Here is a 70,877-nt window from a genome sequence, read left to right as displayed (position 1 = left end):
ATCGACGAGTCCATCAAGCGTGTCAAGGATGACGACCACAAGCTTATCGAACTCAATCTCAACAACATTAAGGTACGCATCAGAGCCCGGATGGACAATATAGAGGGATTAATGATCCTTTCAATCCTCTTTTCGCAGACTATTTCTGATGATAAATTTGAGAAATTGTTCAACGCTCTGACGGAGAATGAACACTTGGAGGTTCTCTCGCTAACCAATGTCGGATTGACAGACAAGACTGCCCTTCTCCTGGCTGAGGCCATTGAAAAGAATAAAACACTTCGTGTTCTCAACGTCGAGACAAACTTCATAAACCCTCCCGTAATTGTAAAATTAGTTAAATCACTGCTGAATGCAAAGAGTATTGAGGAGTTCAGAGCTTGCAATCAGGTGAGTATTATTTGTTTAATCTTATCTCGCTCTATGCAGCTTTTGTGGCATTTTTTCTTTCGAATCTTTATCACACATTCTTTTTTTTGCAGAGGTCACAAGTGCTCGGGAATAAAATCGAAATGGAGATAACTGAGCTGGTGGAGAAGAACTCTTCACTGTTGCGATTAGGTCTTCATTTGGAATTCAATGACGCCCGACATCGCATTGCGGCGCACCTCCAGCGAAACATTGATAGGAGTAAGTTGACATTGATTGCCATCATTCCCATTCATATTGGTTTCTTCTCTTTCATTCCCCAAATCTTTGGTGGTAGTTTTAGCTGGTTAATCGTCAATTGGTACAATTTGAGTATTTTTCTCTATTTACTTTAGATGTTTTCAAATTCTCTTTTATCGTCCAGGATTGATTATTATTATTATTATTATTATTGAAATTGTGGTTTTCTTTTACCATGACTTTGCTTAAGAACAAAATTATTATTTTCACCTGTGATTCACCTCAAATGTGAGTCACACAAGAAAAGAAGGTCTTGAAGAATATTTCCTCGATTTATGGTTCCACTCTGATTCACTCTAGAACAGACTCTAGAGAGAGATTTTCTCTTTTGTAGCTTCAATGTATGATTTTTATACTGTGAATTGCATATTTAGGTGATGGGGTAGCGGCTAATGAAATCGTGGATACCACTAATCATAAGAAATCACCATCACCATCATTTACTACGACTCCATAATCAGGGTTCATCAATCAGGCCATCAAAATCATCGCAATAATTGTAATCTCTCCATATCAAATTGCGACTCACACAATCAAAAAAATCGCACGAAAAATATGGGTCAAATCGTAGAAAAAAAACACACAAAATAATAAGAGAATATTTGTGACCCACGCGCGTTATGGATCTTTGAAGGTAAAACCGACCCCAAATGTGGATAATTCCCTGGCGTATCGACCGATATATAATATCAACCAAGCTGAACAGCATTCATCTCCGCACTAACAAGACTCTTCATGTTGGATTAGTGTATTTTCTTTTGGGAGTTTCTTAGTTACTCGTCAATGTTGTTTCTTCGTGTTGAACGTATAATTTCTTGGGACAGTGTTTGTTCTTTACACGTTTAGATGTTTATGTCTCCAAGATGAAAAAATTGACGCATTAAGTTATATTGTTGATTGCCGTTTCCGGCTGTTGGCATTAAGACAGAGTTCATCTTTAAGAAAGAAAACCTTGCACAGCTCATGCCAATTAAGTGTGAAATCAGGAGCGAGATTATTTAGTTTTTTTTTTTCTTTTCTTGAATGGCAAATTCTACAAATTTTATTCACACAATTATAATAATGCCTTACTTAAAGCCCTCTCGTGAATTTTATATAGTTGGATTTCTCATTATTTTCATGTGTGTTGATTTCTTTCTCAGAGAGAGACAGAGAAAATGTGTTTTCCTGTGCCAAAAGACACTTTTGTCGGAAATTTCTCAAGTCAATTAATTTAATGATATGCCACACTTGTCTCCTTGTTGCAAAAGTTGGCTTCTTCACCCCGTCGTGTGTGTGTTTATTTCCTCAACCTAGAGAAAGAGAGAAAGTATTTTTAAATGAATGCACTTAAGCCACACATTAAGACTATTCCGCAAAGCCCTTTTGTCCACCGATTTCCATTCCCTTTTTACACTGTGAAATTTATCTATTTTATTGTGAGCACGCAAAGTAATATTCCAAGGGGCAGATATTATGGTCAGAAATGGTGTACAACTTTCTGAGGAAGTGTTAGGAATTGGAAGTGTTAAAATATCCCTTGCAAAAGCTTCTGTTTCAACAAATTGATGCATTTTCAATATGATTTTGCTGAAAAAATCAATTTTATCGCTTTTCTAGGTTATGTTACTGATTTAAAATCAATATCAAACCCTCAAAATGATCAAATTTGCATTCAATCTTAGAATATTTCTCTTTTTCTTAGCAAAATTGAGCATTTTTGTTTAAGAAGATACATTAAAGTCAATCATAACCTCAAACAATGTCATTTCAGTCTAGAAATTTTCACGATTCGTGCTTTAAACTGGCAAATTTACCTTAATTATCTAGTAGAATCAATTTGATATTCGCTATATTTACTCATTTTCAGATTTAAAAAGATTAAAATTAGATGAAAAATGATTTTTAAACTAGATTTATAACCTCACAATTTGATCAAAACTTTTCTAAGCATTTTCCAACCTGAATTAGATTGTGATAAGTTAGTATTGAATCGAAAAAGCGATGGAAAATGCCTCTCAAGACGTTCAGAAGTGTCTTCAGAGGAAATGCGGAAGTGTCAGGAAGTTGTGTACAGATTTAGGGCACATTATCTCCCCCTTGGCATATATTCAACGACCATGTCATTATAATATATCGTTTCAGTGTTCATTTTGATATTTTTCGACTTTATTTTCGAGTTCAATAAAACAAACCAATAATTTTCATGTTGTTTTTTCGAATTCCTGTCCTTTATATCATTTGCTAAATTGTTCTTTCTCTTGTAATTGTGACCGTTGTTGCTGGCGATTGATTGAAACGACGCGCGATTGTAGGTCGTATTTCGAAATTGCACTCGCATCTGCCGAGATTGAGCTTGACCGGTGGGAATGGGGGCGCTCCGAATGTCATTCAGACGGCGGAGGTTGAATTCGATCCGGATAATGTTGTTATCAAAGGGACGCCGGACGACGATGACGACAATAGTGACAAGAAACGAGGTGATATTGATACGTTTATTAAGGCACAACCACTTGAGTACTCCAACATCATTCACTCGTGAGTCTTTTTTCTCCCAAAAAAAAATCAACAATGGTCAGAGTTTTCCAGTTGTATAACTTGTGAATTTGATGAATTTTTTTTATGTCTCTGTCCTATGTGAGTTGACATGATGATTCCGTTGAGAGAAAGAGAAAAGGACCCACAAAACACTTCACATTTGAATGTGAATCAAACCCAAGAATTAAGTGTTGTCAATGTGAAATCAAGACATGAACACACAGTGCGATCACTGCCCAGAAAATATACTCATCAGTGTCTCCCCAAGAAACCCGCACAGCCCTTGTGAGCATCACACTGTGATCCGTAACTGTGTCTGGAATGATCTGCGAAGATGTTTAGAGAGAGAGAGAATTTCTGTGCCTCAGAACTCATAATTGCTGACTTGTTCATTACACTTTGACTAATTGATATCGTTATGAGTTTATTCGTTTGTCCCCTAACAAAGACCAGGATTTGATCCACACACTTCTGCAATAAGAATTTCTCCCCACAATTCCCTTATGTTTGCAGCATTTTCACGGCAATTTCCTTGGCAATTTCCCTGCGATGCACATTGAATTCTCCGTGGAATTCATAATATGTGAATTAATACACATCACAATTTATTTACATTTACTTCGTTGGAATGTTCTTAATGCATTTTGAGACTAAAAACAACACTCTGCAAATCGCGAAAAAATCGCCGCAAATTCCTCAATGTTGGTGAGACAATTTTGAGGATTTTATACGCAAAAGGATGTCGCGCGAAAAGTACCAATTTCATCCTCAAATTTTCCCCAATTTTTTTTGTTGACTGATTTATTTTATGCATTTTGTGTATGAAATAGTTTGTGTGACAATTTTCTTTTTGTTGCAGTACGAAAAGATCTTAACTTACGCCTTCAGTTCAGATTTTTTAATAATCTTCATAGGAAGGGAACTATGATACAGTGAGCGAAGGTACAAATTGCCATCTTGAGAAGAAGAATATTGGAAAAGCCATAATTGACTTTCCTTAAAAAGCAGTTTTTTTCTATTTTTTCTGACTATAACAAATTAAAAACCGCGTCAAGTATAAATAGTTTAAAAAAAGCAAGTTGTAGCTGAATTTGATGGAAAGTGTGTCAGCTTTGTGGATTTTTTTTTACTATCACAACTCTTCAGGAATTCATTGTAAAAAAAAAGAAATTCTATCTGTAATAATTAACTTAATGACCAGCTTTAGTTAAATGCTTGAACACACTTTGATTACAATAATAAAAATGGTAATATTTCGCTCAGAATGAATAACAATTGATGATGTCCAGATTTAATAGAGTTGATTTTTAATTCAATTTTTGATTGGGAAAAGGATATTTTTCAAAACACTATTTTTTCTCCTCTATTGGATTTGGACACGAGCATGATTTTGCAGCATAGCAAAGTATAAAAAAAGGCTTAGATCATTAATTACAATTGCAATACAAAACACTCTCTTCAAATTGTCTTTTTTTTGTCTTGGAAAATATTGGGTTTGAAAAACATGAAAAAAAGTCACTTCAATCCAACAAACTCAATCATTTGTATATTTTTCCTGAATATATATTACTTGAAAACTGTCTTCATTGGATCATTTTTTAATATCTTCTAGGCTCTGCTAATTTATAAAAAAAAAAACAGAAACTCTTTGAGAGGGATAATTTTGAAAGTTCGTAGAAAAATTCAATTGAATTTATGTGTAAAGTTAAAAGTAAACTTTGTTTAAAAAAGATGTTTCTAAATAATGTAGACAAAAGGTTTCTTTTTGTAGTTAGATTGGCAGGAAGAGAAGCGCTTCTTTTGAGCAGTATTATTTATGAATTTACTAAACAAACAAACTGATGGCTTTTTGAACGTGAAATTTTCCTATTAATCCTCCTTCTTTCAGCTGATTATTTAGGAACAGGATATAAGAGACTTTTTTCTGCTCCTCTCTTTGCCTAACCACATTGCGAAAGAATTGAGAGAATCTAAAATAACCATTTGTTTGTTTTCAGCACCAAGAAAAATTAACTAACTCAATTTGTGTGTGTGAGACTTCAAAAAGGCGACAATATTAATGATATTTTTAAGCTATTTCTGAACATGTTCAATAGGCAACTAACCAAGGAATGTCATGGCCTTCAAGTCGCCCAATTTATTGACAGATTCTTAATTTCCTGCGCGCGATATTTTGTATATTTGGCTTTGGTTTTTCAACCCTCACAAAGTGTTTTGCATGTGAAATTTTGCTGCGATTCAATTAAAATTTCCTCAACTTGTCACTCTGTCAGTTTTTTTTCCTGAAAACTTTGTGTGTTTGAACATATTTGCGACTGTCGAAGAATCTGCTGAACGACAGAGTCGTGATTCAGAGAGGAAATTTTAATAATATTGCCATCTAACCATTTTTTGCGTTGATATTTTGTCTTGTTAAGTGCGTACTGAAAAAAAAATTAGAGAGAACGAAAAAAGATCACTTTGCATTTTGTTGTTGAGATGAACAGAATAACCCCAGAGAGCTCCTTTTTTACGATAATTGACCATTTATACTGTTTTGCAGTACGCCAATCCCGTCTGAACCAGCGTAAATAAAGTGACATCTAAAATTCTAAGACATGAAACAGTACGTACTATCCTTTAATTAATGGTGTCTTTGTCATTTGCATATCAAGTTCGTGTCTCGCTTATCATGCCGCACAGTAAGAGAGAATTCGTCACGAAAGAGCACCGCATTTGGCGCAAATTCACTCTTCAACTCACTTTTCAGCATGATTTTATGATTTCTTTTTACTCAATTCTGTATATCTTGTCTTTATTTCTTGCAGTAGCTTTGAATCTCATACATCTTCAAAAAATGCGCTCGCATAATATCGCTTTTGCTTGCTATCCGCAACAGAATTAACTGAACATAGAGAATTTGGAAAAGAGGTATCATTTTGTAGGATGTTGGAAAAGTGGTGGATTTTATCGCTGTTTTATTTCATTTTCTCATGTTTTTGTCACTTGAAGGTTCAGGGTTGAAGGTTAATGCTTCTTTTGGAGCGTTGGACATTCTCATATTTCAATGATTTGTATATTGAGAGGTGAAACGGAATTTTTACCATTGATAACATTTTGCTTTATAGCTTATCAACTCTTTATATTCATCTGTGAGTCGTTGCAACATTATAAATATCGTATTTCAGTTTGTATAAGTTATCAATTTGGTGATGCAACTTTATGTTTTCATAGCTTGAATGAAATACAAATGAGAAAACGTTGCAAAGCGAAGTTTGAGAGTTTATTTGATAAGAATTTTTGCTGTTAAAATGAAATTTCCTTGCGGATACTTTGAAGCTGTTGTTTTAAGGGCAAAATTATCCAACTTGAGCCCAATTTTGTGGAAGAAAAAGACAAAGGAACAATAATTAGTGTCGAAATGCATTCAATTTCCCTGGAAAGAATCGAAAGACGTCCGAAAATGTGCACAAATTGCAATTAAAATCCTTTAAATATGTGTTACTCCTCGGTTTTTATGTGAATTGACGTAAAGCGTCAACATTCGTAAATGTTATGAATCGTAATCTTGCAACACCTTTTTGTCAATTCATATTTTTGACAGTTTTTTTAGAAAATGTTATGAAAGTAAAGTTGCAACGACGTCATGATCTTTCTTTTTGTGATCGTAGATAATATTATGGTTTATTTATTTACTTAATATCACACTGGAGGAAGAGGAAAAGTGACAATATTTCTAGAGGCGTAAGAAGAAGCAAGTTTTTGGCTTCCCTAAAAGTACTGGCAAAAGAATGTTGATGTGAAAACCGATAAAATACGCGCGCGCAGATTTATTTTACGCCCATAGAAATATATATCTTTGAGGCACTTGGAAGAAGAAAACTTCTCTGCAGACAATCTACTTCCAATAAATAAGAGTCTAATTAAATTTTGGTCTATTTTTGTAGCTGGTCGCCAACGTCGCATGGGGCATTGGACAAGGAACTACACTGTTGGTCTGTGGTAGACAATCTTTCGCAACAACCAACTTTATTATCAACAAGATTCATCTTTATTATTGGCACATCAGCATGATTTTTACAAATAACACTTTCCTCTCTATATAATATTTCTTGTTCCTGCGCCCGTTCTGCGGGAGGGAAAGGAGGAAGAGATCTTGGGATTAAGACGACAGAGTTTTTGTCACTTTTTTTTGAAGAGCCATTCGCTAATGCGTGAATATTTCATAAGAGAGTAAAGAAGAGCAGGAGAAAGATGTTTTTTGATGCTACTGCCAAAATCACTTTGATTTCTTAAGTAAATATATACTCTTAGCAATTTATGTTGTCTCTTTTGCTCATCATCGAATGCCAATTGAAGCCCAGTGTTGAGCTTGGAATTTTCATGCTTGTCAATTATCAAAGTTCATTGCAGATTGAAAGAGAGAAGAAAATGATTAAAATACGGCGGTAATTTACCTGTGTTCGACAACGATTTGGCAATAATTTATATTTACTGTTGTATTTAGCAGATAAAGAGAAAGCAAGTTTAATTGTAATATTCTTTAAGTTAAATTATTTGTAAAGAGAGGAAAAAGGAAGGAAAAAACAACATACAAAATGAGACTTTCAAAGTAACATCCTAAAAACAAATAAAAAATAAATAGAATGGGTTTATTTGTTCATTATTACGAGAGAAAATATCACTTGTTAAAGCGTTAAATTAAAACGATTTATCAGTAGTTGCAAATGATAGACAAGAACACATGAACAAAAAGAGAGTTCTTCAATTCCAATTATGACGAAGGACTGTACAAAAGGATAATTTTTACTGAGAAGAAAATGTTGTGCGGAAAGAAAGAGAAGGAAAGTTTCATCAAACGGACTCTTATTTTGGCGAAAATTGTTTAACAAAAAAAAACTAAAAGAGATTCTTATTATTATGAGGCATTAAATGGAAAATTTGCAATGTGATATCCTGAAAAAAAATTTCACTCTTAACTAAACAAACCACTAAAAAAAACAAACCAAGGAGAGGAACTTTCATTTTTAAACTAATCTAACACTAGAGACAAATTGTCGAAAAAAAAATCCTTCGATTAATCATTTGCATTCTACTTAACATAATTTATAAATTACATTAACTGACAAATTGAGGAGGGAATGAAAAAAAGAAATGAATTAGCATCACAGAAAAGCATCAGACAGAGGATTAATTGAGATAGAGAGAAAATCATTTACAGTGTTTTTAAATCTTAAATTCTAATTTCCTATTTGATAAAAGAAAAATATCCCAATGACTTCATTTGAAAAGAGAATTGTTGCACGTGATATTTTTATAAAGGACAATTCGTAACGGCTTTTCGATTGAATATCTATCACAATCTTCAATGATAGTTGTTAGTCGATTTTCAAAGTGCTTTTGTAGGACATTACAAATACATTACTTTTTATTATTTTCAATAAGACAGTAGATCATAAAACTTATAAATTCGACATAATTGTAGCTTTCATAGTTACATCATGAATGTATAAAATATATATATTTAACTGTCGACAGAAAAGGAAGGACGATTATTGTGTAAAAGCTACTCTATGTGCATAAAAAGCCAATAAAGTGGGAGAAAACTGATGGAAAGTGTTCTTAATTGAAGCATTTCTCTTCTCAGCGACTGATTCGGATTTAATGAAAATTCTCATTAATTTCCAACGACAATTTTCATTGTAACTTCCTTAAAGAATAAATTTTGAAATGCAATTAATTAAACAGCAATCTTTCAATTGCTTCTGCTAAATGCGCAAAATTCACATTGAATTTCTTACAAGCATTGCATGAAGACCACGTGTGCAGAGTCGTTACGATTCAAACGCTTGTGGGCATTTTCAAACTCTGGTATAAAAGTGGGTGTTATTCCGCCATCTTTGCTACTTTCGCCCGGCGAATCTCGACAAATTTCGACGTACCGCAAAACGTAAACAAAGTGTGTGTTGAGGAATGGCTTCAGGAGGAAATCGCCGCCGGCACCACAAAGGGGGTGGAAAATTCACGCCCACTCAAGTCTCCGTGGACGAAAACAATCCCATTCTTCTCGCCTTCCAAGGATTCGCGCGCGAACTCGATGACAAGCACGATCGGCACGAGAGAATCGTGAAGATCAGCCGTGACATCACGATTGAGAGCAAGCGGATCATCTTTCTGCTGCATACCATCGATCAGCGGAAGGACAATACCAAGCAGGTGCTGGAGGAGGCGCAGCGCAGACTGGAGGAGCTCTGCACCACGCGCTTCCGAGAGATTGCCAAGGAGCTGAGCGGCAGGGATCAGTACCAGTATTCCAGAGCCTTCTCGCCAGGGCTTCAAGTGCGCAACGTTTGCGGTGCATTCGCGGGACAGTTTGATCATGAATTGTTGCTTGTTTTTGCAGGAATTCGTGGAAGCGCTGACATTCTTCGAGTACATTTCCGGGAAGGACTTGTCCGACTGGTCGACGCTGCAGGAGCGGCTGCGACACGATGGCGAGGAGTGCCTCGTGCAGCCCATCGAGTTCATGCTGGGCTTGGCGGACATGAGTGGCGAAGTGATGCGGCGCTGCGTGAACTCGCTGGGCTCCGGCGACACGGACACCTGCTTCGCCTCCTGTCGCATCTTGCAGAGCCTTCACGCGGGCTACCTCGGCCTGGGGCCCGCGCACAGCCGCGAGCTGACCCGGAAGATGTTCACGCTGCGCCAGAGCGTGATGAAGTCCGAGGCTGTGTGCTACAATCTGCGCGTCCGCGGCAAGGAGGCGGCCAAGTGGGGCGCCGAGGAGAACTTCCTGGACAAGAGAGGCGACGGCAGCACTGATGACATCGATGAGGGCTTCTTCTAGAGGCTTCTGATGGAAATAAAACACCCAGCAAAGCCAACAAAGAGTGTTATTCGAAACACGGTTTTCTGAGCCAATAAAGGATGAGTCATAAACCACGCAAAATTGCCGTGCAGGATTGGAATAAAGGATTCAAGTCACATTTCCCAGAATGCATATTTATAAATCTACTGAAATCCACCGTAGATGAATTTTCATTTGTACACGTTTTCCCGCTTTTACTTATTTTCAAATGACGTTTTTTATTCAGCAAACCTGCAAACATGAATGGAATATTTCCTCCCACTGTGATTTCTGCCTTCATTTCATGGGATATTTTCACTCGTGCGTTTTCTCGGCGTCATCAAATTTTGAAAGTGCCTTTAGGAAGGGATATTGCCTAGAAATTCCGGAGAAAATTTCACAAAGCATTTCCTGGTTTTCCACCCACAATTATTACTGTTGAATGAAAAGCTTCGTTTTTTTATGCCAATGTTATGGTTTCGCTGTTTTCGTATTCTTTTTTCACATGAGAAAAAAACACGATTGTCGAGATGTTGGAGTGTATTTGATGAAAATCCTCCTGTAGTTGGTTTTGCAAAGCGAGAATTCCTACAAAAAGAAAATAAGTAGATTTGCAAGGAAATAAGAAAAAGCTCAAGGAGATTAATGAAATGCTTTTTGAATTGTGAAACATGAGTGGAAAATCCATTGCAAAATGTCATAAAGGATGTCTTTTATTCTTATCATTCCTATAAGAATTCTTAGAATCAGTATTTCTAACTCTACGCAATTGCTGTACATCTCTTCAGCGCCGGCGGCTGTGTGCGAAGTGGTTAAATGCAGAATATTGCGCCAATAAATAAGCCAGGCCGCGCGTGTCCTTGTACTAGGATTGCGGGCTGGAGTAGCTCTCCCAGGCGTGCGGATACTGATACGGCACTTCGAAGTAATACATGTTGGCGGGCGACTCGGGGAGCGCCAGCATGGGATTGAAGGCGCCGGAGGAGTGGCAGGACGCCACGTCGCCCAGGCCGGCGGGCGCTGGCGTCGGCTGCAGCTCCAGGAGGTTCGGCTCGTCGCCTTTGAAGGCGTACGGGACCTTCTTGGGCGCCGCCGGCGGCTCCAGATACTGCTCCAGCTCCTTCGGATCCACATCCGTGTCCAGCGGCTGCGGGAATTGCGGCGCCGGCGGCGCGGCGGGCAGATAGGCGTTGCCCAGCATGGCGGACTGGTAGTTGGGAGTCGTCGCCTGGTAGGCTCTGTAGGGATCCGGCTGCGGATTCACCGGATACTTGTGCAGGAAAGTGTCGCGACTCGGCGATGAGGAAGCGTAGAAGTCACCACGCATGTTCGCCAGATCGCTGCGATACATGAATCCGGAGGACTCCTCATGAGCTCGCTGCGAATATTGCGACTCCTTCGGGGAATTGTTGCGCGTGTGAAGATTCAAGGATGCCGATGGAGATGCCGTTCTGTGGATGAAGAGAGGAATTTCGTGTTAAGAAACTCTTCTAAAAATAACTCAATTTATTCAAAATCAATCTAAAAGTTGCCTTCTTTCCTAAGAATACGCAGCCGTTGGTTTTAACTTAAGGAAAAGGCGGGTTAAACTCATAAATATCTCTTAGAATTTGATTTTATCGTCTTTTATCACTTATTTTTACCACAATTTTAGGGAGAAAATAGTTAAAATCGACAGTCAAAAAGTGTCAATTATAGAATATCAAAGGGAAAACTAAAGGGTTGTTTGTAGAATATTCTTGGGTTGGTTATTTTTGTATTTCTGATGGTGAGTCTTAGCAAAACGAGGGGTCAAATTGAGTTTTTCAATCAGATTTACTAGAAAACAACCCTCCAGAGATCCTAAACCAACTCTCTTGGAGCAAAATCATCCCTTTTCTTCCGCAATAGTGTCTTCGCCACTGACCTGTAGGCGTTCATGAGCGTGGAAGGCGTCGCCGGCGGCGTCAGCGGATGCGGCTCGGAGTGCAGAGAGTTGTTGGAGCTGCCCGGCGAGCAGGGCGAGTTCTTGCCCGTGGCCGTGGACTTGCCGCTGTAGGGATTGTGGTGGTATGCGAAGTCCTGCATGGCCGAGGCCTGATACTTTGCCGGCGGCATGACGAGATCGTCATGCATTTGAGCCTGGGCGCTCTTGGCGCCCCGCGAGCTCCGGCTGTGGCTGGGCGACGACGTGGAGGTGGATCTGGAGTGTGTGGACGTGGAGAGGGATTTGGACTTCTTCCGTCGCGGCTGGTATTTGTAGTCGGGATGCTCCTTCTTGTGCGCCTGACGCAACTCTTCGGCACGTTCAATAAACACACGCTTGGCCTCTTCTGGTGTCCTTCTGCAAAGAATTGGATCCCATTAGTATCACCTTTCACCTCGTATCCCAATATATCTCCACACGAGTCCCCGAATGGCCGTGAAAAATTATTTCTGCACACTTATCAGTCTCTCTCTCTCTGTATAGCACGAGATATTTGGGTATAGCTAAGGCCTAAATAAATTATTCTGCGGGAACAAACCTCTCTGCAGATACTTTGTGTGCGGTGAAATTCCACACCCTCTCGTGGTATAATTAATTATTTGGACAATTCACAAAGTTACTCTATTAACAGGCATTTTTCCGTTTAATTGTTACCCAAGTAAACACAGAGAATTTCCAGTGAAAACGCCTCTATATAGCATGACATCGCATATATATAGCCAACAGAGCTTTTAATGTAATGCAAAATTCAATTATGTGCAATGTTAATATGATTGAAGTGAATGAAAAATCATGATTTTCCACAATTTTGTACTTTTAAAGTTTCACAGTGACACTCTTTAGGGAGCTTAAAAACTTTAAAACCCACATAAAAGCTTTCAGGTATTGAAGCGCAAAAACTAATCTAGAACTTGTGTTTTATTATTCATTGTTTGATAAATAGTGCAATTGAAATCTCAAAACAACACTCTATCCTCATTCATACATTCAGTGTAAAGCGAGAGAGACTCTCTGGGTGTGTGAAAAGGTATTTATAATCCCATTATTATCCTGGAGAGTCTTGAAAAGGAGTTAGCACGACGAGGACGATAGAATAGAGAGCGCTTTTCTCTTGACAAATCCGTAGATACATTGAATAGAGAACACGTTGATTGATTTTTGCACCTTTTCTCCATAGAAATTCCCAAGGATTCATCCCCACTTCTCTCCCGCATTTTCCATTTATATACACACTCCTCTAATTTTTTTCTCACATCGCCTGATGGTTGTTTATTTAGGAGCTGCCACGGTTGAATGTGAAGTATGACGAGTTTTCACTTGATCGGATTTACTTGCTTAGAGAATTTTCTTTACAACGATGAGGTGTTTTCTCTCTGAGAAAATCTCCTTGGCTTTCTCCACAGCGGCTCAGTGTCGACAGTGTGGGCGGTAATTCAGTGCTACGCAATCGTTTCACCCTCTCGAAAAGTTAATAACATTGAACATTTCTCCACACTGGATAATACCTGTGCATATGTAACACATCTCTTCATCGTCTTCATCGCATAAATGTCGCGGAGAGATGACAAAGTTGAGAGGCTGAATATTCACCCAGGTAAATTACTTTTGAGCCTCGCTCAGAGGTAATTGATTGAAGGATGGCACATCAATGGCATTCTGCGTGAAATTGGATGTTTATCCCCAATTTTGCATGTTTAAATCATAGATATTTGCCATGGAGACACATTTTTTCAAGGGCACGTCGGCTTTTTATTTGCCTTTTACTTAAGCATGTGGAGGCAAAGTTCGTAACATGAAATGTATGTTAATTCGCATCCGGCGTGTTGCTTCTAAATTACCACAAGTTCCTGTTTACCTGAGCCTAATCATAAGCCACGAAAATTTCTTACCCTCCGTGAACTATTTCGCCACGGAGTCTCAATTTCTCATCGTCATCGAATTGACAAAGAGTGATTTGTGAACACTTGGCTATTGACTTTTAGAGCCAGATGGCATACAAATTCTTATAACTTGATTCTGTTTGTACACGTGTGTAAACTGCTTCATTTAGAACTTTATTACATCTTCCCCCAATTTTTCCCCCCATCGCGAGTGCAAATTCTTCCTGGTTTACCACAGTGAAAAGACACAAAACTGAAGAAATGCAGAAGCTGAAGCAGTTGCAATAAAAATCGCGGGAAAAAGTGCTTGCAAAATGCTCCTCAGTGACCCTCAAATGATAACACTCGCGCGATGACCCGCGAAAAGTATAATATTATTACTAATTGTCGACGATCTCGCGGTTCCGCCGATAAATTAATTCTCTCTCTCGTGAATCCAAACACAAAAACACACACAACTTTCCCATCTTGTGCTGCTCGCGTAGATTCAGAGACTCAATGAAAGAAGTTTGGATGTTTTAAATTGATGATTGATGGCACGGAGTTGCGCTTTTATCTTTTATCTCCTCTCAACATGGTGCAATGTCTGAAGCATTTTTTCGACTTGTCCCTCCAGAGCTTTATCGCTTATTTGTGGAGTAAAAATTTTGTAGACTGTATCGCGCGCGACCAGCGGAATTTTGAGTGATTTGTTTGTAGAAAATTGCAGCCGCACAAAAAAGACCCGCCATAAGAAACTGAGCAAGAAAGGCACATATTTAAATTTTGGCAAGGTAATTCTGTGCGGCAGACAGTGTGTCATGCCCAAAAATTGAGTCTGATAACGACCAGGACATCGCGATAGCGGGAATCTCACTTGGCCTCGTTATGCAACACTTGAATACTTTATGCAAATAACCGCCGAATCCCCATGATTGAAGACCCTTTCGATGCACAGTCCGTCTGTACATAGAAGCTAAGCTTACACTGGGGAACAAATTTCTGCCCTTTTCATAAAATGTGGGTTTTTTGATACCTTGTGTTCATTTTGTGCCCTTATCTCGCTCAATTTTCCACGGATTTTCCCCAAATTAGGCTCAAATGATTGATATTAAAATTATCTACAACTTTGTAAAACATCGTGGGAACGTTAGATCACTCCTTGTTGGTCAAAAACGATCTTTTCTGCACCACATTTTACTGAATATCTCCGAAACGAAGAAACTTTTATGTCAAATAGGCTCCAGGAGGAGAACCTGAGGGTCTAGGAGGCTCGGTGAGGAATCTATTTCATGAAAAAAGACAGACAAAAGTGTGATTTTGTTCCCCAGTGTTATTGACGAGCATTGCAACCTTTGCCCCACTTTTCCTTGCTCAATCATTCTTTTTGTTCGCCGAAATCTAACATAGATTCCGAGGAATACACATTGCTCCTCAGTGTGTAATTGGCATGTGTGACTTTCTCTGTGTGTCTGTTTCTTCTGTGCGTCGCAATTTACTTGCTCTAACGACGACCAGATTTTCTTTTTGGCATTTCAATCACGCATGAGGATGGCAACAGATTAACGTGACACACACCTTCCAGCACAACAATTTCGGGCAACATTAGAGGCACTTTTGCAGGGCAATTAAACTGTGATAAAGACGCGATCAATACTCCAAATCTCGCACGATATGTCTATCAATTTGACTATTGCTTGGCAATGGCAAGCAGAGCGGAAATCCTACATGGTGAAATGTGGCCAGTGAGAATCATCAGACGCAGCGGGGCGTCTATGAAAACAGTCATTAAATAATTGAAAACGTGCCTCATTTGGTCCTTGAGTGCCAAAGTGTTATGATTCTCTGGGGCGGGGTGGGAGGGAATCAAGGGAATAATATATCACTTTGGAGAGACGCAGGAATTGCGCAATAATTGGCATCATTACTTACTTCCACAGTTCACCGAGGCGTTTGCTAATTTCCGAGTTCTGCAGATTGGAATTCGACTTTGAGATCCATTTGCGAGCCACTTGAGCATACACCATGAAGGCATTCATCGGTCTCTTCACGTGGTCCTTATTTCGTCCTGTGCGCGCCCTGAAAATTAATTACAATCATTTTCTTTTTAATTAAGTATATCTCCTCAGCACACTCATAAGATACACTCCCACCCAGTCTCCCTCCCACCCAGCGTGGTGGATAAATTTCAGTTAATTGCAAGAATCCGAGTCTCTGGATCTTAAATTCCATCAGCACAGACTCTCTCTCTCTCTCAACCCCTCAAGACGCGCGATGTGCAATTGAACCTCTTCGGGTGTGAAAAAGGAGCCACGCAGTTGGGAGAAAAAACGCTTCTTCCACACATATTCTCACAGTTCTCTCTGTCTTTCCCATTGAAGTGGAAAAATATTATCACCACCTTCCCGGCAATAAACTCATTTATCTGTTTGTTCGGAAGTTGTTCTTTGCTCACTGAAACTAGAAATTCTGACAACCGAGGGTTGCTCCAGACGTTTTTCTCCTCGTGAAACATTGCTCCGCCGAGGCTTCTTTCCCCGTAATACATTTGCCTTATCACCAAATTGTCTCTCAAATGGCGAGAAATAAGAAATTTACTACATCAACTGAGCAATTAGGCGCACTTTTCGGGAAGAAGAATATTTCCTTATGAATATTTCCCATAATTTCAGTCACTGCGCGTGGAAATATTGAGGAAGTCGTTTGTTTAACACATTAGTGAACTGTTTTTCAATGAAAATTGCGCTGGTAAATCTGTACAACACTTTTTGGGACATCTTTTCCGAACATAACCTCAAAATGTCACGAGGAGATCTTTAAAAACTCAGTCTAAAAACTTTCTAGATCACAAAATCAGCTCTTATAATTTGCAAATGAACATAAAATTGCTAATTGAGAGTCTAAATTGTCCAGAATGTTTCCAAAATCAACATTTTCCAAGTTCAAATTACTCTTTTTGATGTTATGTTTGACTCACAAATTGACGTTAAGAATGCGAATTGTGTCGTTAAATCTGTCCTTGATGTGTTACATAACCTAAAAAACAATTACTATGATTGTTTCTATGTAAGAATCAAAAGAAATCCAGAGAATCAATATAATTTGCCAGTAAAAAGCATTCAGAAAATTAATACTATAAGTTTCTGAACACTTCTACTTCGCTAAATACTGTACACCAGTTCTGACAATTATCTCCTCCTTGTTGTGAATTTTATCGAAATGATTTTTACGCTAATTCAATATTTTCCCAGATTGCAATAACTCGATAACATCTCCAATTCCGTGGAATCTCCACCAGAAATCACGAGGATTAGATAATAACGAAGTCTCGTAGCTTGAAACTGTCGCTAGAGTCGGCATTCGCGGTAATAGAAAAGGGTTGACTAATTGACTTGAATATCTAATGAGGAGTAATTAAATTAGAAAATTCGCGTAATTAAGCGTTTCATGGAATTCGCCTGGGGCATTTTTATGATTGTGTTTGATGTGAAACATTTGTGAGAAATTGGAGTGATTGCATGTTGTTTGCCTTACGCATTTCCTCCTCAATCTGCCCAGAGTCTCTGCAAATGACTTGCGCCTGGAAGTGACCTCAACCTCGCACTATCATACACATCATTCCGCCGCACATATCAATCCCATGTGCATGGCAGAAGTCCCCCCATCAGAGTCGCTCTCTCGAGTGATAGAAATTTAATATCAAAGCGTTGCGAAATCAGAGAATATTGTGCGCAGAGAAAAACGGCCAGCAAATGTTGGATCGCGATCATGATAAAGAGCCCGCGATGTACATATTTCTGCGTATGGAGGAAAAACACTTGATGGAAAATATAGTCCAGGACGAATAGCAGATTTAATTAAATACGCTCAGCTCTCGCCTCGTTTGCAGCGACGGCCGTAGATTGGGTGATCTCGTCTTCTGATATATTGGCTACAATAATTAAGCAAAAAGGGAAGAAAAGCGAGAAAAAATGCCACGACTCGACATGCGAGAGCCCGAAACTGGCGACATTTAGAAGAGGAAATCTAAATTCGCAGTCATCAGTTTTATAGACCATTTAGAGAATCACCAGTGACACGTTCAGCAGGCATATTTCTTCTCTCTCTCTCTCCGCATTTCTTCTTTCCCGCCAAATCATTCTGTCTGTGCGCGCGAGATTTCAGGAACACCGAGACCAATTGGAGAAGAGATCTCGATTAGCTGAGTGGCCGAAACTTGAGGATTTTATACATGAACTTTTATCTCTTAATTATGTCAATAAAAGGGCCAATCAATTGAAAATTTCGGTCTAATTGAACAATTCATTGAAAAGTCACAATCAAAAGTAGATTCTCTGGTGATCAGCCATCATCACAAATGGGCTTCCAAATGCGAGAAAATGCATGTCATACGATCAAAATGCGATAAATATCGCCTCATTGGATTCTCTAATATTTCATTTACAGTTCATTGTGGAGAGATTCTGCTTTGGGTGTCTTTAGAAACCTCCAAGAATGAGATTTGGAAATTGATGAAAACTTGCAGGAAACTTTACATCTTTCGCTTTAACTTTCAATGCTAAGCAATATTGAAAAGACATTAATTAGTGTTTAAAAAAAAGGAAAATCCTGATGGATTCAATTCAATAATCAAAACTAGAGTAAAAATCATAAAAAAGATTATTAATTTCCAAGTAGAATTAAAAAATAATCAAAAATTGAATATTTTCGGTAAAATGGTACAAAATATCAGATAAAACGGTGGAAAAAATCATAAAAATCTACCAGAAGCTAAATTAGAACTCCTAAAAGTAGGAAAAAGAGGCCAAAAATCAAAATTTCTGTAAAAATCAAGAAAAATAGAAATAATAATTTAATAATCACAAAATTATTGGTTGTGAAATTGCGAGTTCCTTTCCGGCTTGTACATAAGAAAATCTCCTTTGGACTCCAATCAAATTAATATTTCATGAAATGATTGAATGTTTCGCAGTTCAATCTGAGCTGGAAGATGAATAAGAGAGCACCGAAATGACACAGCAGTCAGTATCATCTGTGGAAAAGCATAACATTCAAATTATTGCCGCATTGCTGAGGCTCGTTTTTGTGGATCACACACACAGCATCTTATCCATATTCCATAGTTTCTCTTGTGCCATCTCTGATCATTTCCGATCGCGAACTCGGGCCGCCATGAGATGTAAAAGATGGGAGAATGAAGGGATAAAAAAAACCGTGATCGCGATGCTATCAAAAATTTTCTCATGTCGGGCTTGTTACAGTTTTCTCGAGTGTAGAGACAAATATTTACATTACCGCAGCATTTAATAGTGTTGATTTGAAGAAAGACACAAGTCGTTTAAATAGTAATAATGGCCTGTGTGACTATGAAGTATACTTCGTCACATTTAACCCCATTCAGAGGCACGGCGGAGTCCTAAACACTATACAGCTCGATGGCGGAAAAGGAGAGGCTCACAGAGCACAATATATATGGTTTTCTGATGAGTGGCGATGGAGGAAAAAAATGAAGAATTAGGATGAAAGGAGGCAAAAAAAGAGAACTGCGCGCCTCTTGACTCGATCTCGTCGAGTGCCACTCTCGACGAGAGTTGGAATAACAATTTCTGAGCCTCACCAAGCGCGTATCTCTCGTTACTCTCCGGGTATTTTCCCTCTAATTGTGTTAGTTTATTTATTTTTTCATCCCATTAATGGACACCGCCAAACAGTGATTTGGGATTCAATTGAAAATCGACAGTCAATTGATGGTGAAATTGCTGAGCTGCAGAGAATCATCGCCATTCGCCACTTCAACAATGCCGAGCAATTTCCACTGGGGATTTCTGCACACACAGAGAGAGACTTCGATGATATATTCAGCGCCCAGGATAAGCCATTGTCAGAGAGAGGGATATTCCAACATGGCAACCTGTGCACGATTTCCCATCAACAGCGCTGTGAATTGTCAGGAGAGTGACACACAGAAGGCTCGCATAGTCGAGAAAATCAATTATGTAGCCGAGGGTTGATGCCATTGAACCATAAATCCCCCGCGATTAATTGCACCACATCTCCGAAGATGCCATGGACAAAATATTGAGAAGGAATTGAAATATCTTGCATTGAATCCATCGTAAGCAGGACGCAATAAAATATCCATTCCATTTACTTTCACGCTCATAATGTTGATCGTAAAGTCCCCAAGAACGGACTATGACGCAGACCCTGGAATTCGATACATTTTCCCGAGCACATGTGTATTGATTAACCCTCACGATTTCACAGTTGCAGTGATTTCTCCGCCAGGCTTAAGGATATCGACAAAAAAGGCATTTTCCACAATTTTATCCAGGTTTTTCAGATTTTAAGAGCTGATTTCTGTCCTCATTTTCTAGTTTTGTCTTCGGTAAATGCTAAGAAAAATTCTGATCAAATTGTGAGGTTATGAATAAGGTTTAAAAATCCATCTTGGACTAATTTTACTTCTTTCAATCCTGAAAATGAGTAAATATAGCAAATATTTGAGGGTTATTTGTCGATGAGAAAATATTTTAAATCTATAACATAACCTAGAAAATCCGTAAAAATGGTTTTTCTAGGCATAATAATTTTTGAAAAAGTCTTTATTTGTTAAAACAGCAGCTTTTAGCTCTATTTTTTCGGGTTAACCGGTTACACATAATGCAATTTTACAATCTTCGAGCCTTTAAGTGCCTACAATATCTGTGATTCTGCGAAAAGAATCCCCAAAAGTGAATTTTTCCAGGATGGGATAAAGTTGAATGGTAAATCACGATGTTTTCCCTCAGCGGCTCAAAGTGAAAAGGCGTGAGAAATCATTACCGAGCCAAAATCGACTCTTCAATTTCATTTAGACCTCATCAAATGCGACCGTTATTCTTCCCAGAAATTCGATACTTATTCTACTCTCGTCTCCATTATTTACCATATACAACACCCACGCAATTTTCAAACCCCATCAAGCCTTCACCCCAGAGCATTTTGTGCCTCGCTGGGGCGTCGAAGGGGGAGGTTTCTGTGAGGCGAACTATTTGCGGAAAATGGTTTAACACCTCCGATGACAGTGTAATTTTTCCCGCCGCGACAATAACTGGGTGTGTGCCAAAGTGACGAGATCTGCGCGCACTGAAGCCCGCGATGTTATTCTAAATATCGCGAATTAGCATCTCATTAGTGGAGGAAAAATGTTTAGGCGCACACAAGTGGCAAATACAAGAAGCGACTCCTTTTTCAATAATACCCGCGAGTCATAATAAATACTTCCATCTCGTTATTTGCATAAATGTGCAAAAATGCCGCCCAGAGTTGTCGCTTTTGTGTGAATAATCGCGCCTGAAGAGGGAAGAATTATTATTTAGAGGACTTGGAGAAGAACATCAATTAACATGGATCAGACACACGGAGAATTTATACATTTTAGAGAGTGTGACAAATGGATAACAAATGTGCAGAAAATAAAGCTATATATCTAATGCTATTATTTTTTATTAGTCCCTTAGTTATTATCATTGAACATTTTTAAATACTTTTACACCATGAATTCATGCAAATTCATCGTCATTTCGGAGTCTGGCAGACCTTTCAACCGTCAAGAGACACTCGCACATCAGCTGCAATTTTCACCGTCACAGAAATTCCCATTTGGAGACGATATAGTTTTGGGGTGACGCAAGAGCAAAAGTGTCCTCAGTTGTGCAAAATGGTAGTGAGATAAGACAGTGGCAGACACGCCATCAGCCCTGAAACTTTTTCACAGAGAGAGAGACATTGCCGTTAAATTGCGCTTAAAGTTGCACACAAAAGCTAATTAGAATGGCGTATATGGCGGGGAGTTGAGGCAAATATGGTTAAATAATAAAACGTATAGAGTGTCAAAAAGAATATTAAAATACACCTTGTGTGAATAGGCAAATGAAGAGACGCCGCGGTGACAAATGAGTGTGGGAAATTGTGGGTAAATTTCATTGTACATTGAATGTGGTTCGATGCTGGCTGTCTCATCGTCTCATCTTTTCACCCATATCTTCCTTCCATTCATTACAATTTCGAAATGTATATTTTGACTAATTTACTTTAGGTGTTAATTACAGTTTGAGAAAAATTCATATTAAAAATTAAGTGGTAAAATGCTAATTTATTACTCATCAACAAATATTTACACGTGAGTTTTCTGATGCCTTCCATTACTCAACACCGCGCACTCTGCGTGGCTTTTATGAATGAAAACACCGCGACTTTTATATGTTGCCACTTTTTTTCATCTCTCCACGGCGACAAGATGAAGCATGGGAATTCTCTTTGGCATGCGAGGGGGCGAGAAAATTGAGTCATTGAGGTAACTTCCTTTCACAAAATTCGGCCATCACCGACCGTTCTTGTGTAGCAATTTTCTCCGCATCCTTCTCAAACAATTTTCCGTTTCCCATCAATCACCGCATCCTCCGCACCAAGGAGAGAATAATATGGCTAAAAGCTGTACACCACTTCCTGACACTTCCATAGCGTGTACGGAAAATCCTTAACATTTCTTACGACTAAAAGCTAATTGAGCATCCTTTTGTAAGGAATTTTAATAGAATATTTGATGATTTTTAGCTCCAAATTTGTTATTTTGAAGTGAAAATTTGAGGTTATTTTTAATGTTTTCTACTATTCTTTAACACTCAGCTTTTATTCTGAGAAGAAATGAGTGAATACGCCTAATTTCCTTTTCAGTCAAAGAATTTCTAATTTAAACTCCCTTTCCGTTCCTAAATGGGCACTTAGAAAATATATGTCAAAATGATGACTGAAATTTATAAAACTAACGTTTTCATGCAATATTTCATGAGTTTCTTCAGTTAAAGTGACACTTTTGAAGATTTTTCGAGATCATAATCCTTAAATTAGGATTAAATATTCTTTAGAAATATCGACTAGAATCTTTCTGACTGAAAATTGCACCTGTTTGGTACAAAAATTAGGTTATGTTTTTGGAATCGTTTCTTTAACACTCCAGCTTCCAAAATTACGATTTTCATTGAGCAAATATGCGAAATTATTGCATAAATTAAAACACTTCCACTTCCTATGACTTCTGCAGATCTGTACACCACTTGTGACCATATTTTCTCTCCCTTGCTGTGTACGCAACTCTGTGTCGAGCCGACAAATCGATAGTTTGCAGGTGGATATAATATTCCTCAGCAGACCGTCTTTATTGCAAATATTTATTTGGTTAGTAAAACTCAATCTCCACCAATTTCCTCCAGATCCGTCTCTTTCCACCTTGACAAGTGCGGCACAACAGAGGCACAGAAGTAGTCAGAAATACTGCAGCCAAGCACTTTATAGTGCGCAACTTCATGTGGGAAAATCTTGGATACTCAAGTGTAGCTTCGTGAACTCATTAAGTCAACATATTTCTCCTGATTAGTGAGTCTCTGAATTTGGGCAACAAACTCCACGAACGACCCTGTGTGATGTGTATTCTATCAATTTGGCATTTTCTGTGCGAAATCACTGTAAAATCTGTAAACCATCATATATAGCACGAGCTGTATGCTGAGGCATTTTCTGCTTATGCTCAAGATACAAGGAAAGAGCAAATATGCGCCCCTTCACGGAAAAACATTTTAAAACCAAACAGGAGAGTTGAGATGTGGAGTTGAAATGACGATGAATACGGCAAACAGACAGTTTGTGTAGTTTTTTCGAAAAGTGCGTGCGCGCCTCCCATATTTATGCGCCTTATATGAGCGACACCAAGAATGGGGAAGATGAAAAAATCCAATATGTGTAATAAAAAGGTGATGAAAAAAATATTATGCATAGGTATGGAGAATAAAATAAAAATCGGTGAACATATTAAAAGCATCTATTTAGCGGGATGGTGCTAAATAGACGGAGACAAGGCGCGGTGCGAAGAAATCGAATCAATCCGCGGATGTGGCATTCTCTTGACGGATGAGGAATTAGTAAGTTCTCGATGTACAATTCCAACCAAATAAAAGACACTCTCAGAAGAAGGGGGGAAGAAGTCTCTAAAGTGGTCACAGCAGAAACTCCCAATCACACGAGTAAATCGGATATTTTCTTGTATGTAAAAAGACTCCAACCAGTGTTGAACTTTTCAATTTCGTCGTCTGCAATCCACAAAGTCACAATGTGCTTTACAGTTCTGGGCATCTCTGATTCACGAAGAGGCTGTGGCATTAGTGATTAGGCATTGCCAGTGATGATCTTGCAAGACTTTCTCAATTTCTCTACGAATTCCTATAGCTGTGACTTCCGCTTCTTTCATTCTGAGAGAATTCTGAGGTTCAAAACTGATATTTTTCCATATATTAAAATTTCTCCCACCAAATTCCCCACTATTGATTTCCGTCTCTGTCGATGCGGTTTTTTATTCATAAAAGTGTTTGAATGAATGAAATGTTTTCAGCGCGCCTTTGTCTCATCCATTCACAGATTTCTACGCCAGCATCATAAAATGCACCACGAGAAGATGTACTCACGAAGCGCTGAAATCCTTCGCATTGTGTTTACATAGTACATGAAGCATGGGAAAAATAGATTATTTCACTGTTGGCTTCACTCACCTTTCATCCGTGCTTCAGTGGCTCTAAATACCCTGTCTTTGGCGGGATTGCACGGCAAAGGAGCCCCCATAAATCTGAGCTAGAGTGAGTTAAGGGGAGTTCTTGTCTAATTATAATGTCGTAGACGTGAATGATTTTCTCCCAGTGATGGCGAATTAAGTGTTAGTTAGAAGTCTTGCGTAATTCTAGCCTCAGCTTAAAGGTGGTGATAGTGAGGGTGACTGACTTAGTTTAGCTTCTCAAAAGACCAATTTGTACATGAGATGAAGAGCTTTTCAAGTTTGATGTACATTTCAACCGACAGATGAGGTTGAAATATTGCTCCATACCTTGCGATATATATTATGAAACTTTCTGTTTATATGAAGATAAATGAGCAGGTCAAACACCAATAAACTCTCATTTGATCTCGAAAGGATAACTTTCCCATACAACACACACGCCATCCTCGTCTTGCGGGGCATGAAGGAATTTATTGCATATTTCAACTACATCCCTTCGGGTTCAGCCTCTCGATACTCAACATTATTATACAACTCATGCTATAAAGTTGACTTTATTCATTCAACTCTTGCCCAGCGTTCTCCATTAATAACACACAATATATAGCAATGGTAGGAGACAATTTGAAATAAAAGAGAAAATTGCACCAAAGAACTTCCAACACTATATCGCTCTGCTCCTAATAGTTCATGAACATTAATTGAATTTTCCCCCTTCTTTGCACTTCATTGCAATTTCATCGAAGCTATATGCACAGCTTAAGTGCCATCCCTTAAAGCATGTCTAGAAGAAATATCTCATGACGTCTGTAACACAATTTGGGAACGTGTCGAGGAGATTCCAAAGTCCTCACAATGCTTGAGAGAAATATATTAGTGAAATATTTCATCTATTTCATAAAACCACTATTCGTGGCTAAGATCTGTGCGCCACTTTTCTTCCAGAATACTCTCAGACTTCATCCGCTGTTTCAATTGCATTTCTTCCTTGATTTATCATCATAATATTGATTAAAAACTCCAACAATTGAACTATTCTGCGAATAATCCTGTTATTCTCAATTTTATTCTCATGAAAAGGACTTGAATACTGAATAAAAGAGCTTTTTCAAGTTGAAAGTCAATGATTTCCTAAGATTTCGCCTAAGAAACAGCAGAAAAACTATTCAAAAGACATTCTTCTAATTTGAAATAGTATTCTTGAGGTTATGTTCGATTTTTATGCATAAGAATAATGTTTAAATTAAGTTAATTACGCTGAGTTTGGCTTATATAAGGCACATAACCAAAAAAAAACAATTATGCCTAGAATATATTAAAATTTCTTCGCATGACTTGACTTGTGTGAAGAAAAACCGATGAAATTCGTCTAGAAAAGATGAAAAGAAAAATGTTCTGTTTGATTTTTTTGCACATCTTTTTTCTTTGTAATATCGAACAATAATAATGCAATATTTGTACGCAAGGTTTAAACTAAACACATAAATCGATACAATAAAATGGCAATTTTCACGAAAGCAGCGCAATGTTTAACATTCTCTGGCATCGCTCGCGGTGCTGCACAGTCACGGCACTACAAATAAGAACTCTCTCAGGGTCGTGTTCTCCCGCGGCACCTCAGCAAATATGGATTGTGGCTGATAAAATTGTCATCCGCGAGGGCACATGCATCCTCCAGGCACGCCACACAATCTGTGCTCTCCGTTGCAGGCCGTGTCCCACGTGAAATACACACAATTTCCTTATTTGCATCTCCTGTGAATTGAGACACCACCAACTTGGCCTCCCCTAATCAAATACCCGTCTCTGGCGTCAACTGTGGGCGCTCACAAGCTCTCAGACGAACCACTTATCACTCCGTGCAGACAGGAACACACGTGCAATAAAATATGAGCGGGAAATTCACGACTTTCCTGATATCGTGTCCCCTTCCAACGTAACATTCTTTTCCGTGGGTTCTGCGCGGGGAAAAGTGAATTCCGCTGCTTAGATCTATTGCCGTGGCAGGTTTCGAGCTATCCGTGAGAACATATGTAATCTCGAGAGCACCCTTTTATCATGGTGGAATCGGGGTGAAAGACAAACAGCGTGTGGCTTAAAAATTTATATTGCCAGAGAAATTCTCCGCCAGAAACTTGGAGAAGTTCTCCGGAAATACAGGGAAAACTTCTGCCAAATTCTCTGCAGATCCATAAAATACATTCCCCATCGCGCCCTGAAATATTTATACTAGTGTATGTCATTAAAAAATACATTTAAATGAGATACTTCAGGGTTTTGTTCCGAGGGTGAATCAGTAGTGTTTTTTTTTTCATTGGGAAGAAATGGGAAAGAAAATAGACAAAATACGCTATAAGTTTACAGCATTTTTAGCTCATTAATCTTCTTGATATTCAACTTATAATTGTTGATTATCATTAGTAAAATACCAGAATGAACCACCCTCAATTGCACACCCCTTTTTCTCACGATAGAGAGCGAGAGAATTGTGCTGAAAAATGGGAAAAATCAATAGTCTCTCGTACAGAGTTGCAATTTAAATTGCAGGTACAAAAGATTAAATATTTACGACCGTCGATGGTGGTTTTCTTAATTAAAAATTCCCGAGAATTTTGGCGCGGTATAAAAAATGGAAAATCAATTTCCATTGCACCATCGCTTGAACCTTTAACACGGGGCAAATGGTGTGGAAATAAAGGTGGAAAATACTCACTTGGTGGTAGTTGGCTCGAGTGTAAAGTCCTCCCCATTGAGGATCATCATTGCCGCTTCGTCGATTAAATCCTCCTTCGTTTTGTCCTTCTGCGACTCACCATCGGCCGAAGTGGTGGCGGAGATTTTGGCACCATTGATTTTGGCGTCTTGCACTTCATTGCTCGCATTCACATCCCCGAGATCCATGGCTGCGGGGGTGGTTAATCAGGGACGAGGGCTCGAATTGTCTGCGTCTCACTCACTCTGACACTATTGGCTCGTTCCGGCGAGGCCAATTTTCACATTGTCTGGACGAGGAAGAGCGGAATTCCTCGCCAGGAAGCAATTGGACGCGATTAATTGAATCACTCGGGGTGAAGCGATACACATGACATGAGCCACGAAGGGTGGCGGAAAATCCCGGGCAAATCTTCTTTGCGCGCCAAGACAGTAATTGATATTTATTGACTGCGCCTTCTTCGCAGCCTCGCGCGAAGATTGAGAGAGAAAGCGCTCAAAGTGGAGGTCCGAAGATCTGGCTCAACTCGGCGAGATCTCGAGCAAGACTGCCTCTGAGCGACTGCCTTCGAGACTGAGGTCTGCCGATGAATGAAGTGTGTTGTTTGTAAAAAGCGTCAATTTGATCCAACAGAGCCGTTAAGACGCAGATAACAGTGCCTATGTGCTGGAAAAATTTACCACATGTTGAATATGATGGACCTGAAGACACACACATCGCGCGCGTCTTCCATTTGACGGGCGCATTTCGAGGCGGGCGGAAGACGCGCGGGATTCAAGAGGAGCATCACCCAGAGAATGTTGATAAAGCCAGAAGAGTGTGAGATGGTTTAATTTATGCATCAAGTGATTATGCACTATAAAGTTTGCCCATCAAGAATATTTATTGGCATCCCTTCTCGTCGCTGCATTTCAACACAAACTCCATCAGCATCTCCCAGTCGCTGATGAGCAGCTCGACAATTGATTCTCCCGTTCTGCATGGAACAACTACCAAAATATATAATTCACATCGTACTGAAATATATTTTGCGATAGACTAACATTTTCAATCAAAATACTTCACAAACTCTGTACACATTTTGCAAATAAATTGCTCTCCAGAAGCGCCACTCGCATGAAATTGAACCTATACACAAAATGCTGCATTCAAGAATTACTCGCTGTTTAATTGTTTCGGATGTGCTGCTGGAAATCCGATATAGTGCTCAGCAAACTTCGAAGCACCACCGCAAGGGATGAAGATACAATGGTGCAGATAAATTGCATCATCGACTTATCTCGATGAAGTTCATCGATAAATGCTGCGACAGCACTTGCAGGAGTCTCTCAAGGATACTCTCCGCTCTCCCTGCAGATGCAGTATATTGCGGAGATTAGATTGAGACTATCGGATGAGCATGATCTCAATTATAGATCCCCGAACTCATCATCGTGCCGAAGAGTCATTTTGACTTAGTCATTGTTCTCGGAACTGAATTTCACGTATTTGATTTTTGGCACTACAGTGACTCCAAATCAAATAGGGCCACCTGAAGCACTGCGACTGGTTTGTATTTTTCCACAAATCTACCCTAATTAATAAGGATTTACCGTGCAGAATTTGAAGATATTCTGCCTAATCCGAATTGAATTGTTGTATTCAAAGGAAGAATTCTTTGAATTTTCTTCCATTTCCATATGTTTTGGGTTCTTAATTTATGGTGTCTTCAGGATAAATGTCCTGTAGATTTTCATATTTAAGATCTACTAAGAATTGTTCCCTAAGATGTCTCCAAGTGGCCTTATTTGATTTGAAGTCACTGTTTATTCTCCGAAATTGGAAAGCTAATCTTCTTGCAAAACTTTTACAACTCAATTACTAATCAACTTAGACTGACTAAGTGTCATATTAAAGCTGTTGAGTTTCTTTTTCTATCTTCACAACTGAATTTGTGATTTTTCTATATTCTTTAAATTCCTGCAATTTTTATTGCATTCATGCTAAAGAGCCTGAAGTCAGAACAAAAATTCGCTCTTTCTCAACATAAGAATGATTTGATGCAACACAGAAAAGAATGAATTTGTCGGAATTTCCTTTGTAATTTCCGTCATTTCTCAATTGTTATACAATTTTGATAGAGAATCTTGCAAGATGTAATTTCCTGAGGACAATTTTCCAAGCACAAAATCTCTTTTACTATGAGTTTTCTCATGAGAAAACTTCGTACACGAGCAATATTCTTTCCCGAGAAGAATAAGAAAGAACTACTTTGTACTATTACGAGTAATTAATTTAATTGCTCTGCCGTGAGTTCTTTTTCCTCGGATGGCAAACTTGAGGAGAATTTTTGAGTTTTCCCTCCAAACGGGGCAAATTTGATGAGAAAAACTTTACCGTGGAGTATTTAAAATGCCCCAGACGACAACTCAACTCCAACGTGGGCTTCTTTTCCCTTCAGACATTGGCTTAAAGCAAACACTTCACACACACACACCTTCGTCGCCCAGATTGAGACCAAAGAGTGATGAAAAGTGCGTGTTAATGCTCTCTTCCCACAGAATATTTGGCATTGGAGAAGAATTTCTTCGTTATCCCCAAAACGCAAATGCTGTATTTTCAACTTGAGTGAAGGGAAAAATTTAATATTTCCATTTTCTCCCAATTGAAATCGTCTTGAGAGTGAGAAAGTGGAGGAAAAAAAATTCCCTTCCGGCCTTGTAATATCTCCACTTAGTTCGATGAGGTGTCTTTGGGTGTGTGTGCGTGTGATAAAAGTCAGAGATTAAGGGATGATATTGATTTTATTATATGTGAACGGGTGGCAGAGAAGGCACAGAATCAAATCGGAAGCGAAGCAAACGATCCATAATGCACTTCCTGTCGAGATTGATTCGATTGCAGACACTCTCTGTGTCTGTTTAATATCACGAAATTGCTCCACACTGGACGTCTCTCTCTCTCTCTCTCGTCCTTCTCTTCTCGCTCTAGAGAATCGACAGAGAAATCACAATAATAATTCCATATATCATATAAGCTGCAGAGAATACTCTCAAAAGACTCCCCGGAGAAGACAAACATTGCGATACGACGAGAGACTATTTAATTTGCAAATTGTGCTATCGCGCGGCTCTCTTTTCACAAAAATTCACTCTTATATCGCATTTTTTTGTCCGATGCGTGTTATTAATCAGAAATTATCTCTTATGTATTTTGCATGGCGGAAGAAAAAAATTAATCCAATCCGCATATGCAATGATAAATATTGTGAGAGGGAAACTCATCATGCGTCGACTTCTATGCCATTTGGTTTGGATTTACTGCGCTCAGAGCCCAGAAGATAATCATCGGCACACATCAAAGTCCTTCGCAAGCCCAGCAAACTCCTCTGCTGGGCGAGTGTTTCGAAGGAGAAGAGCGCCTCGAATAAAAAAACACACAGAGATTCCAGCAAAACAGTATCAACGCCACAATGAATTTTAATTAAAATATTGTGAGACCTCCGAAATGAAAAAAAAAACGAAATTTGCGTTATATAATCCCATCTCTAATTCCATTGACTTTCACTTCTTTTCTCATCTCGCGCGCTCGAACCCACCGAAAAAGGCGGAAAAAACAGATTCATCGTCATTCCTGGACGAGGAAAATATACACATATATAGAGGAAATCTGCGGGTTGATAAACAGTGAGGAGAAAAATGTGCTGAAACACATTTAAAGAAAACTCACGCGAGAGAAGATGAAGCACAAATTGTGTCCTCAACTGTTATGTTCTGCTAATTCATTCACGAGAACAGTGAGTCGTGTGTAAAAAGCAAGGGGAAGATATTATCGCCAGAAGTGATGTGCAGTTAAGTGGAAGTGTTTCAATATTTTCAATAAAATGCCTTCAAATGTTAGTTTCAAAAGGAATTAACGCAAGACTTGGAAGAAATGAATGTTTTTTTTAACGTTTTTCTAGGTTATGTTATGAATTTAAGACAAACTTTTCCACTAAATATCTTCAAAAATCATTCATTTCTGCACCTAAGTTGGTATAATTTACTGTTAAATACAAGCTTTCAATGTTAAACTGGTGTAAATTTTGCTATAATTGATCATAACCTCTAAAATTGATTGATTCTCTCCTCTAAAGTAGGAAATTTCAGCACATTTTCGATTTAATGCTTAAAACGCGTGTTTTAAGCATTGCCAGAGTTCTAAAAGTGTCTGTGATTTTTTCCACATACATTGTGGAAATGTTAGGAAGTGATGTACACAGTTTAGTCGTATTATCTCACCCTTGGTAAAAAGTCTCATTATGACAGACTTTAGCAGATCTCACCGTAAATGGTTGGCATGAAGAGAGGGCACGATTCCGTCTGGATTCACTTCCAGAGCATGATTAAGGACTCGAACAATGCCTGTAATTATATCCACTTTGCATAGCGCTAATTTCCTTCCTTTTGCGCCACCAGAAAAATCTCTTTTCCTAAGATCAACACTGGCGCAGTTGTGCGCGCTCATTGGAAGGTGGAATGCCGAAGGAATCGTGTGATTGTGTGTGCTCTCCGTGGTCAGAAACATGAATCCGAGTGTGTGTAATTAATTCCCGCATGAGATGAGATCTCGACGAGACCGCAGACCGCACAATAGTACATCTCAAGACATTTTCAGTTGAGTGGCGTGATAATTTACGAGAAACCATCGTGGAGCCCAATCACCATCTCGGAGGCGGGGCATAATTTCATCATGGATTGTCTTTTTGCCTTCGCGCGCCACGATGTCTTGAGCCGGAGTGGAAAAAACTCTGCTCTTCCTCAAACGTAAAAAAAACCTTCAAATGCAATAAAAATGGTGATTCTCAAGCAATTGTCTATGTGAATTCTCGTGTCTGGCGCATTTCACAATTCTCTTTTGCCCCGAAGGAAACTTTTCGTATCTACAATATAGCAGAAACACTCATTTGTATGTAGAAATTGTACTAACATGGCCAACATTGTGTAATTTTAACTATGCGGAATTCTTTATAAGCCATTTTTTTTCCTGAAATTATTGGAGCGATTCCCAGTCAAATTCGAATGTTAAACTTCACACATGTAAAAGTTTAACAATCCAAATGAAAAATACCCCTCAATATATATTTTCGTGTCAAAAACATGTTTTCAGGCGGTACAAATTGGTTTATGATGTGTGTGAGCCGGAATAGTAAATAACACAAGTGGTGAATTTCTTAACACACGTGGTGAATTTCTAACACAACCGCCATTTTAACCCTTACATGTGTGACTTAGAATAGCAATCGACCGTTTGAAAGAAAATAACACATTTTTAACATTGCTTGATTGAGTGGGAATCGCTCCCTCTCAATCTTTAGCTAGAAATAATTTCTCCGAATTACTTTAATCATTCAGTGTTAGCGGAAGTGCTTTTTAAATCCCTTTGGCATGTCACAATAAAAGAGTGCAATTAAGTAAGCAATTGTACGTCTCATTTTGCTCACCAAGAAGAGGAAAAGCTTGAGCCACACGGCTTGAGTATTCCAACGGAGAAGCCCTAAATATTTTCACAATCTACTTTATGTGAATTCTCAGCGGAATTAAATGCTTTCTGCCACCGTGAATCTCGGCACACTCTAAAATTTTCACATTCACGCTGTGAGAGTTGCGCTCCTCGAGTGCCAATTAAGGACTTGGCTGAGAGGAGTGAGAGAGGGAGAAAAAACTGCCTCGAAGAATATGTCACTTCCATCGCCATCCCTTAATGCTCTTGACAAGTCCTGGCGTAACTGGATACCAAAGTCCGTGAAATATTGAGTTCCGCATCGATTTGTCTCGAAGACTTCACTCTCGCCGCAAAACACTCTTTCGGGTTGAACTGCAGATGTTTCAAGTGTTAATAAGAGCTTCATCATGCGACAAGAGTGCCTGTCACATGCGTGAAAACTTTCTGAACGCCCCAGAGCGAGAATTCCAAGTCATCAGCAGACATATAGGCTAACCGCAGCTCGACACCTGAATTTCCACTGCTCATCTGATGACCGCACTAACCATTTTCCATATCAATTCATGCTTCAGCAATATTATAGTAATTATTTGGAGCATATTGTGTGAATTAATTTTCTGCATAACACAAATTCTCTGTGAAAACAACGTATTAATATCAATTTAAATGATTATAATTGAGTTTTAGTGCTAGATTGTATGTGAGGCGTTTAAAGCTCGGGGATGTTTAAAGAGGATGTGCGCAGCAGGATTGCTCCAAATGGCCTGGAAATATGATCCGTGATTTTGAAAGGTTCCAGAGGAGCCCACAAGTCCCCAGCGGCAAATCATGAGTTGTGTATGAAATGTGCGTGCTGCACAGAAAAGGCAAAACACCAAATATTCCGGAACATTCACATATGTTTCCAAGCAATCTTATCACCCACTTCAGACGCCCACTCAATTAATTACATCGCCATTTCCGAGGACATATCAATACTCAATATTTAATTGTCACAATTCATACCGAAGCCTCCCGGCAAATTTTCCATGCGAAGAATGCGTGAATTATTGATGGAGCTTTTAACTAAAAAATCTTACTTCCCACGCAGTTCAGTATGAAATTCATTCGTTTTCTGGATGGAAAATTACACTTCTGGCGCTCAACCATGAACTATTCAACAGTCCAGCGTCTGTTTGACTTGTCCAACAGAAAAGTTAATTCAACTTTTCATTTTTGTTCCGAATTTCCAGTGGTTTTTCTCCGTCTATATTGCATGCAATGAGATTGTGATTGAAGAATTTCAACTAATAGCGAAGAATCTGCGGTTTGACTGATCCAATTTTCCTATCTTTGCCAAGTTTTCCAAGACCAACACTTTCATCAAACTTAAGAGGAGTTATAATTATAATTTTCAGACATGAAATTAGACTTAATGATACTTGTTCAGTGATCTGAATTTGTGTTTAATTAGAATAGTTTTATCAGCATGAAAATGCATAATTTTCATGCTATAAATTATGCAATTTATCATTGATTATAATGAATTGTCTGTAAATTGCTTAAACACTCCCAAGAAATTCGACTGGAGAGCAAAGATGTGAAGTTATTATTAATTTATTTATCACGTTCCACCAAAATCTTCAAGCTATTCTTGAAAGTCTATCCGAGATCGAAACATTTTGTGAATTTGTGCTATTCAATTCCTTCCACGAAATTTGCATTTTATGATCCGAACTTTGCCATAAACACCCTCACAGATTTTAGGCATTTTCCTCTGCTCATTGCATTACCATCACATCGTCGGGCTTTATTAATAGATGTATCTAGTGAGATAGTTCCGCGATGAGTGGTACGTGCGGAAATATGACAAGGATACGAAGGCACGTGGCAGGAGTGACGAGTGAATGGGATACGAGCGGAATCCAAACTACTAAACATTCATTGTTGGAAGTAAAAGCTCTGAGGGTAAACAAGAAAATGTGCAGTGCTCCGTGAGTTAAATGAAATGATACTTTGCTCGATAAGGCCCACATTAGACTTGAATTGAGTGTCGTAACAGAGACAAGTGTCTTTGAAACACTTTAGAACCTTCAGATGTGAGTGCGATTTGAGATTAATAAACTCTCTTATTCCTCAAGATACGAGTCCAAAACTTTAGAACAGGTCATGGAAGAATCTTGGGAAGAATAATCAATTCCAAGGAGGAGATAATTCCCTTAAATCTGTATAACATTTCCAGCACATGAATTTTTTAGACTCTTTCCACACTAATTCGCAACTAATAATACATCTATTAAGTTTCCATTTGTTATTTCCGTAAGAATCCATCAGAAACGCTCTTTTTGGACAATTTTTTCAACCATAACCTCAAAATACCACGAAGAGATCTTCAAAAACTCTGTTTAAAAGCTTTTAGATGATCAAAATGAGCTCTTTTGATTTGTAAATGAACTCAAAATTGATTATTCAGAGTCAGTTGGCAGTTAAAGAAACACTTAAGAATTTAATATTGGTACTTTTCAATTCTTCTACTGTTGTGTATCACTTCTGACTGCACTATCTCCCCCTTGGACCATAAGAAATGCTTTGATTTACATAAAATGTCCTGTACAATTGTCATAGACTTCTGCGAAACAAATTTTCCGCCACTCATTTCCACATTGTGAAATTGCGGATAATTATTTTACAAAATTCCGTGACCGCGGAAGCTTGCGAAGAAAAGGTGGAATTAGGGGGGTGAAAGGGGTCAGAGTCTTGGTGTGGAGCAACAGGAGAGAGTCGCCAAACAGAGAGCGCAGATGGGGAACAATATGGGGGGTGGAATGTGGAAAATTTCGGGGAATTGAAGAGTGCCGCAGACTTATCGAAACTGCGTGAAAACTTGAAAAAGCACCCCTTCCACCCCGTGGCAATCATAAATATCAGATGCGTTGGGCGTTGGGGGCGTGAGAGTGAGCGCGAGCGGCGGGTGTGAGTGAAGACGTGCGACTGGTTGCGGACTGCGCGGCGATTCTCCTCTGACGTTCGCCACTGATTCACGTTTGGCTTGGCGATGCTCAGTTCAGTTTCAGCCGAGCCGCCTGACGAGCAGGCAGCCACGCGTTCTCTGCAAAGCTCTCGCGCGAGCTTTCGAGACACTTTTCACCTCTCTGTCCGCGTTTCTCATTCGCCAAAACAATTCCTGCCGCCAGAGATACTTACTAGAAAGTATTTTTTCACAAGTGAAGAAAGAGAGAAATTGGATAAATTCTTTTTGTATATCGTGCGATTTTGTGTGCAAATTGCCGGTTTACCCTTTTTCTAAAATAAAAATTTCAATCAACGAAGTCCAACCGCGACGCGGTGAGCGGCAAAAGAAGCAAAATGTTCTGGATTCTGCGAAGAACGGGAGCCGCGAACTTTTTCAACTCAATTAACAACAATTATTCATCAAAAGCGAACACAATCAGCAGCCACAATTCAGGTAAAATTGCTTTCGCATGGCATTGATTGAATAACATCGAGAGAGAGAGAGAGAGTTATTCAGTGGAGTGCCGCTCAAGGGTTGAAAGTTCATATCTGACAAACCTATTTCGTCCCGCCGCACTCGAGAGAGCTTTTCTCACCATCCGTCCGTCGTGATGTTACAAATGGCATTGATTTTGCTGTCGATACACGCCGTGCCTCAGCCGTAATGAAAATGTATTGTTGATTAATTAATTCGATGTGTGAGACGAGAATGCGAAATTGTGTGCCTGTTTAAATGCCACCCTCAGACGCGCAACAGTCACACAACATTCCTTGATTGAGGTGTTGGAGGAGCAATTGAAGATCTTCTCCAGACACTCAGGGAGTATTAATTCAATTGAACGTCTTCCTATTGATTCACTTCACCCTCAATCAATCGGCTCATAATTTAATCACATGTGTTCACTATCAGTGAAACCGCTGTGAAAAAGGTCTTGCCGGAGTAATGGGGAGGTCTTGAGAAATAATTAATTGAACGTGGAATGGGTAATTGATGAGGGACTCTATTGGTAAAATGTGGTATAAATTGGTGGAAAAAAGGTGGGGAAATTCGTTTATACATCTGTAATGTAAACAAGTAAATTTATGTGAGTATTTTTGCTTAATCCATAACCAATGAGTGTTACATCAAATGAAAGTATAATGCAAGATTTTTTTTTATTGTTTTTTTTTATAAATTACAAATTTTGATTTGATTCATTAATTTGCAATATTGCAAGGCTTTTTATTTAAAAAGAATGTCACAAAATTATTGATTTATTAATAGGATTATTACAAGGGGGAGATAATTTGGTTAAAATCTATACAACACTTCCTGACACTTTCTTAACAGTTGCCAGGACTTTAAACTTCAGTTAAAATAAGACTAAAATTAACAAATTACTGGAATCTAACTGACAACTTTCAAATTCACGTTTTTATACAAATTTTATGATTTTCTTCTGCCAAAATTGTACTTATGCAAATTTTTTTTATTCTAATCTTTTGATAAAATTTCTTTCTTATTTATAACTCAAAATTGTAACAGTTTATTAGAAAAAGAAAATTGAGGGTTAATTTGACTTTAGCATTTTTTCTCTAAATTCACGATTTTCATTGAATGAAATACCGAAAATACGCAATTTTACAAATAAAGTAAAAATACTTTCATTTCAGGTGTAAAAATTTCTACTTTAAGATATTATTTAGTCTTAAATCAGTCAAAAAATAACTAGGAAAATATCTCAAAATTATTATTTTGATAAAAATTAATTTCTCAGCGTAGAAAAATCAACAGAATATCAATGTTGTGAATCAAATATTGCAAAAATTGAAACTCTTCCAATTCCTAAAACTTGTTCTTATCTGTACACCACTTCTGACCACATTATCTCCCCTTTGGGTTATTAAACAATGCAGCTTTAAATTGATGTCCATCAGCGTAACAATGCGGAATTGTAGCCATAAAATAACACAACTAATTCCCTACAAGTACACATAAATTATTAAATGAATCAAAAAAGCCCATTTATTTTGCGAGAATTGCATTTGAACAAGTAAATACTTAATATTGAAATCTGCTTGTGTCGTCAATAGCAAAGTTGTAGTGCAAAAAAAGGAGGAAAAACATGACGCAATATTGCGCGAATTAATATTTGAAGCTCATTTATGCTTGCCATCATGAAATGTGCAATAATAATTGCAATGGCACTATAAGAGATGCTATTCTGCACTTATACAGGAGCAAGTGCTCCTCTCGTAAAGTTATAAAATTTCCCGGGACACTAATTAAGTTGCCTTCAACAAGATACGTGCATAATAAGTATAAAACCTTTTTCATCTTGCACTTCACCGCGTGTTTCAAGAAGAATCGCAAATTTCCCGCAACAGCGTCGTTTTGACGTCGTTCTATTTTACATTTCACCTCATGAATAATTAACCATGGACTCATTTCATTTGACAATGGCAGCTGGAAAAAAGACTCCGGGGCTTCGCATTTTTCGGCAAAGGTTTATTATTTTACAAAGAGAGAGAGAGCGAAAAAATGTGTAATTTGTCGGGTATTGATTCTCTGGCCAAAGAGAGGGGAAAAAAATGCGAAGGTGAAATGGATTTTCTTACCGCCGCATAAACTCCCTAATAGAGTGAAAAGGAGCTCCCTGTGGAGTGCATGAAAAGCTCCGAGGGGGGATAAAAATTCTTGTACGTCAGTTTCATTCATTGTATACCTGGGGTTTGTGGGGTCATTAAAAAGGCACGGAGGAGCGTTTGAGTGCTTTGATATTGTATTACAGGCATTCATTGCATGTTGAGCATTTTGTTCGGAATCCCACTTTAATGACATTGCTTGAAATTATCGTTATAGTTTCGTCTGTAGGTCATGAAAGTCTGATGAAACCACGTACGGAATTCATTATATTACGCTCACATTTCGGTATATTTTTTAAGGATAATTATACTCGTGTGGGAATAAAGAAAACAGATGAGATAGGATAACAAAATTGGTCAATTTCTCATTGAGCCTCTTTATGCCGTGTCGGCTTTAATATAAATGCAGCATTTATATTAAAGCTAGTCCGACATGACTTAAAAGTCGGCTCAAACTGCGCGGTGGCGCATGCGTGTGGGCTGTCAAATTCTCACACACATCTTCACTGAACGTCATTCGTGACTGCGCGTCGCGTTGCAACATGATTCGATTTCAGTTTAAGCGCGTGTGTCCCGGTATCAACGCCATGGACTAAAATAAAGCCGAATATTGTTAAATGCTACTTTAATGATAAATTTAGCATTTAACTTGGCCCGGCATAAAGAGGCTCATTGTTTTTCTCTCTCTCGGTTTCCCATGACTTGAATTTCAAACAGTGGACGAGTTCCATTTCATAAGAATCTTTTCCTGAAAGTGCTTTTATAAATGATTTCCTAGAAATAAGAAACAGATGAGTTTGACTTTTTTGCAGTTTGTAAATTATATCGCAAATTCTGGGAGGGTGAAAAACTCTTACGCTATAAAGCTTGTCGTATCATCGCTTTATACACCATTATTTTCACGCCTATGAGTATTTATTCATTTATGAAAAGATCTGAAAACTTTGAACCATTTTGACAAAATTTTACACCCCGACTTTGTCGCTCAATTCTTCCCCATGAATCACAATTGTGCCGGAGCTCAAATTGGCGCGAGGAAAAATGCTTTAACAATGGTTGGCAGATACAAAAGACATCCATTCGTTTGTCGACAATTTATTTTGACGCACCGAAAGCTGCGAAGCACAGGAAAACACCCTTCGCAGCGTGTCGTAGTGTAGATTTAGAATTTATTATACGTAATTTAATTGGCTTACATTCCATGTAATCTCCGCTCACCTTTGCATGACAAAGGACTTCATTAACGTTTTGCGATGTATACAAATGTTTTGTGTGTGTTGCCGGGGAAGGATTTTTCACGGAAAAACTTTCCTCCGCACGGAAGGAAATTAGTCTCATAATACTCCAAGTGCAGTGATTGATGAATTCCACTGCGGATGCACAAGAACTTTGTGGGAATTTTCCCAGCTAAACTCTGTGGCTTCTCGAAGGCAAAAGGATAATGCGGAAAGTTGCCATGAAGGGCAACGATAACAGCCCACGCCGATGAGAAAACATTATCCTCATAGTCTAATTATAGCCAAGTGCTGGTTATAGATCTGAAATGCCAGAAGTTACACGTTTATTGGTTAAATTCACTTCTCGAGAACAGAATTTTGAAGTACTTTTGTGCTGGTTTTTTTCGTCGGTTTTAAGCTGCGATGGCAGAGAGCCAATTAAAATATGTAAATTTTAATCATATTTCATTGTGCAATAAAATACTCACATTCTAATTAACTTTATGCTCTTCTACAACCCCACAACAGTGGTTCTGGGGGTTGTTGAATGAGATTAATAAAACCAATCTGCAGATTACTTTAATGATGCCATGTCGCATTCACTTCTGCACTCACTCTTCATAGTAATGATGTCGCTTTGGCAATCAGCAAAAGCCTGTAATTGAGTCACTTCATGGGCGGCGACAGATTGTTTTAATAATTTCTATGATGCGAGCTTTTGGCCACGAAATCTACTTCAGAGTAAATAATCTCCCATTTTCTGTCTGCAGCTTAGAGAATCGAAGTCTGTTTAAACAGAGGTGATTTATTTAATCGTAAGTAAGGCGCAAATGTTGACAAAAGACACGCAGAAAAAGGCGTGATAGAGAAAGCTCAAAGTTCCGGGGAAAGCAAGATGATTTAACTAGGCACAAAGCGTTTTGCAATGATTTCTGGATGATGTTTTGGCGGTGATTTTAGTCAAAATGATCTTTGGAACCTCTTTGATTTCTAATACACATTAAAAGCTCACAGGTATTGGAGAAAGCTCTGAAAGCTCGATCACAATACCTTGAGCAGAGACGAATGGCACGAAGGGTGCGCTGTGACGCAATTCGTTTCATTATACTATTTTAATTAAATCTAATGCGACTGTCGACATAACAGGATTAACGATATATAAATTCGGAAAGGAAAGCTTTCCGATCATTTTACATCACACTAATTCCAATGTAATGGAATTACCATCATACATTCCGAGACTCTCCCCTTAATACACATGCAAAGACGTAAATTTCAATCTGGCTGAGAGGGAATTGAGGTGCTCCTGAAGAGGAGAGATTACAAATGTTCTACAATAGCCTTCGGAGGGAAATCACAATACTTTATATCGCATGTATTTCTTGCCCTTTTTTATGTGTCTGATGCCCCTTCTTTGTAAAATATGCCATCGTTTTCGCATAAATCCAACCCCAAACACGTGGAGATTTATTCCTCAAGTGGGGAAAAATCATATTTATGATGTATGATTTTGTCTTCTCAGCACGACGAACTTTTAACCCTTCGCACAAATTTACATTTGTCTCTCTTTCTTGCGTTGTCTCTTTGCGGAATTGTCAAATGCGGGGTTGGCAAATGTGGGTGAATTAAAGGAGTGAAAAGGATGATTTAATTACACGCGATGGTGAAATTGGCCTGACTTTATTTGCACAACTGGCAGAAAACGAGAGAAAAATTGATGATTTCAGTATGAATTGCTGAATATTGTTGTGTAAGGCTATAATGTTGACCTTTTCCACCCATAAATACATGCCAACGATATAGCAAATGGCGTTGCTGAATGCCCAGGAGAAAGTGTCCAAACGGAAGTCTTAATATTTCACTTGTCATCGAATATAAATGTCAGGGTGGGTGGAAAAACTTGTGCTCATTGGTTTTGTCACCCTTCGCCAGCAGATACACTAGATTTCTATCTGCTGGATTATTCAAATGCTCCCCATGTAGAAAAACTGTGTGAACAACACCCCTCTGGGGCAAAAACCACACAAAGTACATAAAGTCACGTAAGGTTTGCTCGATGATGTCTTCCTCAATTACCAATAAAATTTAATTACACCCTCCTGAACGATGTTTTGAAATAGGAAAAGCAAGCAAAATAATTCCCAATTAACCATCCACTGATTCAATTGCGGAAATGGGTGATAAAATTTCCATTTCTGCGTGTCGTCGCCATGCGAAGAGATGTATTTTGTGCATGAAATGATGATGGAGGAGTGGAAAATATGTGTTTTGCTGGCACTTGTCACTTTGCTGAAGAAATATTTCTTTATAATGTCCCGTATACGGTGTGATATGAATCCTTGAAGGGCCTATTATGGCGATGATATCTGGGCAAAGTAAAGGCAAACACGCTTTAATAAATTTGCCACATTTCGTGGAAATGTGACTATCATAGCGAGCAACACTTTTTCTATCTATGGTGGAAGTAAACCAAAATGCTCTCCCGGATGACTGATTTATGGAAGGTCTCTGGCACTTTTCTAAGTCCCCTGTTAAACACACGGATAAGAAATGGCCAACATTGACAGCGGCCTAAGACGAATGTGGGCAAAAGTCGAATTGCGAACATTATTATTTTCTCCAAACACTCTCGTAATTCAATTCAAATGGGTTTTTGGGTCGTATTGACAAAGTGAAATTCTCAAGATGTCTTCCAATGTGGCCAAATATTCATGTTACAACATTAATTTATACAGTAGCGAAAATTAATTAAGGACACCTAAGAAATTCTGGGTCAATTTGTGCTAAAAATTCGATATTTCTGAAGATAAATGTCACGAAAATTAAAAGAACTATCGATTTTTCAAAATCAAAAGGAAAATTGGCGCAAAATTTCTTAAATGCCCTAAAGAAATCTTCGCAACTGTATATTACTTTGCGAAGTAATAAAGTTCACTTAGGTAGATTCTGATGAATTTATGGAATTCATACATTTTTTATTGATAATACAAAAATTCTAACAATATACCTTAATATGAAATGGCTTTTATATAGAAATTCTGAACATTTTTATGACACAGTAAGAAAGAGAAATTGCTGATAAAAAATAATCCAGCATTACACGGAATTTAACAACATTCTTTTCTGCCATTATCATCCTGAAAGTTCATGAAAAAACAGAGGGTGGAAAACACATCGACTTTCTCAATATTTCCAATTCATCAAATTATCAATTTTGTGGTTGAAAAAGAAAGAAAAACTCTCGACCTCATCAGATAAATTCTTCGAAATTGCCAATCGATAGAAGAGAAAAAACTCTCAGAGATAATCTTAAGTATAAATTTGCAAATTCAACTAATGGTGGAAATTTCTTTCGCTATATAGAAAACATCAAAGTGTGTGCGCCGAAAATAGGAAGATGAATTAAGAGTGTGTGCTAATTTATTTAAAATGGACCCCAGATGAAATTCATCCTTAATGGACAATTAGGAGGAGTAGAAAAAAATGAATCCTATTTTGGGTGTTTCTATACTCTAATATTGGAGCCTCTCTTGTTATTGGGCAAAAACGTATTCATTACACGAGTGTTCTGTGAATGTCTTTGCATAGGAAAATGTCGGATTTTGACAGAGTGTCTTTTGAAAAATTCAAATTGAATTTGCATTTAATTTTTCACTCCGCACACTCTTCTTCCTCGTCTTCGGAACTTTTGCCAGGGTTTGGGAGAAAAATCAGACATCCCCGAGACCTTTTTCTTCCTCCTTGTCACGAAAACCACCCCGCGCGCGCGATATACATAGATTGCCACGTGTGTTGGTCGGAAGGACTTGGAGAGGGAAAAATTCATGAAGATCGATGACTGCCGCACCACGGAAAGCTCTTCCGATGGAAAGGGCGCGCCCCGTGAGCGTCCCACAATGCCAATTTATATTGTTATGGCTGTTGCAATCATGTATTCGACGAGGGATGTCTTAGGGAAAAAAAGAAGCAAAATATACTCCTGGGGATTTTGCGGATTCTTCATTGCTTTGCTCGGGAATGTTTTGACGCACAACAATGAATGACCTGAAAACTCTGCGGGATTTACAATGTAAATTGCTGAAAGTTTCCTCCTTTTCCCATACAAAACCACACTATGCACATAATTTTTCCTGTCACTCCTCACGCCACAGCTTCCCGACCTTCCTTTGGCTGAAATCCCTTCTTGCCTTGGCGCTGCCAAAGTTGACTTTATGAAAATTTTACCCGCCCTCAGAAAGCTTCATGCTAGAAAGAGAGTGAATGAATATGAATGAGTAATGACTTTATGATTTTTATATGGCACCCAAAAGAGGAGCGCACAATACATAACTTTTCCCGCGTGATTTTTCCGACCAAAGAAGTCACATGTCAAGCCAGTCACAATAGCGCAACTCAGATGGCTATTAAATTTCACATTAAACTTGCGATAAAATTGCGCTGAAATTTCCTATATAGTTCGGCAAAAAGAGTCACGCGGTGTATCTCCCCTTTTCCATTCGGCAGACTTTCCTCCCCCACTGATTCCATCGAGAGGAAGCGAGAGGGTGAGAGTGGGAGAGAAAGGAAATGATAAAGGCCGCACATAAAGACACGTTCGTATGCAATATAAGGTGATGTTCCTCTCTCGCCTGGGCGACAGAGGCGAAATCCCATAGAATGGGTGCTGGCAATTTCGGAGGATGACTTGTGTTGAATTTTTTCACAATCAAATCAATAATCTGAAATGCGAAATTACCTACAGAGCTTCGCGAAACGTGACACCGCATGGCAGGCATTGTGGCATTTTTCTCTCCAACTCGTTCACCACAGGGCTCCGAGCTCGGAAGTAAAGTGGTTCAATAGACATTCTGAATGGCTGAAGATATTGGGCGACATTCAGCCGAATCACACGAGGAATTTAAGAAAGAAAAACACTCTTCTCAACCAACAAGTTAGATGAAATTTTCATGCATTTCCAGTGATTGTGGGAGAAAAGAGCGCACGAAAAAGTAGAAAATGAATTATTCCGAATTAAAATGTGGATCAAAATCAGAATTCAAAAGACGTGATAAACGTCGAGGCGCTTTGTTTTGGTAATTTTCTCAATTTCTTGGAATCCTGCAAATGATCAGCGAGTGGAAATTGTGGGTATTTTGGTAAGTTTCCAGATTTAATTTTGCTATTATTCATTTTCTACCTTTGTGTGTGCTTTTTATCCTTCAATCAAATGTTGGTTTCTGAAATGTTTACATATTTTTGGGTCAAAATTGATCAAAGATTGATTTGTGTAGTAAAAAGGGATTTTTCCATGGAAAAAAAACAATCAGTAGACCAATAACAATTAATTTCTTTATTCAAAACGCAATTTTTCATAAAAATTTATTTCATAAGTCTTCACAGTAGCAAAAACTGCAATTTTAAGTGGTCAAATTGAGTATTGAAAGGACAACGATTTACACAAGTTCAATAAAATGCTGAAAAAAGAGGAATTTGGTCAACCAATCACACTCAATTGAGAGGAATTTCGCCCTTGAGGAAGAATTCAAGGCTCAGCACTGCAATTTAGGCACTTTGCGAGAAGACAGCTTGAAAAGAAAAACGCTTGAGGAAAAACACACAATTGGCAAGCCAAGGGAGAAAATGAAAAAATCACTCCCAGACTTTCCTTTTCGCCAGTTTCGCACGAAAAGGAAAGTCTGGCGAAAATGAAAGCTTTAGCAGTGTAATACCAGAAAATGCCTTAACACATTCTGCCATTCACATTTTGCTGCTCAAAATTCAACACAGAGTGTCTTAATTCAAATATACGGCGGAAAATGGTGCGATATTGGGGTCTCTCTGGCAAGTCAGTTGAGTCCGAACCGAAAGTAATCCTCTTGTAGTTTAACAACTCCCCTTGCTTAGGAGGGAAAACGAGATGACGAGACGTCATTAGAGAACAAGGCGAGCACCAAATGTGGCAAATTGTCACCGAAGAAAGCTCGAAAGGGCGGCTTTTGGATGGAAATTCCTGTCACAGAAGGATTTGCCCTGACACGCACAATTTTCCATGGCCACCAAATTAGCGGAGAATTGCGGAATTTTCTTTTTGCCCTCAAACAACCCCTTTTTGCCTGGACATTGAACTCCGGCAACGCACAATATTATGCTCACAGAGCTCTTGTGCGTCTCCATCAGAGATGTACAGTCGGTAAATAATCCTTTTTATTATCCGATATGGCAAAAAGGAAGCCGGAAAAAGACAAGAGAAGACGAGAAAGTTTCTCTGTTTTTCGGAGACACTTTTGGACTGTTTCTTTTTCTCCTCAAAAGTACTTTCAATTTCCACGTGAAATTGCCTCGAGAGAGAGGCAAAGAATCAAGCACTGTCTTCAGGTGAAATGTTCATGTTCTTTTATTGCAAATTCTCTTGAATTTGTCTTCTCTTTGCCTGACTCAACATGTTACTTTATTTCAGCGATTTAGATCAAATTCGCCTTCTTATCCCCAAAAACAGGTGTAGAAATACTTGGAAAATAGAGTATTTTTATCACATTCCATCGGGAAGAGAGGTTGTCATGTGAATTGAGGTAAAATTAAATATATGCTACGGAATTTGAGGAGCGCAAAGGCGCGCTTGTCGTGTCGGAAAACTGCGTGACTGATTGTCAGAATTGTCAGTTATCTCTATTGGATACGCGAATGGCTTATGTTAGAATATAACACACTGGAGGCCTGAGTGAGAATTCCCATCAAGTATTCTGTGAGACACTCTTTGCCTTTCAACCCCTTTTTGCTCAACTTCTTCCTGAATAATGTCATTATATCCTTGAATATTTTATTCACATGAAAATGCAAGACAAACTGTGTTGTAGCTTTTAAAATTTAATTTTCCAACATTTCAATTATATTTTGTATCTCTTCTTCAAGCCAATTCTTCCTATTGTGAAGAACTCCTTTCCACCCTTCTTGTCAGGTGGAAAAGAGCAGAAGAAGAAGAAGAAAAATTCCGTGTTCTGTGAAAACTCTTGCTGAATTTAGCATTCAATCGAATTTTCCTCCCTTAAAGTTCCAACAATGGGGAGTTTTCACTGTTCACGGAAAGAATTCTTCACAATTGTGAACACGGAGACTCTTAAATAAAACATATGGGTGTGTACTTTCATAATTAAATCCACATTGCGAGAGTGAAATATTCCAAACTCTATACGAAATATTTAAATATAGCATCTCATATTCTGCCACATGGGAGAATTATTGTGTTGAGAAATTTCTCCCATAAGATGCTTCTAATTTAATAGAATACACGAGAGAGAGAAAAGGAAATAATTTTCTCAAATCATACACTCCAGACATTGCTTTTCCAAAACACGCATGTAAATGTAATGTCTATTTACCGAGTATTTAGCAGATAAATTCTGTACATAAACACATGCCGGCGGGTAGAAATTACAGGGGGGTGACGCAAAAGGGTGGCTTGACGACGATATCAAAATATTATAGCATTACTGGGAGAATTTGCATATATTCCATGACTGTTGGTGTCGCATTATTGTAGCAGAAAGTCGTAAATGAGACAACGAAGCATAAGGAAATGGCTGTGTTGTCTGGCAGATTATTTGTTTGCCAGGGAAATTATCCACACGCCTGTGGAGATGACCCTCTGGGCCTCCCTTTGAAATGTCCTTTGCCTTCTCTCGGCATCAATTTTAATGACAATCCACAGTAGATTTGCTCTCAAGCACAATTGATGCCGTCAAACAGTGTGAAAATTGAATTCATTGTCAGGATGTGAAGACGAAATCTCAACGGAAGTCCAATTTTTCGGATCTTTTGTGAGTCAAAAGCTCTGGGATTTCGAGCAATTATTAGGATTCTCAAGGAGGAGATTATATAATCAGAAGTGGTGTACAAAATCAGTAGAAGTTTGAGGAAGTCGAAGTGTTTTAATCGTTTCATTTTATGCAATATTTCGTTTATAGATTTGATTTTTCTACTCTGAAAAATTAATTATTATCAAAATCATAATTTTGACATATTTTTCTAGGTTTTGTGACTAAATTACATCTTTAAGTAGAAATTTTTCATAAAATATTGTATGAAAACGAGATTTTTAAAGTTGTTGGTTAGATTTTGGTTAGATTTCAGTCAAATTCCGGTTATTAGTTGATTTTAGTCTTGTTTTAAACAATTCAAGCAGTCTGAAGTTCTGAGAACTGTTAAGGAGCTGTCAGGAAGAAGTGTACTGATTTAAGCCATATTATCGTCCCCTTGAGAATTTTACGTGGTGATGATTTTCCAGGAAAAATTCCAAAAGACATTTTCCTCCCCTGAGAAGTTTCATTTTTCAGACAGCTCCAAATTAGTCCCTGAGAAGCATTAATGCTTCACATGTGAATTGTGACTCAAAATACACTCTTTCATAGTTGAAGCGTGGCGGAGAATTTATTGATTTTGGGGAAAAACACGTAAAACCCATAAAATCCACCCAAAATGGAGGAAACAGAACAGATTTACGAGATGCAAAATCAAACAATTTGTGACGCGCATTTGTAAAACTCCCACTTTGAGCTGAGCAGACTTACTCGCCCAGGATTTCGATTCCTGGGAAATTATATGTGTTCATATGCAATCCACATTTATCCTGCACTTTTATCGCTCAGCACGGCCACTATTTGCTCAAGTTCAAACTCTTTTGTAAGCACTTTTACGACTCCATTCAAATCCATCTGCAGTGGAATTGCACAATAGCATTAAGTTTTATCCATATGTTGCCATAAGCTGCCAATAAACATTTTCCAATTGAGTTACTTTCAATCTGCCGTGGGAATGAATATTGATTCCAATGGATATCGAAGCCTGTCTCACCTCTCGACCCCCAACATAGTCACATATCCGCACATTTATCGGTGACATTGCTTCGAAATAGCTGATCAATAATTCTCATCGCTGCCACCATTATCATAATGTTTTGGGGCGATATTGTCTGATTATGTGGAGAGTTTGAGCGCATAGATATTAAACATGGATTAATCATAGTCACACAAATAACGCTTTGGATGCTTTGAATACATGGAAAAATTATACCATAATAAATACATTAGGCTTTTGGGAGATTTCTCGCTCGAGTCGCAACATCTTTCGGCAATTATTTTTTTGCTATTTTTGGCCAAATCTCTCACTCTCACAATCCCTTTCGGCAAATATGTGTAGAGGGTTGAAGAGGTGGTGGTGTGGATGAGAGACAATGTATGAATGTGGTGGTGTGAAGAGAGACACACGAACAGTAGTTCACAAAAATTTGAACAAGCCAGACGCCATAGAGCGCAAGGTAAGATACATAGAATTTACATGGGGGCTCAACCCAGAATAGAGTTCAGTGAAGTTTAACGAGTGTGAAGTATAATCGCGAAGTTGTGAAGTGTGCGATTTAAGTGGAAAAGACGATTTACGCCGGCGGAGTCTCTGTGGGGCGCTACCACAAGAGTGGAGTGGCTGCGGCCAGCGACCACTAGAGGCGTCGCGGGCGTATGGCGGAACGCCGAAGAGTGCGCGAAAAAACTGTACAAGTGTTCGACGCGAGTGGCGCAGTGATCGCGCAGTGGTTGTGAAAATCAAAACAATGAAGAGGGACGATGGGCAAAAGCCTAAAAAGTGATTGAAATAAACGATTTTAAGTGTGATTTGGTCGACAATTGGAGGTGTATTGTTGACAATCAGTGAGAGATGACGACGTTCCAAGATTTGGTGGCCAATTTCACCGAATTGGGACTGGAGAAAGAGTGTGCACGACTTGGCATCTCGCCGACAGGCGACAAGTCGGCTCTGGTGAAGATTATCGTGACGGAGGCTGTGAAAACAGCAATGACGAAAGACGGTGCGGAATCCAACGCGAAGAAGGACGAGCTTCGCAAGGATTACGCCAACAAACGCTCTTATGACGTTCAGGAGCGCAACGACGGTGCATGGGGTGGTGATTCGACAAGCATGGCTGAGGAATTCGAGGGTTTTCCCGAGACGAATGGGAACAACGGAGGAGTGAAACCAAATGACGGGTGTTCTCTCAAAGTTGACAAATCCAAGAAATCCAATCCAAAGACGACGAAGTCATCATCACTCGGTGCCATCAAGAAGAAGCAAGCTTTTGTGAAGTTCGCTGACTTGTTCACGAACAAAGACGACGAAATTGACGACGATACGAATAGTGATGCTGAAGACGACGACGACGAGAAATTTGTGACGGCAAATAAGTGGCAATATCTGAAGACATCGACTCCGAAGAAGCCCAAAGTCCAAGTTGATGCAACTCAGGTGAGGATTGTGAGTTGCAGGGACGGCGAGGACAGCCTGGAGAAGTTCTCAGGCAGCAAGACGCAGAGTATCCACACGTGGCTTGATGAATTTGAGGACGTTGCGGAGTTGGCTGGATGGACTCCACAGCAAAAAATCCTCATTTGCCGAAAGTTGATGGACGGTACGGCGAGGAAATTCCTGTTCGCCCAGAAGTGCGTCTCTTCGTGGCTCGGACTCAAGCGAATGTTGATCCAGGAGTTCGGCAGGAAGGTGAAGCCCACTGATGTGCATCGCCAGCTGGCGGAGCGAACCAAGAAGAAGGACGAAAGCTATCTGGAATACGTGTATGAGATGCAGAGGATTGGTTTGTTGGCTGATTTTGACGAAATCACCATTTGCGAGTACATCTGCGATGGCATTCCAGGTGAGCCGATGGAAAAGATGAATCTCTATGAGTCTTTGACGCTGCGAGAACTGAAGGAGAAGCTAGAGAGGTATGAGCGGCAGCAGGAGAAGGCGAAAAAGGCTAAGACGAAGCCTACTGATCGTAAGGAGGGCAAAAAAGAGCGTGCCAACAAAGAGGAAAATCTCCCAAGGTGTTTTAACTGTGGCGAAAAGGGGCATAAGAGTGATTCCTGTCCGCACAAGGAGCGTGGGCAGAAGTGCTTTAATTGTGGTGAATTTGGGCATAAGTCGACAGGATGCACGAAGAAGGACGACAAGAAGACGAAGGGCGATGCCAAATCCGCCAAGAAGAAGGATGCCACAGTAAATGTGATTCACGAGGACGACAAGATGAATTTCGAAGTGAATGTGATGATCAACGAGAAGTCTGTGTCAGCACTCGTCGATACAGGCAGTGATATTTGCGTGATCCGTGAGGATTTGTGGAATGAGATCCGCCCTGCTGATGCCGTGGTTGAGCAGCCGCTCAGGGGACTTCGCGGCTTTGGCGGAAATGTAGAGAGGCCAAAGGGAAAAGTCAGACTTGACTTCTCCATCGACGGCAATGAGTTCAATTGGGTATTTCACATCGCCTCGAAGAGAGCACTGAGGAAATTGATGCTGTTGGGAACTGACTTCCTGATGACGGTGACGCACAGCATTAGTGGAGGTATCGTGAGTATTAAACCCAATATTAAACCTGCTGATAATCATGACGTTGAGGGCTTTGATGATGAAGTCGATTGTGTTGAGGAATCCCCGACTGACGCTGCTGATTGGCTTTTGAGAGTTGAGTCAGATCCAGATGAAATTGATTGTCCCTCTCAATTCAGGACGGAGATAAAAGCCATGATTTCCTCATACAATCCACGAGAGCCGCAAGATGTCGGCGTGAAGACAGTGATTAAGTTGAAAGATGACACACCAGTGGTTCATCGTCCCAGGCGATTTGCACCTTTGGAGAAGCGATGTATCGAGGAGCAGGTGCGTGAATGGGAAGATCAGGGAATCGTTCGTCAGACTAGCAGTGATTATGCCAGCCCCGTGACGCTCGCGAAGAAGAAAGACGGTTCCTATCGATTGTGCATTGATTACCGCGAGCTAAATCTCAAAGTTGAACGCGACAGATATCCGATGCCCCTGATTGATGACCAATTGGACAGACTGGTTGACGCGAGAGTATTTACTACACTCGATCTCAAGAATTCATACTTTCACGTGCCGGTGCAGGAGGAGAGTCGAAAGTACACCGCGTTCGTGACCCATGAAGGACAGTATGAGTTCCTTAAGACGCCATTTGGGCTTTGCCTCAGCCCAGCGAGTTTTGGACGCTTTATAAGTGCCGTTTTGCGTGACTTAATCCACCAGGGAATTGTGCTAGCTTTTGTGGACGATCTTATAATTCCCTCCAGAGATGAGACGGGTGGATTAGAGGCCATGAAGATTGTGATGAACGTTGCTGAGAAGGCAGGATTGGAATTTAACTGGAAGAAGTGCCACTTCCTGAAGAAGTCCGTGGAATATCTTGGGTATGAGATAGCGGGAGGAAAAATCACACCGAGTAGGACGAAAGTGGATGCTGTGTTGAATTTTCCTCAGCCCAAGACAGCCAAGCAGTTGCAGAGATTCCATGGGATGGTGAATTTCTTCCGGAAATTCATTGAGAGTTTTGGTAGAGTTGCACGTCCATTGACACAGGTGATGCACAGTGAAGCAGTGTTCGTATTTGGCGACGCACAAGTGCGGGCATTCGAGATGTTGAAGAAACTGATCTCAGAGGAGCCAGTTATCAGGATATTCAATCCAGCGGCGGAGACGGAAGTGCATACGGACGCTAGCAAGGATGGCATTGGAGGAATTCTCTTCCAGAGATGTGCGGAAGATGGAAAGATGCATCCTTGTCACTTCCATAGTCGATCCACGAAAGGGCCTGAGACGAGATACCATTCATACGAATTGGAATTCCTTGCTGCGTGGGACACTGTGACGACATTGCGACCTTATCTGTTGGGGATACAATTTAAGTTGGTTACGGACTGTATCGCAATCAAGTTGGCGATGACGAAGAAGGAGATAAATCCAAGAATCGCGCGATGGCTATTGGATTTAAATGAGTACGAATACACCGCAGAGCACAGGCCAGGTGTGAGGATGCAGCATGTGGACGCCCTATCGCGATGTCATGTGATGCTGATTACTTCAGAGGCTCGAAGTAAGTTACAGGCAGCCCAAGGACGAGATCCATACATTCAGGCGATAGCTGCAGCGCTGAAGAATGGACCACATCAAGATTTCTCGATGGAAGGTGATATTCTCTACAAAACTGATGGTGAGAGAAAGCTTTTGGTGGTGCCCGAGGACATGAAAAGTGAGATTGTGCGACAATGCCATTCTGCCGGGCACATCAGCGAGAAGAAGATGAGAGCAAAGTTGGCTGTGGAATATTTCATCCCAAAACTTGACGATGAACTCAAAAGGTGCGTGATGAATTGCATTCCGTGTATTCTGGCGGAGAAAAAGACGGGAAAATTGGAAGGGCAGTTGAAGCCGATTCCCAAAGGAGAAGTTCCATTTGATACGTGGCACATGGATCACTTGGGGCCCCTTCCATCCACGAGGAAGATGTACAACTATATTCTCACGATTGTGGACGCATTCTCCAAGTTTGTGTGGATATTCCCAGTAAAGGGAACAACGAGCGACGAGACAATCAAGAAGTTGACTGTATTGACCGATGAGTGGGGAGATCCAAGACGAATCATCGCTGATCGAGGAACTGCTTTTACAGCGGGGCAGTTCAAGGATTTCTGTGCCAATAGAGGAATCGATCTTCACCACATAACCACAGGAGTGCCGAGAGGAAATGGTCAAGTGGAGCGGATTCATCGAATCATCGTGCCCATGTTGACGAAGTTGGCGATTGATAAACCAGACGAATGGTTTAAATATGTTGGACGGACGCAGAGATGCATCAATTCTTCCCTGCAGAGCAGCATTGGCTCAACGCCATTCCAGCTGATGACGGGAGTCAAGATGAGAACAGCTGAAGATCGAAGTCTAGTGGAGATTCTCGAGAAGGATCATCAGGATGAGCTGCAAGAGCAACGCTACAATTTGAGAGAGTCAGCCAGGAGGCAGATTGAGAAGATCCAATCGCAGAATCGGCGAGTGTACAACTTGCGCCGGAAGGACGCGCCCGGATATGCAGTAGGAGATCTAGTGGCGATCAAGAGGACTCAGTTTGGAGGAGGACTGAAGCTACGACCAAAGTTTCTGGGACCATATCGTGTCCAGGAAGTGAAGAGTAATGATCGTTACGTAGTGAAACGAGTGAGTGATGGTGAAGGACCCGAAGTGACTTCAACCGCTTCGGATCTCATGAAGAGATGGCCCGGAGGAAGTGAGATAGTGAAAGTGTGTAGTGTTGTGGCCAGCCAGGCGGACAATGGCCAGTGCAGGAAGGGCCGTGTAGAGGGTTGAAGAGGTGGTGGTGTGGATGAGAGACAATGTATGAATGTGGTGGTGTGAAGAGAGACACACGAACAGTAGTTCACAAAAATTTGAACAAGCCAGACGCCATAGAGCGCAAGGTAAGATACATAGAATTTACATATGTTCCCCCGTAATTTGGTGCATGAGTAAATAGAGCATGTTTATTCACTCCATATTTACTAATCTCTATAGAAATGAAATATTTATTGAGACATATAGAGGGAAATATCATTACATTCATACATAATTTCACCTTCAAATTCATAACATTTCCCACAAATTAAGGGGATGCTTTTCTTCACAATGTTATTTATAGAATCTGATGGTTAATAAAGACGCGCATAAAGCATCGCCTCTTCATAAGGTTAACAATAACTCAAATATGCGAACGGAAAAGTCTTTATTTACTCCCATTACGAAAGCTCTCGTGAAAGCTTTCATAATAATTTCTCTGAAATTTTAATTTTAATTACATCTAAGGTAAAGAAGATAAAGCAATGGGTATTAAATGGAAGTTACGTGGAATAAGGATTATCATTTAGCAAATCTCCGTGTTATTTCGAGAGTCAGAAACTAATTTTAAATTAATGCTAATCCATTGAAAGGTTTGTTAATTCCCATTTGTGCAATTTCAGAAGGAAAAGACAGCACTTGTAAATGCTTCTCTTGAACATATAGTGTAATTTTCTTATGCCATTTCCTCTGCCTTTTTTTCTCCATTCCCTCGAGGAATGAGAAAAGAGGAAAACTATTTCTCTTGCCCTGGCAAATGCTCCACACCCAACATCTCGGACCACTTTATATTTAGTAATTCTGCTTTTCCTTAATGGCACAGCGCTTTCCATCTTCACCCCTGACCTTTCCCCGCTTAAGGCAGGACTCTCGGAGGCGGCATAACTAAGCCATAATGCAGCAGGTCGTTCCCGATCTCATCAACAATATTAAAAATTTAATCTTGCCAAGCTTCGTTCGATGTTTGGCTTCATCTGTCTCATCGTTGCGCTGAGACAAATGTCTGTTGTTATCTGATAAGATGATGAATTCCTTGATAACAATTCACCTGTGAAATCTCAACACTGGGGGTTTTTCAAGTCGATTCAGAGGAGTTAATGTACGCAAAAGTAATTCTTTGGCAATCTAATTAGCAAAAGTGCGACGACAGAGTGATTTCTTATCTCCCCAGCTGGAGTTGTACTTTTTCGTCTTTCCACCGAAAATTACTCTCCACTTCATGTTGCTCTGTGACAAATTAAATGCCACCCCTTTTCTCTGCCGCAGCATTGCGCGATAATTCTGTATAAATAGAGATATTTGGGCTTTACTGTGGCATCAGAGGCGAAATTGTATAGAGATATTTATGTATATCACAAATGAGCTTATGCTTAAGCTCTCCTCACCGCAGAATTCACTTTTGTCGCGGTGCTACTTTGCCGAAAAAGTTTCCCAAGCCACCCACGCGGTTCCCCTCATGTCTCATCTTTCTGTCAAGAAAACTTTCATAATTATATAATCTAATTTAGCGTGAAAAGGAGCGCCGGAGAAGAGAGCGAGATAACGAACGAGCAGCAAAATTATTTATCCTTCGAAATGCGAACGGGATAAATTGACATAGAGTGACATAGACAGTATTATTATTATGTTGCGGTCATTTTGGGTTGGAGGTTGTTTGCATTTTAAACTCTGCGAATTTAGAGCTCCACAGCGTGGCTATAAAAATGCATAGAATTTTTAATAGAGCCTCACCCACTCTCTTATTGAATTCACACAACATACACGACATGTTAATCTGCCGCCTGTATTGTTCCATCGCCTTATGCAAATAAATTCAATATTTCGTGGCTTTCAGCGCATGCAGAATAATTAATATCCTCCAAAACTCATGTTTATATTGCCACTCCGCCGCAAGTTCCCGCCGACAGAATTCCGCGGGGTGAAACAGCAGCTTACAATAGTTTATTGATCAAATTTCCCTCATGCTCACCTCTCATCATGCGGCATTAAGTGCAGACAAGGAATTAGCATCATTGGATTTAGTGTGTAATTGTGGAGTTATCAAATATTCATGAAATTACCCAACAAATTGCAATCAGTGCGAAAGCTTTTAGAAGAAGAAACATTTTTTGAATTACGCCGTTTATGAAACTTCTTGGCAAAAAAGTTTTCCTCCCTTTTTTGCCTTGTCGCTTGACAGCCAATATGTTTTTGAATGATGCGAAAAAGGGAAATTCGGGAAAAAATTGATGAATATGCGTGTGATATTTTAGCATCATCCGCAAGCGAAAAAAATTAATTGGGAAACAGATTTATTTTCAATGTACTGAATTATAATGACAGTCTCTCGACAAAATCCATACTTTGGGGCTCTCGTGACACTGTCTCACCCTCAGTTGCGCAACTGGCAAGGTGTCTAGCTTCGTAAATTGATTTTCCCCGAAAGAAACTTTTGATTTAGGCAATCAGTGGCTCAAGTGGAAGCTCCTGGGAGAGAAATGCCGCCTCGGGGAATTTCCGACCCTCGCACAGATACCTGAGCTGTCACTGACAGTTGAGCAGAGTGTTTAAATTCTGATAGTTTGTGCGAATGTGGTGAGAAATGGCGCATTTGCAGAGGATCTGCTGCCCATCGTCCTAATCCGTCTTCGCCATTATCGCTCTATATTTGGGGCCTAATCAGACTCCACATGGCAACCGGAATGGCAAAGTTGAAGAAGGTCAGAAGCGCTCAGGTCACAAATGGCAAACCCACAGGTTCTTCAGACCCAAAAGGCTGCTTCTGTGGCATCACAAATTGATAAAGAATTCCACTCTCTTGGAGTGTTATTACGGAAAATTCATTCAACTGTTTTCTTGGAAGAAATTTTTGGGGATTCATCCATCGAAATTTATCAGTAAGTTTCCGTTCGTTGGAGAAATACTTCAGTGAGCATTCAGGAAAACATTGAAATTCGCCTCACTGACCAAATGTTGTAACAAAAATTGACAATAAAATCCACCCAAGCTTATCCCATATCACATATTTTTGCCAGAGAAAATGTTATGACTCCTTTTTCCCTGGACACTTTAAAATTTGTGAGAAGGGAAATTGGAGGATTATGGTCAGATTAAAAAGGGTAGCAATTTGCGAAGTGGTAAAAAAAAGCGAGAGCTTGAACATTGTCATTAACAGAAGAAGAGTGTTTCTGTAAAGTTGTTTAACATTTGCATTCAATTCAAATGCGCAACAATATACAATTATATTTGTAAGCAATCAAAGAGATTTCAAAATTTAGGCTTTACATGAATTTTCATTGCATTGGGGATTGATTGATAAAATATCTTCATGAATATTTTCGCATGAGTGAATTCAAAATTAATTGTTTACTAGAGCAAAACCTCAAATTGATTTCATATTCAGCAGTGCATGGAGTGTGAATTCGATGTAATTTAACGTTATCACCAGCTGACAAGAGAATTCTCAATTTGGATGAGAGTCACATGGCCTAGATCAATATATTTAAATCAATTAGCTGACCAATATTTACTCATGTCGGCGAATAACCACATATATGTGGATTTGTAGCGCAGATGTTTACTGTTTATTTTCACCATCTGCACCACAGATAGCTCAGCAATGCGCTTCTTTATGCATAAACCAAGGAGGAGAGAATGTGTCTTAAATCTGTACACCACTTGCAGATACTTCCACAGTTTCTGTGCAGAATCTTCAACACTTTAGCTTTAGACACTTCTAAACGTTTGCGGAAATAACTAAGCAAAATATGTTCATCTAGGATGAAATTATATTTTTGCGGTTATGATCAACTTTAAGCTCGTTTCTACAAGTTAAATTTAACCAATCTGAGGTGATTTTGAACATAAATGCTAAACTTAGACAAGAAAAAAAAAGAATTTTCCCTGCTTAAACACAAATTTAATGATTTTGAGTATTATTTAATCGATCACATAACCTAGAAAAGCAATAAATTTGATTTTTCTAAGCTAAATCAATTTGATGCAAAAGATCTTTTTGCAATGAATATTTCAACACTTCCCATTCTTAACACTTCCACAAAAGCTGTCCACCACTTCCGACCACAGTGTCTGCCCCTTGAAAGTAATACCTTTTCTCCATTGTTGCAGATAAAAATAACCCGCGGCCGCCGCGCAAAGCGTACGGCCGCTTGAGTGTGGAGTCGGATGACAACAGCTCAATGCGACGTGACATGCCCGCAGCCACTGAGACATCCTTAATTGATTTCGATAATTGCCCGTGCGACGGGACAAAGGGCCCGCCAGGTATGAGAGACACTGATGGCAATATCGAGGAGTCGGACTCGGAGCTGGAGCTGGAGCAGACGATGAGGAACCAGATACTGCGGAATCGGCGCTACGACGACAGCACAATCGCCCGACTCCAGGCCATGGCCATGTCCGACGACGAGGACTATGGTAAGGAAACAAGTGCGACTGATGAGGCGTGTAAGAGCACTCTGGCCCAACCCTTGTGGGCCGCCCAGTGAGTTTTTCCCGGTGAAAGTCTTAATTTTCTCAATACCCATCCGAATTTCCCCTGTCGCTTGTCGGTCCACTTTCCCATTATTCACAGTCGAATAGGCACTATCCTGATGTGTTTGGCCGTCCTCAGAGCGACAGGGCGGACAAAAGGGTAATCGATGGGGCAGCAAGAGGAGCAAGGTGATTACCAAGTGGTTGCTGGAATTGCTTTTTACGGCATGGAGAAAATGCCCCCGCATTCGATTTCCACTGATTGCATTAATCTCTCTCTTTGGATGCTCAGGAAAGGGTTGAGATTTACAACCCTAGAGGAGATTCTGAATGAATGAATGTTTCTGACTGGGTTTTGAAACATCAAAGGAATTCTTCATTGTCGGAGAGATTTATTGCTTTCAAAAGTATTTTCTGACATGGGAAAATTAATTAAAATCCATCAAAATTGCAATGCCAAAGTGAAAGAATGATGACCAACCACAAGTTCAACAATCTCAAGAACGAAATTAATTTAAAGATTACTTAAATTACTTAATTATCTGATGCTTAAACACACAAATTCCTCAACAACTTCATTCTGTGTTGGCTAAAATAGTGAAAATAGCTGATTTTGAACTCTATTGCGAGCTCTAAATAAACTAATTTAGCTCTTCATTCACTATTTCCCACAAAACGTTCTACATTTGAAGTTAAGACAACACAATCGAACAGCATAGAATTTCGCAAACAATGTTATAAATGAGATTTGCTCGGAATAGAAATCCACCGATTTGTTTGAGGTCAAATCACCCCCACATTGGCAAGAAATTCTCGCAGGATTCAATTATGGTTAATCACTATTCACTTTGATGTTGATTCTTCAGGTAATTTTTGCATTAATCTGCCCACAATACTCAACACAAAACACCCCTTATTTCCCACCCATTTAACTTCTCTGTGCATAGGGAAATTACCTTTGAGAATTTAATCAAACCCAAATCAAATGATGTGCGATGTTTGTCCAAAAGAATTGAGTAATTTCTGAGACACACTTTGCTCAGGTAAAATAGTGATTTATCGTCCTTTTGCACGTACTCTACGTGTTTAATTACATTTCCAGTTTGGATAGCTTTTGTCTCCTGGGCAAATACGAAATTGTAGAGAGACGATAATGTATTCTCATTGCGGTTGGCAGTACATAAATTAGGCGGTGGGACAAGCTCTGCGACACAGTCTCAATTAACACACAGCCAAACAGAGCAAAATGTGCAACACTTGCACATTTACTTTCTCAGATGAATTATTCAATAACCCCCTAATGACATTATTGGCAGGTGCTGACAAACTAGCCACCTTTAAGCTGTTTTGCATACCTTTTAATGTATTTAATCAACGCCATAAAAAGCTAAAGCGCTTCAGAGTGAAGTCGAGACGCCTGGTGAAAGCTCCCATCAGACCAACCGGAGGGTAAATGACTAATGCTTTCGCCATTTTCACGATGATTGATCGAGGGATTTTTGATAAATTAAAGTGCATAACTTGCTTGATGAGTTTTCAATCACCCAAATTGATGAAATTAATGAAACTGGGATCAAAACTTGTTCATGGATTTCGCGTGGAAATCCATTATTTGCACCTAAATTGAGCTTGTCTAAAGTTTATACGTAATTTCTAGATAGATTAATTTGCACGAGGATTTTCAGTCTCAATTAGATATAATTCAAGTGAATTAAATCAATAGATTGTGTTGTTATTAATGAGAGAAAAGTGGACTTAAGATGTGAAAATTGTGTGAAATGGCATAATTTCATAAGCTGGACATTTTCTCACAAAACGAATGAGTTGATTATCATTCATCTCATTCAATGTTCACCGCAGAAAACAGCGCAAATTTGCAAATTAATATGAATGCCGTCCTTTAACACACCCAACGTCTCTCTTTCACTGTACTTAACACTCCATTAGAAAAATGAGCGCACAATTCTGACCATTGAGAGCTTTTGCTGTCCAAAACATAATGCCTGGTCATATTTCTCGCTCATAAAATCCTATTTACATAATACAATTTCACTCAGTGCTTGACTGTGGAAGTTTACGTTTCAATATTTTCCAGTTGATATACAATTTACGCAGTAACACGTGGGATTAAGTACACGGATTAGGGAGGAAGAAACACTGCTGGGCAAAGTCAAACACTGAGATCGACCACATGTTTGCATAGCCAGAGCCTAAGTACACATTGATGGCGGCTAGAGTTTTGGCTAAAGCTCAAAAGCTCTTCACACCCAATGAAAATATCAAAAGTGTGGCGATGATGAATTCCTGATTTTGTCACCTAAACTCCATTCAACATCCACTCGATTAGAGATGGTAAAGTGATGAAAATTGGTATTTTGTGCATGAGTGAAAATCATCTCCGATGTTTTTCCTCCTCACTTTGAGTTTATCTTGTGCCACTTTGAAGTTTTGTTCATGTAGTTTTTGTTGACTCTCCGGAGAAGTTTATCTTGCGAGTCAATTTTCATGCTTCATCTAAGGGAATATTTACTGAGGATGGAAAGGAGAAAGGAAGTCGACTTTATATGATGAAAATCCCATGCGTGATGGACAAATTCATGGATGAATTGTGGATTCGTGCATCTCTAACGAGAAACCACAGAAACAGACACACACAGAAGAGTTTGAGGTCTCCAGAGTCTCATTCAACATTGCGCTGCAATCATCGAATGATTGACATCACAATTTTTGCCTTTTGGATTTATCATTCTCGAAGACATTTTCCGTGTCGTGCACGTCAAGAATTCACAGGAAGATTGTAATGATCAACGTCTTTTTGACAATATGTAACTGAGAGTGAAACAATTTCGTGAGATAAAAGGTGTCGCTGTGAAATATCTGTCTCGCCTGTCGAAAGCACTTTGGGATCACTTTTTCATGATCCATCTGATGCCTGGCACGAAAACACCTCGTTGGCAGGATCCGCAGGACTCCACACGATGTGCGCGCCAAAGTACTTCGCTGGCAATATTTTCTCACGAGAATTTTATGATTTTTCGTATATTGTGTGCGAAGGGAGGCACTTTCATTTGGGCGGCTATGACTTCAAGGAAATTTTTATTACAAATAAATTCTGACATAAATGGGATTTTGAATTTTTTTCTCTCTCTCTCTCTCTCTCACTCCATATTCCGCGAATATATTTCACATCTGATGGAGAGGCAAAAGTGCGGTAAATTCCTTTGACGCAATTTTTCACAAGTGAATTGTGAAACTGGAGGAAATTTTATAGGGACTTCTTCACCCGCCAGCAATGAAATTTTGCAAGTTTTCCGCACTTTTAATATCCTACGCCCAGAAGGAATGTTTCTAAAGTCTAAAAATTTATATTTTATTGCATTGCAGATGAATCTCTGACTTGCAATGTTTGCGACAGAGCTTTCCACTGTCACAGACAACTTGCCAATCATCAGCAGAAGAAGAGACACTTTGGGTAAGCTGACTTGCTTTTCTCCTCTAGGCATTTTCCATTTTCACTATGACAAATTTATAGTTGCGCCACAAAAGTCGACCAACTTGAAGAGGGCACAGATGAGAGATTGCGTTTCAAGAGAGATGAAAAGTTGTTGATGTGCCAGAAGATAGGGAGAACTATTTAATTACATTTCACCATATAATACTAATAAGAGACTTTGGAGAGCTTTAAGAGAAAATTGTTACAATTAAAAGTTTTCTATAAAAAGTCACTTTTTGCGTGAAATTTCAAGAAAAGTTCAGATTTATTAAAAGAATTTGCTTAGTCTTTATTGTTTGTAAGAAGAAATCAAATTTTTATCTGAAATTAATCTCTGAAAAAGCCTCATTTTATTACCTAATTTCTAAGATTACAAACTCCACATTCAATTTGCTCTTGCTCCAATTATTCAAAGTATTAATTTTATGGAACAGAAAGAGATTATAACTCAGCATGGCAAAGTGCACGTTCACAGAATTTGTAAGTCTTCGGCAAAGCTTTCATCCTCACCTTCACGTTTTGCCAATGGTTTAAAAGCCTCTTGCGAAACCTGCAAGACTTTTGCATTTGAGAGCAGCTCAGTTGCCACAGAGTGTGCAAAGCGCCTGAGACAGAATCCCATTAGGCGGTGATTTCGCTTTACAATCAACTGTAAGAAATTTCACTCTAGAGAGTTGAACTTTCCAGTTGGGGCCACTTCAACCCTCTCGCTGAGGGCGTGATGTGGCATTTCACAGCAGCAGCAGCTCAATTGGGTGAACGTGGCCGAAAAGAGCCCAGGACAAAAATCCCATTAGACGCCACACTATATGTAAAATGCCGTATTTCACCTAGACATGCCGAGGAAAAATCAATATTCATAGTGAGAAGGATATATTGTAACCCTTTTTATGCCGAGCACACTTTCCTCGCACAGCCTTGGAGAAGGACTAACGACAGTCAAGAAGTTCACGCCGAAAGCCATGCGGAGAAACGTGCAGAAATATGTAGAAAATGGAAATAATATTAGAATCTCTCTAGATGAAGAAGTTTTGGTGCTCATCTCATATCGCTTTCCTTCATTTCCCACCTGGAGTTTCTCCTTTTATGTCCCTCCACTTTATTGCCGTCTCAGCATCGTCAGCGACGTTAATTTACAGCGCAAACAAATTTTATATCTTCAGACATTGAAAGTCCCTTTGTAATTAGATCTTCCCATAAACTCCGTAGATGCCTAATTGTATGCACTTTAGACATTTACATTCGAGACGTGATATCTTTAAGATGTAAATTGGTGAAGCTGAAGCGAATTAGAAACACTGACACTTGACAATTTCATCTTTTCCATCCGTGAGCAGCACAGAGAAAAGACGATATGTACTTTGATTGAGACAATATTGAAGTCAATTTTCCGCATGAATAAATTCAATTCACCTTACTGACATTTATAGATCCGTGAAATGGCATCTGTCGCTATTTTTAGGTGCCACACACCGGCTTTTCCATCCTCGCCAGAGTCACAAAAACGCCATGTTACATTGAGAATCAACGTCTGCATGAAAGACCCATCCTAGAAGTGGGGAAAAAACACACGCAATGCTAAAAAACACTGAGTAATCCCTCATATTTTGCGAAACACAAGGTTATCCACCGAAATTGCATCTCATTTGATAAAATATTGATTCACGAGCTTGATATGTATGCTATGTACATAAATGGAGGGGCAATTGAAGTGGCTGAACAGCTGTTTGTGCCTTGGAATTCATGCAAATTCGCGTGGCTGTGAAAGTGTTCTCGGAAAAACAGATTTTATTGCTGCTCCTGTGCAAACACTTGCTGATGTTTTTCACCATTTTCTGTTAAATATACATAAAACTCGCCAATGTTAAATTCTTGGTGTGCTCCGTCGGCCTGACTCGAGACCTTGTAAACTTTCAAGAGTGTGTTTTTTTCCCCGCCATTCCGTGGCGTTAAACAAAGCGGAAAATTACACACACCCCCAGAGAGAGACAGAGAGTGAGTGGGGTTGGAATGGAAGAAAGCGGGGAGAGAATAATGACGTCGACATTCGAAATTAATAAATCAAATTCTCGCATTTATGACCACAACAAGTGACGGTGAAATGAATTATTCTGCCCACTGCGGAACAATGTCGGAGGCGTGGAAGAACTTTAGCAACACAATGCAGTTTAAGGCGATGATTTATGCTGGCGGAAATTTGCCTCAAATCCCAAATTTATTCTCAGCATATTCATATTTTGATAAACACCCACGACACACACGCTCTCGTGTCCGCCAAAAGCCAGCCTCCAAGACGTGTGCGAAGCATCAAATTTCGCGCGCTAATGTACAACGCTCATGAGCTTTCTGGGCACAAACAGGAGCGCATCAATCATGTTCGTGTATCAGTAATTGACGGGCTCGAAGGATGATTTTAGACCACAGAACGGAAATTGTGCACCGCCAAAAAGCTCCGCGGCGTTGTGGAGATTATAAAGGCGTGCGGCTTTGCAAAGCGCTCAACAAAAGCATCATCATCATCGAGTGGAAATATCTTTCCAAATTCTGGCATTTTACTATAACAATAAAAGGTGATATATTTCGCCTGTCGCTTCTCAACTCCCCCCGAAATGCGGAAATTGGAGATCACGCTTGCGAGGTCGCCAATCGCGGGGGGAGGGAAAAAAGGAGATTTATCATGATATTTTTTACGAGCTGTGGCACATCGAAGGGGGAAAAACTATTGAATAAGTAATTTTAAAAGCTCTCTCGCCCATAAATTCTCATCTCGTCGTATGAATTATTGAATAATTGATCGGGAGAAATGGAGAAGAATGGCGTATCTTGCGCGATATAATATTTCAGACAATCATTCCACTCACTATTGCTGATCCACATTACTCTTCATAGTCCTCCAATTATTGTCAGTGGTTGCGATGATAAATTTCGGGAATTGATTCCATTGACAAATACTTTGGCAAAGACACATAAAACATTGGATTGCGTGGAATAAACAAGCATTATGAGCATTATTTTAAATATCACAAGCCTGTTGAAGACTTTTACCACCGCGTAATTGTAATGTGACGTTAAATAATGTATGGTTCATAGCACTTTTTAGTGACTTGGGCGAAATGGGAAGCCATCCGAATGACTGCAAGATGTTTTTGCGATCAATGCAGATAAAATGCGGTGATATATTTTCTCAAAGAGAGACATAACAATATTTTATGTCCGTCTTCGTCAAAAAGTCTCACATGAATATTTTGCGTCTTCTTTTTTACGAGACACACATATATATTGATTTGCAATTAAAAAGAAATTGCCAACGTGAGGCGAATAAGGAGATTTCCATAAAAATATCACCCACCGAACAGTTAACGATGGTCATATGAGAGCCAAATGGGTAAAAACAACATATTTCTAATGGTTTTCGCGGGGGGTTTTTCTGCTGCTGGTGTTTTGATATTCCATGATTCGTTTCTCAAAACTCATTAGGATTATTTTGTATGGTGATCTTTTCCGAAACTTATTATCCCTTTTCCAGAGAGAGAGCGAGAAAACGCTGTGGTAATTTGCGAAGACCCATCTTGAGTGGGACAAATAATGTGGGCGTAAGGATGAAAAAAAGCGAAGGATTCCCAGTGACATTCCCCTCCGTAATTACCATTATCTCTTCTCTCCTGAGCCCATCACCCTTCCGAGGATGCCGAGACGGCTCTAATATACATAGGAGGACCTGCGATGCAAGGGTCCGGGAGACATTATCATCGAGACCTAAGATATTTCTGTCGGCAAATAATGGTTTAATAATAGAGATAGTTTCTGGGGCGGATATGGCAGACAACATCGCACGATAGACCATAATTTCACTCGTTTTCTCTTTCACCTTATTTCCGTCCCCATTTCGCCAAAGCCTCCCATCTTCGGCGTCACATCATCAACTGGCCTATCGGCAGGAATTCCCATATGAACCCTTGGCTCATTGTTACACGTCTGAGAAGGGTTTCTCGGGAAATCTATGAGGCAGAATCTTGTGTTGAATTAAATCACGAGCCGAATGAATAATGACGGCGTTCGCTAAAAAGCACCCAATATAACGCAAATTAATGTTTGCCAGCATGAGTTCTCGTGTGGTCTGAATCTGCTCCTTTAGCCGCGAAACCAAATCCACAGGATGCCAATACTTTCTCACCACCGCACAATCGCTGTGTTATTAATTTAGCGAAGAACCGCGCATTTTCGCAGTTTCTATCCTTCCTCCGTGGAAGTTGTTGAAGTGATTTTCCGCTGATTTTTAACACCTCTTCAGTTCAAACACTTTCCGAGTTGCGGAACTTTCTTCCGAGAGAAAGACACTTTCGGATTTCCTGTGAGAGGAGAATCTGGAAACTTTTTTTCCACCGCTCTGCCCGGAAATTTCACATCCGCGGCGACTTTGAATTCAAACGACGCTCGTGACACTCACGATACTCACTTTGGCAAGTTGCAAATTAGTCTTGAATTACTTTCAGATATCAAAGAAATTTTATATTAACAGCTGTATACACTTTATTATCAGCTTTTTTTTGCTTTGGATTGAGAGAAAATTAATTATGAAAGCGCGCTCTTTTTATGAATGAATTTTTTATATCCACATATGGAAGTGACGCAAACATAGGGCAAAAAGTTCATCCAAACATGAATCTGAGTTTTACAAACTTCTCCAGCAATTTTTTACGCTCTGTTTTAATTGATCAAAAAAGCCAGTCGTTTTAGCAAATGTAAACCACATTGCAAACTGTGGCCAAAACTTCCAGTGTATATTTACATTTGAGTTCATTTAGAGCCATTAACATCGCCGAATGGTCAAAGCTAAATGAGTTTTGCGATTGTTTTGCTCCTATTTGTAGATTTTCTCTCCGTAATGCACATTTTATATAACATGCAACATTACATATTAACTCATTGAATATGGGAATAAATTGTATTCTCTATCTCACTTTGTGCAAAGTGCATTTTGCAGCAACTTTTTTTTGCTTGCAAAACTTCAACAATTCGGAAAATGCCAAATCGAACCACATTTTCACATATATTTCCCTCCAACAATAATAATATGTGTATAAAGTGTGCAGAAAACGGGTGAAAAAGTGAATACATTTTAAAATATGTTCCCTTGAAGTGTACTGAAATATTCAAAAATTCCACCGCCCCCGCAATTTTCACCACCACCACCAAGACTTCAGCAGAAGTGCAGGTGGTGCTGAGTGATGACGAAACACTCTTGTATGCGGTGAAATTGAATAAAACATTTCTGAGCTTTCGCATAAGTTGGAAACAAATAGGAAAAAAATGACGAAAATACAAACATTTTAACACTACATTTTAGAGAGTTTCATTTTCTCCCAAGAATACTTGACAATGTATGCGAAAAATCACATTTTCATACGCCAATAGCTGGGAAAAATTGGAGTGAAGGGTGGTTTTTAATATTTCACCACAGCAGGAGCTTTTGCGATCAGCGAAAGCTCCTTTCTCTCCGCGGGTGAAAATCAAAGTGCACAACTTGCAAGTCTCAAGCTTGATGGAAAATGTACAACAACACACATTTTCCCTGCTAAGCCACAGTGATGTTTTACCGGGGGATGTAAAAAAAAGCTGCTCCAGCGACAGAAAATCAATTTAACATCATATTAAATCGCTCTCAGACTGAAATTTCTCATCACAATCTCCCAAAAATACATGGAAAAAAGAGGTGGAGAGAATCACAAGCAAGTGAATTACGATCGAAGTGATAAAAATAATTTTTACACATTCTTCTGTGCCATAGATTTCTCTCTCTCTCTCTCTTTCTCTCTCCATCCCAAAATACATCGCGAGTGTGAAAATTGTTGTGTTATTTGATGAAATATCTTCCATAGTCTCTGAGAAATATACAAAATATTGGGCAATTTATTTCCCTCGTGCGAACAATCGGAAATTTCTTCCATTTGCCCACGAGAAAAGCTCTTCATTCTCAAACCTTTTCCCCCCCAAAACCATCCGCGATAAATGTCTTTGCGTCAACTTTGTGCAAAAAAAAGGCGGATTAAGAGTTATCATTTTTCTTATTTTCTCACGAGAATATATGCTAAATTATTAAATAAGAGTTTTTGTGCTTCTGCGACACACACAAATTTTTGATTTGCATTTCAAATGTTTGAACGCGAAGCGCAAACGAAAAAAAATGTGTGGGAAAAACATTCCATCAAATAATCTGGCGGGTTAGTCAAAACTCAAAGAGACAGCGAAGCATTAAATCATACATATATGCTGAGGATTCGTGGCTTTGGTGGATGACGAAAGGGAAATGGGAAAGCCTGGAAATTTCAATCACATAACTTAATTCTTTGATCAAGGTTTTTTTATTAGTTTGCTGTGAGAAAATACAGAATTTCGATCTAAAAATTGAATTTTATTTTATGTATTTACTATTTTATTATCACAAGATCATAAGCAGTATAATTAGAGGATTTTCGGAAGATATTTTCAAACCAAAATCTATTTCAAGTATCAAAACCCTCTGCAATGTTTTGTATATAAAGCAAATCAATCACAATTTCCAACTTGTCGCTTGTTTCTTTGCTTTTCACGGCGCATCGACAAGTTGCTGAAAGTTTGATAGAGTGAAGAAGTGTAAAATAAGGAAAATCCATTGATAAAACTCATCACTTGCTCAGCATTCTGTCAATGTCAATTTAATGGCAAAGGTGTTGATTTAATGACGAACGTGAGATAATCAGTTTATCCTATTAGCAAATGCATAAAACTGAGTGCAAATGGATTTCCCGAGAGTGATTGTGACACTTGAAATACAACAGAAAATTGCACTCTGCTCGCAATCGTCCACAACCCTTCCGAGGCAGAGAGTTTTCCCAGTGCAGAAGAGCGAGTGAGGCGAAAAGGTCCACGAAGTGCGGCCACATAAATAATCTACTTACAAATTTTGAGGCAGAGCTTTAATTAAATTTATTTGTTTTCCCACGAAACTGCTCTGAAGTTGACATCAGACACACAAACAGCCAGCCAACATGCGATAGTTTGTGCATGAGACTCACTATCTTGGCCCTTTTGGGGTGGGTTTCCCAGGGAAAGCACGTCCATGGAGAGTGATTTTGCCGACGGCACTGGAAGCGTTCACTCCACCTTCGTCAATCCCTGAGACACTGCACAATTTCACCTCTCAATTAGATTGAAACTCTCTCTTTCGCCTCCCAAATGACGTAACAGAGTATGTGGCCAAAATTGCAATTGGGGGAAATTATGATCATGTTTCAGCAAAACAAATCATTTGGTTATGCAATAAATGTCGCCATTTATCTTTTGATGATAAGAAACACTGCAAATTGTGCAATAATTCAATAATTACCACAAAAACATGATTAGGATTTGGAAAATATACTTTTTTAGAGGCTTCTTATCTTGCTATATTGCATAAAAATGCACAAATATTGAGCTGATTAGAAGAATTATAATAGAGATTTAAATATATTGAATATTTCCTTGAAAATTTCTGATTGTTCCCAAAAAATAATCCAAGTTGATCAGTAAAATATCAGTTTGGTCAGTAAAAAAATCTGTTTGGTCAGTAAAATATTGACTGACTATTAATTAAACTGATCAATTGGAATTTTTAACTGACCAAAGGATTTGTGCCTGTAAGAAATGCGATAACTTCTCACAAGAATATCGACAAAGACGTTAATGGAAGCTCCAAAATGTGTGTTTTGTTGCAGGTGCAGCGGCTGCGACAGCCTGTTCCCCTCGCTGATGCTCCTGGAGCACCACAAGGAGGAGTTCGAGCACTGGAGCGATATGGAGGACGAGAACCGGCGCTATCCGTGCTGTCGGCGGAACCGCGGCGAGGAGTACTCAGACACGGAGACGGGGACCAGCGATGCCGAGAGCGAGGACCTCGAGAGGCTCCTGTAAAGTCCCTGCTGTGGCAAAAGATGCTCTCTCTCTCTCTCTCTGATCCTTGGCCAAGTGTATAGACACGAAGTAGTCCTGAAAATATTCCCCGCATTCTGAAGCTCGTCAGAGAATCACTGCGAAAGTCCATTTGATAATTGCATTTGGGAGGACTTTTTGCTGTATTTTCCCTGGGAAAACATACAAACAGGACGTTTTTTTACATTTCATCCTGTGCAGGCAAATGTGAGTTGATGAAAAATAACTTCAAATTACATTTTAAAACTATTGAATTTCACTCCAAAAAATCTGTAAAAATGCAATTGTGACGCTTGTCTATCAAATTCAGTCATTTTTGCGCTTTCAACCCTCTTATAATTCATTTCGCTTGAAGAGTTGTTCCATCTGCAGAGGTCGATTTATTGATTGCAAGCATTTGCATCACTCAACAACCTCTGGGGGCTTTCAACAGTTTATCAATCAGATGTCAAGAGCAGAAGGTCATCAATTTGTGTGATTCGATATGAAATCAAGCGTGAGACATTATCCATTATTTGAGTATATTTGCAGAATATATGGGAAAACGACTCTTGAAGTAATTGTTTCCTCTTTTGTATCTCATTTTTACATCTCTCCCTAACGTCCATAAATATTTATTGCTTCCCATTGCAAAATCGAATGGAAGCCAGTGGTGATTCTTTTGAGCACAAAAAAACCCCAAAACAGGATTGAAGGTCCGGCCCAATTTGCGAGACCCAATTGATATGGAAATGCTATGCACAGTCCAGAAGATGATGTTAGAAAGCGTATTGAACACCATATCCCCTTATTATACTCACAAATTTTTTCAGTGAGCCCAATTATACACATATGGAATTTGTGTAAAGGAAAAAAAATGGAATTTAGAACGTAGGACAATGATATTTTTAGACGAATCAAAAGGAAAAGAAAAAAAAACTTTATATTGTATTGTCTTAGAGAGAAATTCTATATTATAACTAATGAAAAAGTCAGCCATAATCTTGTAGAGTTTCCCCGCAGGAAAACTCCCTCTCTGAACCCCCATTTTAGAATCAACACACACACACACACAAGAAAACCAGACGCGAAAAATTGATAGCATTTGAGAACGATAAGCAAACAATATTACTTACTTAAACTTTAAAAGCACAATCCCATAACATTGAGTATATCCCAGATTTATGTACAAAAAAAAGAAGAAGATGAATAAATTGTTATATCAGAGATCTCGGCATCAAATGGAGATCTCATCAAGAGAAAATGCATGTAAAAAAAGTGGGTAATAAAATATACAGAATGAAGAGGTGTGATTTCTCAATTTCATCTCGCGCACTTTCCGCCCAACCTTTTCA

The 70,877-nt window shown here is 39.3% G+C and overlaps 4 protein-coding genes across 16 annotated transcripts in view; 3 read left to right on the top strand and 1 right to left on the bottom strand.

Annotated features, from left to right (window-relative positions):
* LOC132265308 (tropomodulin) overlaps positions 1–7,298 on the top strand; it is a 28,484-nt gene extending 21,186 nt beyond the window's left edge. For 3 of the 13 annotated variants that reach the window (XM_059765899.1, XM_059765900.1, XM_059765901.1), the window contains exons 5-10: positions 1–72; positions 139–390; positions 483–630; positions 2,964–3,186; positions 5,729–5,791; positions 7,113–7,298. The exon at positions 1–72 is cut by the window's left edge and continues 149 nt beyond it. In XM_059765899.1, coding sequence (XP_059621882.1) covers positions 1–72; positions 139–390; positions 483–630; positions 2,964–3,186; positions 5,729–5,756 — 723 coding nt within the window. In that variant the 3' untranslated portion in view covers positions 5,757–5,791; positions 7,113–7,298. Of the gene's footprint in view, positions 73–138; positions 391–482; positions 631–1,043; positions 2,852–2,963; positions 3,187–4,045; positions 4,129–4,798; positions 5,792–7,112 lie in introns of those variants that run through there. The other 10 variants (XR_009468564.1, XR_009468565.1, XR_009468568.1 and 7 more) reach the window with 10 other exon arrangements.
* A 1,814-nt stretch (positions 7,299–9,112) lies between these two features.
* LOC132265310 (translin-associated protein X) lies at positions 9,113–10,114 on the top strand. The gene is made up of 2 exons (XM_059765905.1): positions 9,113–9,504; positions 9,569–10,114. Exons 1-2 carry the CDS (start codon positions 9,139–9,141, stop codon positions 10,010–10,012), a joined length of 810 nt encoding a protein of 269 aa, XP_059621888.1. The 5' UTR covers positions 9,113–9,138; the 3' UTR covers positions 10,013–10,114.
* Positions 10,115–10,877: 763 nt separating this feature from the next.
* Positions 10,878–27,309, bottom strand: LOC132265258 (transcription factor SOX-10). The gene is made up of 4 exons (XM_059765836.1): positions 27,136–27,309; positions 15,770–15,916; positions 11,919–12,335; positions 10,878–11,463 (listed from the first exon to the last, which is right to left on the bottom strand). The coding sequence occupies exons 1-4, from the start codon at positions 27,183–27,185 to the stop codon at positions 10,878–10,880; spliced, it is 1,200 nt and encodes a 399-aa protein (XP_059621819.1). The 5' UTR covers positions 27,186–27,309.
* An 8,340-nt stretch (positions 27,310–35,649) lies between these two features.
* On the top strand, positions 35,650–70,624 carry LOC132263801 (zinc finger protein 646). Its single transcript, XM_059763790.1, has 4 exons — positions 35,650–36,043; positions 57,738–58,046; positions 61,488–61,575; positions 69,330–70,624. The coding sequence occupies exons 1-4, from the start codon at positions 35,944–35,946 to the stop codon at positions 69,523–69,525; spliced, it is 693 nt and encodes a 230-aa protein (XP_059619773.1). The 5' UTR covers positions 35,650–35,943; the 3' UTR covers positions 69,526–70,624.
* Positions 70,625–70,877: the final 253 nt, after the last annotated feature.

This window comes from Phlebotomus argentipes, unplaced genomic scaffold, assembly GCF_947086385.1.
Source record: "Phlebotomus argentipes unplaced genomic scaffold, Phlebotomus argentipes genome assembly contig_2, whole genome shotgun sequence".
NCBI lineage: Eukaryota > Metazoa > Arthropoda > Insecta > Diptera > Psychodidae > Phlebotomus > Phlebotomus argentipes.
Note: the sequence above shows the minus strand (reverse complement) of the source record. Positions and strands in the feature narration are given on the sequence as shown.

Excerpts from the sequence above, each read along its gene's own strand:
- LOC132265310 (XM_059765905.1), top strand. The coding sequence starts at position 9,139 with ATGGCTTCAGGAGGAAATCGCCGCCGGCACCACAAAGGGGGTGGAAAA. Across the intron at positions 9,505-9,568 it reads CCTTCTCGCCAGGGCTTCAA|GAATTCGTGGAAGCGCTGAC; the intron begins GTGCGCAACGTT and ends TTGTTTTTGCAG.
- LOC132265258 (XM_059765836.1), bottom strand. The coding sequence starts at position 27,185 with ATGATGATCCTCAATGGGGAGGACTTTACACTCGAGCCAACTACCACC. Across the intron at positions 15,917-27,135 it reads CTCGAGCCAACTACCACCAA|GGCGCGCACAGGACGAAATA; the intron begins GTGAGTATTTTC and ends ATTAATTTTCAG. Across the intron at positions 11,464-11,918 it reads ACGCTCATGAACGCCTACAG|AACGGCATCTCCATCGGCAT; the intron begins GTCAGTGGCGAA and ends CTTCATCCACAG.
- LOC132263801 (XM_059763790.1), top strand. The coding sequence starts at position 35,944 with ATGTTCTGGATTCTGCGAAGAACGGGAGCCGCGAACTTTTTCAACTCA. Across the intron at positions 36,044-57,737 it reads AATCAGCAGCCACAATTCAG|ATAAAAATAACCCGCGGCCG; the intron begins GTAAAATTGCTT and ends CCATTGTTGCAG. Across the intron at positions 58,047-61,487 it reads GTCCGACGACGAGGACTATG|ATGAATCTCTGACTTGCAAT; the intron begins GTAAGGAAACAA and ends ATTGCATTGCAG.